General features: G+C 34.6%; 2 protein-coding genes and 3 long non-coding RNA genes across 11 annotated transcripts; 3 read left to right on the top strand and 2 right to left on the bottom strand.

Annotated features, from left to right (window-relative positions):
- Window positions 1-1,185: 1,185 nt before the first annotated feature.
- LOC108852006 (uncharacterized) lies at window positions 1,186-4,487 on the bottom strand. Of its 4 annotated transcripts, none has more exons than XR_008944343.1 (8): window positions 4,165-4,487; window positions 4,019-4,066; window positions 3,691-3,938; window positions 3,533-3,619; window positions 3,347-3,456; window positions 2,481-2,640; window positions 1,521-2,409; window positions 1,186-1,449 (listed from the first exon to the last, which is right to left on the bottom strand). It is a non-coding gene; the product is annotated as an uncharacterized LOC108852006 (long non-coding RNA). The 4 variants fall into 4 exon arrangements; XR_008944344.1 differs by having other exon boundaries at window positions 3,533-3,587; XR_008944341.1 differs by having other exon boundaries at window positions 3,533-3,599; window positions 4,165-4,485.
- A 1,940-nt stretch (window positions 4,488-6,427) lies between these two features.
- LOC108849584 (uncharacterized) lies at window positions 6,428-9,065 on the top strand. Its single transcript, XM_018623146.2, has 13 exons — window positions 6,428-6,650; window positions 6,763-6,853; window positions 6,933-7,110; window positions 7,225-7,315; window positions 7,570-7,605; window positions 7,682-7,783; window positions 7,847-7,977; window positions 8,071-8,119; window positions 8,203-8,292; window positions 8,372-8,425; window positions 8,537-8,602; window positions 8,699-8,796; window positions 8,868-9,065. The coding sequence occupies exons 1-13, from the start codon at window positions 6,573-6,575 to the stop codon at window positions 8,932-8,934; spliced, it is 1,131 nt and encodes a 376-aa protein (XP_018478648.1). The 5' UTR covers window positions 6,428-6,572; the 3' UTR covers window positions 8,935-9,065.
- A 31,887-nt stretch (window positions 9,066-40,952) lies between these two features.
- On the bottom strand, window positions 40,953-42,451 carry LOC130510587 (uncharacterized). 4 transcript variants are annotated; one of them, XR_008944275.1, is made up of 4 exons: window positions 42,128-42,451; window positions 41,521-42,025; window positions 41,410-41,442; window positions 40,953-41,258 (listed from the first exon to the last, which is right to left on the bottom strand). It is a non-coding gene; the product is annotated as an uncharacterized LOC130510587 (long non-coding RNA). The 4 variants fall into 4 exon arrangements; XR_008944276.1 differs by lacking the exon at window positions 41,410-41,442 and having other exon boundaries at window positions 42,128-42,256; window positions 42,337-42,440; XR_008944273.1 differs by lacking the exon at window positions 41,410-41,442.
- A 2,390-nt stretch (window positions 42,452-44,841) lies between these two features.
- LOC130510606 (uncharacterized) lies at window positions 44,842-48,331 on the top strand. The gene is made up of 3 exons (XR_008944293.1): window positions 44,842-45,055; window positions 45,194-45,710; window positions 47,833-48,331. It is a non-coding gene; the product is annotated as an uncharacterized LOC130510606 (long non-coding RNA).
- An 8,778-nt stretch (window positions 48,332-57,109) lies between these two features.
- LOC108854843 (protein ACCUMULATION AND REPLICATION OF CHLOROPLASTS 6, chloroplastic) lies at window positions 57,110-60,345 on the top strand. The gene is given in 6 exon segments (XM_018628511.2): window positions 57,110-57,746; window positions 57,830-58,315; window positions 58,398-59,352; window positions 59,673-59,806; window positions 59,895-60,078; window positions 60,081-60,345. Coding segments are annotated over 6 exon segments (2,373 nt in total). The 5' UTR covers window positions 57,110-57,239; the 3' UTR covers window positions 60,188-60,345.
- Window positions 60,346-72,089: the final 11,744 nt, after the last annotated feature.

Here is a 72,089-nt window from a genome sequence, read left to right as displayed (position 1 = left end):
TTAAATATTATTTTTTTGGTATTTATTATTTTGTAAATAATTATTTGTTAAAAAATATAAAATCTGTAGTAGATTTTAGTATGAACGATTTCAAGTTTAGTTACAGATATATTAGTCATTGGTAAATTTATAAAATTTATAACCTAGGAATATTGTTTTTATGTTACAGTAGAAACATATTATCACTATTCTTAAGCTTAAGAAAGGTGTTGGAATAGTGAAGAAATTTTAGAATGTTTTTTCAAAATTGTGAAAATTGTCAATGCTTTAGCTGGTAATGTTTTAACTTAAATTGATCTTTACACAAATTCATTTAATATAATATTATAAATAAATGATGGACAGGTAACAGTATATTGATAGATTAAAGGTAAAAAAAATGTAATATGTGATGCGATTTACCGAGTGTAATCAAAAGCTGTAAACAATTTATTAAATTCATAATTTTTATCTTATAATTTTGTAATTAGAATATATTTAAGCTTATTTCTTTTATATTGACATATATGATTTTTTAAAAAATTCAACACTTTTAAACTTAATTTGTACATTAAATTGTACTATATTTTAATATTTAATTAAATATAACATGTTAATTTTCAATAAATTAACCTAGATATTTAGTTAATTTATTCTATGTAATTTTTAGTCATTTTAAACTGATTTTAAACTTTTCTCTTTGAGAAATTGATTTTAACTTTATTTTGACATAATTATTTTTTGAAAGTTACATTTAAGACATTTATGTTAGTGAAACTTCGATGTTTTAGTTTACAAAAAAAAAAATTCTAAATATCAAGATTTTTATGTTTAGTTTTATGTTAATTTTAATTTTGTTTGGAAGATATGGAAGCTCTAATGTTTTAAAATGCAATTACAATGCTGACTAAAGATAATCAATTTTTTTAAAAAAATTTAAATTGTGTGTAATGATCTCAACATACTAAAGAGTAATTTAATTTGTATCGAGAGAATTGCATTTGGAGAAGCAAACACCTCGTAGTCTTATATTTATTTTATTATTTCGTCTTGTAGTAGTCTTATATTTAAAAAGGAAGAAATATGGTCAACCCTATTATATGCAGTTCCTTACATCACACGTATTACTTTTAGTTTTTAATTTTTTACGGTTTTTTTAATATTTTGAATGAAGTGAGGGGCTGTATATACATTATACATATATGAAACTCAGTGATTGAATGAATGACTGGGGAGTAATATAACCATGAGTTAACTTAAACTGAAGAAAACATAGCAGAGTAGATAAAAAGTCCAATGATGATGCGTAAGCGATGCTAATGTGGCCACATATTGCATCCTCTTAGCCTAAGCGATGCATGCCTTCTTGGTGAACTTGGAAGATGATGTGCCCTGAGAGTTTTTTGGTGATAGGCCAAATTGAACTTGTTTCATCTAATGCATATCATCTTCACGGCCATGGTTGCCCTCCTGTTAAAACAAACATGCATTAATATGTTTCTAGCACTAAAGAGTGGAATTAAATGTAGCTATAAACATACATCACAACAAAGTCAGGGTGGGCAAGACGTTCACCCTTTTCCAGGATGTGTGAAACAGTGAATGTTTAATGTTTAGCACCGAAATTGTAGTCGAAAACTTATACCTGGAATGTGTAAACTGAGGGAGCCGACTATCTTTTGGGTTCTCTCCATCTTCAGCCTATAAGACCAATATTTTCAATCGAGAGTATGAAACATAAGAGTAGCAATCTGGTTGATTACTGAAAAAATTCTAAATATCAAGATTTAAGTTTAAGTTTAGTTTTATGTTAATTTTCATTTTGTTTGGAAGATATGGAAGCTCTAATGTTTTAAAATGCAATTACAATGCTGACTAAAGATAATCATTTTTTTAATTTTAAATTGTGTGTAATGATCTCAACATACTAAAGAATAATTTAATTTGTATCGAGAGAATTGCACTTGGAGAAGCAAACACCTCGTAATCTTATATTTATTTTATTATTTCGTCTTGTAGTAGTCTTATATTTAAAAAAGAAGAAATATGGTCAACCCTATTATATGCAGTTCCTTACATCACACGTGTTACTTTTAGTTTTTAATTTTTTCAGTTTTTTAATATTTTGAATGAATTGAGGGGCTGTATATACATTATACATATATGAAACTCAGTGATTGAATGAATGACTGGGGAGTAATATAACCATGAGTTAACTTAAACTGAAGAAAACATAGCAGAGTAGATAAAAAGTCCAATGATGATGCGTAAGCGATGCTAATGTGGCCACATATTGCATCCTCTTAGCCTAAGCGATGTGTGCCTTCTTGGTGAACTTGGAAGATGATGTGCCCTGAGAGTTTTTGGTGATAAGCCAAATTGAACTTGTTTCATCTAAGGCATATCATCTTCACGGCCATGGTTGCCCTCCTGTTAAAACAAACATGCGTTAATATGTTTCTAGCACTAAAGAGTGGAATTAAATGTAGCTATAAACTTACATCACAACAAAGTCAGGGTGGGCAAGACGTTCACCCTTTTCCAGGATGTGTGAGACAGTGAATGTTTAATGTTTAGCACCAAAATTGTAGTCGAAAACTTTGACCTGGAATGTGTAAACTGAGGGAGCCGACTATCTTTTGGGTTCTCTCCATCTTCAGCCTATAAGACCAATGTTTTCAATCGAGAGTATGAAACATAAGAGTAGCAATCTGGTTGATTACTGAGAAGATATAGAGAGAGAGAGAGAGAGAGAGAGAGAGAGAGAGAGAGAGGAGAGAGAGAGAGAGAGAGAGAGAGAGGAGAGAGAGGGAGAGAGAGAGAGAGAGAGGGAGAGAGAGAGAGAGAGAGGGAGAGAGAAGAGGGAGGAGAGAGAGAGAGAGAGAGAGAGGGAGAGAGAGAGAGGGAGGAGAGAGAGAGAGGGAGAGAGAAGAGAGAGAGAGAGGGAGAGAGGGAGAGAGAGGGAGAGAGGTACCAGTTAGAGGACAAGCCTCAGAGGGAGAGAGAGAGAGAGGAGAGGGAGAGGGAGAGGGGGAGGGGAGGGGGGGGGGGAGGGGGAGGGGGAGAGGGGGAGAGAGGGGGAGGGGGGAGGGGGGGAGGAGGGGGAAGAGGGGAGAGAGAGGGAGAGAGGGGGAGAGAGGGAGAGAGAGGGAGAGAGAGGGGGAGGGGGAGGGGGGAGGGAAGGGGGGGGAGGGGAGGGGGGAGGGGAGGGGAGGGAGGGGGAGGGGGAGGGGGAGGGGGAGGGGGAGGGGGGGGGAGGGGGGGGAGGGGGAGGGGGAGGGAGAGGGAGAGGGAGAGGGAGAGGGAGAGGGAGAGGGAGAGAGAGAGAGAGAGAGAGAGAAGAGAGAGAGAGAGAGAGAGAGGGTACCAGTAGAGGACAAGCCTCAGAGGCTCGAATGTTAGTTTTGTCATCTCACCATCGAGACCAACAAATACAGCTTCGCCTGTCTCATCCAAAAACAGTCTTCATAATAGACCCTAATGTCAAATCAGACGAACTTAAATAGCTAAAAGAGATTAAAAAAATGTTTGACAATATAGTAGATATACATACCAGCAATAGCTTTATTCTGGGCAGCGACAGAATCCATGGTTGACCCAGCCTCTCGCTGCTCAAGAGTCTCACCAACACAAGCAATTACTTTCAAAACCTTGAGTAAGTGAAAACGCAACCTTCTGTGACAAAATACAAATGCAGAATATACGTTATACCTGATTTAAGGTGCACATGTAAGGTAGCAGTCTGCGTCATCTTCATTGTGAAGGTCGTTCTTGTTCATTAACAGCTCTGAAGACATCGAATTCACTCTCCAAATCAAGCATCTCTGTGTAATATCTTGTTTTCATCTCTACCATCTTCTCCTGCTTTCTATCGGATTCTCCCCCTCCAAAAATTATTTCATCTCTCTCTCTCTCTCTCTCTCTCTTGAAACTCTATGAAGTTGGAGACCTCCTCAGCCCTAAAGAAGAATCAAACCAGAAGAGTTTAGTTACTCTTGTGTTTCACCAGAAACGCAGGATTTTCTGTATGTATGCATACCTGTTGCGCAAATCAACAACTTTATCTCCTACTTCAGCCTTGTTTTACCTATTAATCATAAAAAATACATTAAAAACATTCAGATAGACTAACAGAACTTTAAATCAAGACTTCAAACATATATCAACGAATTTGTAAGGGAGAACCTTGAAACTGTTGATTGCAAGCATCGAGATCTTGCTTGGTTGCATGGGAGCCATGTAGTTGGCGAATCAGGTGAAGAACATATAAGCTGAAGAAGGTATATATAGGGTTCTGCGGTGAGATATATTAGCAAGAGAAGATCCAGCTTTCCAAGAAGAGAAACAAAGGATAACATCTCTAATAAATATATGAGTAAAGTTCGGAATCGAATGAGCAAGAGTGGGTTGTAATAGTTACAGAGGAAGGCGACTTGCAGAGATTAGAAACGGTGACGGTGAATTGGAAGAGTCGGAGTCAAGGCGAGGAAAATTCTGTTTGGAAAAAAGAGATGGGCTTGATAAAAAAAAAAGGAAAAAGAGATGGGCTGTTGTTCTATGAGGGCCACTTTCGGATTTGTTTCAGCCCATATACTTTGTCGACAAAACAAATAATGTGACATGGAAGAATGAAACTATGTGATTGGTCTGAATTTTCAGTCAGACGTGGACAGGCTCTCTGAGTAGGATATTGCTCTTTTACTACTTGTTGATAAATAGATAGATAATTGCATTTTTTAAATTAAAAAAAAATCATGTCAACTTAACGAAATCACTCGCTGCGCGAAGCGTGGTCCTATCCTGGTAATATATGCATAGATATTTTTCACATTTTTCAGTCAGACGTGGACAGGCTCTCTGAGTAGGATATTGCTCTTTTACTACTTGTTGATAAATAGATAGATAATTGCATTTTTTAAATTAAAAAAAAATCATGTCAACTTAACGAAATCACATGAAACTATAAATATTTTTCACATTTATATAATTTGGAAAGAAAAAATTATCTACAATTTTAAAACGCGGATTAAAATCTAGTAATATATATTTAAGTCTTTACAAGCGTGCGGAAAAGGCGAACCGTCACGTCCACCTAATTAAAATAGTGTTGAATTTAGTTAAGGCCTAATTAGGTGAATATACCAAAAAAATTGATATTTGCAGAACCATGCAGTGATTTATTGAATTTGCAGATTTGGGTAACAGATCAGGGTGAAATGTCGAGCTTCTCCTTGCAGTCCACTGATACAGCTACTAAGAAGGGGGACAAATATTATAGGCAAAATTTTTGTGTCAGAATAATGGACAGATGGAGCAAACCGGAGGAGTGATGCACGGACCTAATGGAGCTTGGTTGTGTAACTATTGAAACTTGGACATGTGACTACTAGCGACCATGGCAAGATGAAGAAAATCATGGAATGTTATTTGCCGTATTGTCCGCGGCGACTCAACTCAACTCGTCTAGTGAAACTAAATCCAAATTATTTCAAATTTAGTTTAGATTTATAAATTTTAAACAAAATGAAAAGAAACATATGGAAAAAGTGAAAAATCTGGGAAAATCATAAATAGCCATTTTTGAACCAAAAAGTTGCAGGCCATGAAGAAGAAGATGGTAATAAAATTACCTTTCTGCCATTGTAGCTAATGTATATTGGTAACTAGATATTTATATATGAATCCAGATATGTAACCACTTATATATTTAGGAATTATTTTAGCAGAATATCTAGATGTATTATTCAATAAAAAAACCGAATATTTTTACTTTCAAAACTTAACCGGATTATTTGAAAAAATAAAATAAATTTGTTATAATTCTGTTTATAACGATAATAGTCAGTAACCATGTAACCAGACATATTTATAAGATTAAATAATTCTCTAACGAGTTAAAACTTAAACTCTAAACTCTAAATTCTAAGCTTTAAATTCAAAACCCTAACACTAAACACTAAACCATAAACTCTTTGGTTAACCCTAAACCCAAAGATTAATCTAAAACCAATGATTAGCCTTAAGCCCAAAGATTCCTTAAACCCTAGGGTTTATAGTTTAGATTATGTGTTAAAAAAATTAAATTGACTCAAAATTGTATTCAACACTTTGGCTAACACAACTATGAACTATATCGATAGAATATGAATACAATAAATAAAAACTATATATCCGGTTTACTGAACTAATAACAGGCTTCAATTGAATTTATATATCGGTGCAAACTGGTGCGTACATCTATCTATCTATACTATTAAAAAGCAAGTAGTGCTTCAAATTTAAATAAATTTATAATTAATTCAGAAACAAGATAAATAAATAAAAGAGTTATGTAGATCTGTCTCGGTGCCTAGATATGGGCTGTAATAGGGGCAAAAGTATATTTATGAAATATGTACAGTATGATAGCCATTCACCTAATTAAATTATTTTCTATGGTCGGTCACCCGTCGCAAATTCCCTTTAATTAACAAAAAAAAAAGTTTACGATTTCCATTAGACCCAGAGTGTTGTGACTTTTGAGAGCCCTTTTTCATCTCTTGTGCAACCAACCTATCGACAGTTTCACCTTCTGGGTAACAGGGATTCTTCCCATGGCGTTCGAAGCATTTCCTCCTTTAATCGCTGCTCAGCTTCACTACTTACTCAACCACTCTCCCGATTCCATCAAGGTAAACATCATCACTTATTCCACTAGATTCATCTTCCAATCCTCTCTTCTCTATTTGGAAAATTAGGGTTCCTAAACTTTAAAAAGATAAATTTCTTTCAACTGATTTGTAGATCGAAAATGTGCGGTCGGGTAACAGGTTCAATCCCAGAATCCTCGATCGTTTTACTTTGGTCATACCGTATTGTCTGGACACGATCAAATGTAAGTGTTTTCTCCTTCTGAATTGCAAAGGTTTTCTCTGTAATTACACAACGTTTTCGTGTCCCTTTTTTTGTGGCAGGGGATGTTATTTACAATTCAGAGTATCCAGCAGCTCCTCCTGATTTCATATTTGGGCCAGACGATGAGGATTTTATGCCTTGTAGCAGCAGCACTGTTGATTCATTACTAGACAAGGCTTTGTCTGAGTGGAACAACCAGGACTCGACACTCCTACTTGTTCTCATTCAAGGATTGAGGTTGTTTCATTAAAACCTCTCTCCGCATGTTTTTTTTCTTCTTCTTTTTCTTTCTATATACCCATGATTCGATGAACTTTGAGTAGAACTCTCACCAAGTTGTTTTCTCTACAGGGATCAATATGTGGCCTACCAACGAAAGCGAGTGGGTCAAGTTGATGATGATCGTGTCAAGTTTGAAATTAGCACGGTTATAACTCGCAAGGTATTATGCAAGTCATTAGTTTTAAATTAGGTATCATAATCTTTTTTTTTTCTGTCTTCCACTTGCATCTACACCTTCATAGAGATACGTTGCTCAGGTCATGTTAAACAAATAGGCTTGGATCAGTTATGCCTCTAGGTGGGTTGAAAAGTAATTTTGTTTCGATTTAGAATTTGTTTTGGGCGGAAAAACATTTTGGATTAATCATCTCATTAGTTCTCAATGTTGATGGTCTTTTTGTTTTCATTTTCCAGGGAATTGAAATGCAAATGACTTCAGGAGCTGACAAGGTATTTATACATGTCAAGATTCTTGATCGTACTTGGCGAAGACAGCGCATGTGACTTTCCATTACCTTTAATGTAGCCAGAGGAAGTCAAGTTTGCAGTACCTCTTGTGATGGATATGAGCATAAACAAACTTCTTGTTGGGTGCCCCTGGAAGAATGAGCAGAAAATTTATCTTCAGGTCTCGTTATCCCATTCTTCACATCTGTTAGCATCTTGTTGACAAACTTAGTTGTGAATGCAGGTGGTATACCCGATTCTTCGAAAGTATGAATCAGCACCTTCGTCACCTCGTCTGAAATTAGTATCATCTTCTGATTTAAAAGCGCTTTTCTCTGTTGAGGATGTTAAACTTCCTCCATGGATGGATGGGATGTAAGTTACACCTGTACAAAAATTCAGTCTACCTGCATACCATGCATTTATTGATCTCTAAACTGAAAACCCTGTGCTTTTTCTAATTTGAAGGTGCTTAGCTGAATATCTTCCCCATCTCGAAGAAACCCTTGAGAGACAAGTCAGTTCCTACTAAATCTTCTTCAAATAAAAATATATGTATAATTTGTTGGTATCAAGGTCTTATCAAGCTTTACTTCCTAGATCCTGGAAGCTGTTTCTGCAATTGCTTTAAGGAGGAGTTTTGTTGAGGCATTGACTCTTTTTCTTGGAAGACCTCTTGAAGCGGATCCTGTAAGTATTTCTTGGCTTATCTTTAAATTGGTTTTGGAGGTTCTCAGATTTTCTTCTTATTATTGGTTTTCTTGCTTAGACCTTTTGCCGTAAGGCATCTTTCCTTGCTGCCTCGGGACCATTTCCATTCGTGGTAAGTCTATCACTCAGGGCTTCAATATTTATAAAAAAAGCTTGTCTTCTAGAGAATTCTCAGTTCCACAATAAATACGAAGTCAGCACTGGATTTTGGCGTTTGATGTAGGTTCACTTCTTCTTTCCAACTCAATTTCCAAAGCAGCAACCAGCTCTAATGCTCCAAAGTTGCCAGGTATGAAAAAACAGTATGGAAACGAGCCAAACATAAGTCGTTGTTGGGTTTCTTTTTTTTTTAGGTATAATGAATGGATAAGTTTTTAATATGCAGCATTTAAACCAATTGAGCGAGCCGGTAAAATTAAACCTCCTCACCGACTACCCATGGAGTCCTAGGTGGGAAGTGGGGCGCATGGCTGAACGATTGTGGTGAGTCTCGCTTAGATATCACATTAACTGATTCTCCTTGTTAACATTGAAATCCTTTTTACTTTATGCAGTGACTTCCTAACCGATGAAGCTGTCAACTTCAAAAAATACTGTAACGAAGCTCTGCTCCAACATTAGAGTCTCTAAACTGAGCTCCTTTTTTCTCTTAGAATGTTATGTTATATTTCTCCTGTTATGTTAAGTTTAGTGGAATCCTTTTTGTACTTTCATGAAAATATTGAATGACAACTGAAACCGTTTCTTCTCAATTTAAACATTTTTTTCCTGCCTCGCTCCAACTCGGGTTTTCTTTAAAAGAGTCATAATAATTGTGAGTTCAATGAATCAAACAAGCAATAATCTCCAGTTCTATCTGTTCACTAAATCTCTAAACCAATTCTTGCTGCAAATAGTTATTTAGCTTGCAAGGATTTAATTCAAGTGTTGATTAATCTTAATAAACTACATAGAATAATAAGAGCAAGAAACGCTGAAATTCCAACCAATCTCTGAATGAGTCAATAATCTTCTCTACAAAATCACTCTAGCGTAAAAAAAACGTACCCTTAGTGTTTTTTATTTGTTTCAATTCGGATTACCTATTTGAATTCCCTGAATGTAATGCTTTATCTATCTGCTTCTCAATCTATCTATTTACTACTTTGTTTTATTGTTTTCTGTAGTCTGGGTTAGTTTATCTTGAAACCATAAATCTGTTGTGTTTTTCCATTTGATCCTTAAGTATGACTGTAAAGCTTTTATGTGAAAAAGTAGTTAAAAATTAATCTGAGCATATCCGAATATTATATTTTATTTCAGCTTTTCTTCAATTTATTCGACGTATTTTTATCATTCAATTTGAACTCATACTTCTTCCAGATTTATTTTATTTAGGGTCCGACTAGTTCAAACGCAGTGGTTGCAATTGCGGGAGTTTGCGGATGCAGATGATTGTGGTTTCAAGCATTATTTAACATTTTGTATGACTGGTACAATATTTAAAATTTGTTGCGTTTGCAGCATATTTGTGACTGGTTGATTATGAGATATTTAAGCGGTTTAATAATAAATTACTAATATAAACATACTATAACATTATAAACATATAAAACATACTATTGTGATAAAATATAGTAATTATTAATAATAATATTTTGTTTATTTATTTATTTTTTATTAGTTTAAAGTTATAATTTTAGTAATTTGTTTTTGAAGATTTATTAAAACTTTAAAAATAATATTTTGTTTTGTTTTATATGTGTATATCTTTATATTTGTATGTATATTAAGTTTTAGAAATTCTAATGAATAGCTGGTTTAAATTTTTTTATAAAAACATTTATGATACTGTTTTTGAATTTAAATTAATATATAGAATGTGCATATGTTTTTATTTATAATATTTCCATTTTTTATTATTTAATTTTTAATTTAAAATTATAAAACATTAATTTTATATTTATTTATCCAACCGCAAATGCTATCTGGAATCAGCTTTTGATTTTAAGAAGTTCGAAATGGTTTGAAACGATTTATAACAGTTTATATGATTATTTTGAAACGTTGTCAATCGATACAACCCACAAAAGCTGCGTTTGTGGGTGGTAGCGGAAAACCAATCAAACCCTTAGTTGATGATCGGTTAATGCTGCACACATCATTATTATACATGCAGCACTAATTTAATAGCATTCAGGAAGCATTCATACTGAGATTAACTATTTTATTTACTTTTTTATTTCTGCAGCTTTGCTTTCAATTTAGGGCTGTGCAACAGTTTTAGAGAGAAATATATCTACATCATAGTTTTATTGGCTTTCAAATTAAAGGCTTGATTTGTTAAGGTTGTAACTTTTAGTTTTTTGCTGTAGAATTTTAGCTATATAATTTTTTGCTTTGACTTATAATTTTTCTTTTGATTTTAAAAAAGAAAATATGATTCGTAAACATTATTAGATGATATAAAACTCATAGACGTGTTGAAACGTTCTAGAGCATTGATTTTATGCTGTGGAAAAACTAATATCTACAGAAAAAGAAATAGAAAAAGGAACTAGGCTGTAGGTTTTTAAAAAGTTAAGACAAGCTGGTAGAGAGAGAGAAAGCGCCGAAGAAAAGAAAAAAGTAGATCTAAGTTTAGGTCCGGCGTACGGACGGCGCGTGAGCGAGCGTACTGTCGCCGGAGCCTTTCTTCGCCATTCAGTTTGTTTGTCCTCTGCTTCTTCTTCGATTCCACTCTTCTATCGCCTTGTCTGAGCTCTGGTCCGGTTTCCATCCTCCGTCGTTTAGCTCGTTAGGTTAGACGATGTCACCGGTGGCTTGGCTGCTGGAGTCAAGGTGCGGTAGTGTGGAGGGTTCTCATGTGGTAAAGTCGGTTTGTTAGGTTTCCAGAGAAGATCTATCTTGCGGTTCAGTTTTCATCTCAGGGATTGTGGTGTGTCTCCTCGCTCTGGTGCGGTGGTTGTGTTGCCGTGTGGCCTTGGTGGTTCAGGGGGTGTTAGAGGTCGGACCTGCGGTTGATGGTGGGTTCTTCTTTTGTCGCCCTCTCTTAGATTCTGATCTAAGTAGCCTTCTTTTGTCATTTTTCTTGGAGGTTCACCATCTCTCCTTAGTCTCCTCAGTTGGTATTAGTGTTTGGCTTTCTGGTTTTTGACTTCAGAAACGGTGTAAGCGGTGGAGCGTTAATGGTGCGCCTGTGTGTGGTTGGTGTCGGAGTATGTGGTTAGCAGATGAGGTCTAACACCTTTGTGAAGATTCAAGCTTGTTGCGCTGTTCTCTCCTAGTTTTGGAGCCCTTCTCCTGGCCTTTGAATAAGTGTCCTTTCCGGATGGTTTTGTGCGTCTCTTGTCCTTGTCCTTCATCGGGGGGCAGTGAGGACAAATCCGCACATGTCCATACTATAGATCTACTCGGATTAAATTCTTAATGAATCTAGATGATTGGCCATAGATCCGAACCATTAGTCAAAGACTTGGGGACACAACGGATATCCGAAATATTTGTCCAAGACTTGGGGACACAAACGGATTGACATACATATTAAAGTATAAGCATCAGGCCATTAAAGTAAAGCATAGATATTCCCATCTCAATGTGATTACGGATCATAATCCAGACGCCATATTTGAGATATTTGGATAAATCCACCACAAATTTATGGCCATATGAAATGGATCCTTAGAAGAGGATGAGGATGGGAATATATGTTGGATAGAAATGTTTTCTCCTACGATTTTAAAAGAATCTTGAACCAAACATGGGTGATCTAATTAGTGGCGAAGAACACAGATTGCAAGAGATATGTAAATCTGATTATCCAACATTTAAAGGAGAAAGTTATAAGCTGGTTAAAGAGTTAAAGTGTATAAGAGAAATGGAATGGTATTTACCACCATAGTCTTGGCAAGATCCTCGGACTAGATAATATGATCTAAGACGTCCAAAGAAAGAAAGAGTTTATTCAAAGCTAGCTAATTGAATGCCAGATAGATTAGACCCAAAAAGAAAAGAAAAGAATGACTAAGACATGAAACCAGCTTGCACTAACGATTTTGATGTCCTAGAGAGACACAATCAAGTTGCTACAGAGTCTATACAAGATAGACCAATAAGTTCCAAATGATATAGAATCATCGGATAAGAAAGGTGCATAGAATGATCCGAGTTTTGAGGAAACCATCCAGACATAAACAATGGCCGGACAAGGTACCAGTAAATGGGTTTGGGACGCCAAACTCTATCAGTACTAATGGTTATGAAAGCTATAAGGTTGCAACCGATTATGTTATGTCTGGAAGTGTATGGAACATATAAATGTCGACATATAAGATGATATAAGAAAGCGCGTAAAAGGTAGCACTTGCACTTGAACATATGAATATATGCGAGGATCATGAACCCACGAAATCCGGTCATGCCATTAGGTATATAATTTCGTGGTCAACCATGCTGGTTACCTAGGCCTTGTGCCTTTATCACTCATACTGATTCTTGGCATAGTCTAGATCAGTAGTATATAGTCATAACCTCTTTCTCTTATGCCTTAGGCGATTTTTCTTTCAAAATCTGTAGGAACTTTTGTTTCCTTTGTTTGCCCATTGGTCCAATGTGGAAACCATTCACACTTGAGTTGATCATACTGATCTTTGAAGTTTTATAACTCAATGGGACTTCTCTTTGGGTGATATAAAATCGTGGCATTTATAGGCAAATGCCTTGGCCGAGGTTTGACTACTCTTTTATCAAGTCATTTCTAACTTTCATTTCTAAGATGAAATGATGGGATTTTATAAATAAAACATAAAGTAATTCATTTCATATAAATAGAATCAGGAAATGACAATTCATAAATAAAACACCAAATCATAATTATAATAAGATTGAAAGTGAAACAAATCAAACACCAAAATAAAACATCATGACGTCGAAATCCATTTTCTTAGTCAATAGACAAGCCGGCCATTCCATTCATCATTTTGGACATGGCGTACTTGGATTGTTCATGACGTTTCATCTCAGCTTGTAATAGGCATGAAAGTAGATCATTATAGGTGGTGAAACATTTTTCCCTATAAATATACTGTAATAACAGATCCTTGGGATTGGCTATGGTGAAGGTCTTTTCCAGTAAATCCTCCTCAGTTATCACTTCACCACATAGTCTCAATTTGTGGATAATTTTGGACAAATCCACGTCATATGCCTCCGCAGACTCAAAGTCTCGGTATCTGAGACTATTCCATTCATGCATGACCTTTGGTAACAACACTAATGTGTATCTGGACTTTGATTATGTCCAAAGGTCACGAGGATTCTCAATATTCTGATACTGATTCCTCAGATCCTCAATGAGATGATGGCGCATAATGGTTATGGCCCTATACTTTTCACTTTCAGTCGCATAGTTTCCTTGAATTATACTTTTACCAAGTCCTCTTGAATTCAGGATAACTGAAGTGTTCATTGCCCATTTAACCAATTATCTCCAGAGAGATTTAGAGCATCATAATCCAAGTTGGATATTTTTTGACATCTGAATTCAATCAATCAATTTCGAGATTTAGATTGCAATCAATATCAATACATATAGTTCCTTAGGTCACACGGTCATACTAGGAAACAATGCCACACGGCCACAATGCAATCAATTAATCAAGCTTTGGCTTTGAAATACTTTTAGAAATCATATATATACTTTTAGAAATTTTTAATACTTGATATATGTCACGCGGACTACTAACAAAATTTCTAACAAGTATATGATGCAAAATATATGATCAGGATTATAATGCAGTTCCGGTCACACGACCAAACAAGATGATGCATTCAAGTCATACGGCTTCAGGATGATTTAAAAAAAATAAGAACCAATCCTAACAATTTTAATGATCCTCATGAATGAATATAAGCCACACGGCTTTAATAAGGTGAACAATCCTGATTCGAATGCAATAAATTTATAAATCAAACAATTAGATCAATCAATCTATTCGACCAGGGTGCGAGAAAAATCACAAAAGTATCAAAGAATACAAAACAGGTGATTTTAGGTCATAAGGGTTTTATGAGTATCACACAGGTTCAAGAGGGTACGAACCGGGGACGAGATAGGTTCGATTGGGGTCAGTCACGAACCCGGTTCATCTCAAGGTCGATATGGGTTTTAAGGTAAGCCCGGGTAAGGGGCAGGACCGGGTAAGGGACAGGCCCGTACGTGGGATGGATAAAGATCAAACCGGATAAGGTCGGGTTCAATCTTGAACCTTTTCGGTTGGTCGAGGATCGACCCAGATAAGATTAAGGGCCGATAATAATGGGTCGGATATTAAAGGTTTTAATCCGATTTTAAAGGGGTAATAAACCTTATCAATGATTTCCGATTTTAATTTAATAAATATCTATAAATTTATAACTTTAAGTTGAAAATAGATAATTACTAAATTTTATATTTGTCGAAAATAAGTTTAATTAAAACCAATTTATAGTTTGCGAATTAAACTTTGGGTTTCCAAGGCCCTTTATAAAAAAAAATATATGATTAGGTAAGTTAATAATTTTAATTTCATATTGTCGGATTTATATATTAGATAAACAAGTAATTTCATAAATTCCAATTTAGATAAGGATTAGGAAAAATCGATTATTAGATAATTTCCAAATTTCTTTTAAGATTTCCGATTTCTAGATAGATTTGGATTTCCATATTTTTAGCAAACAACAATATGGAAATTCGATCAAAGCAATCAAGCAAAGGACAATAAGAAATCAGACTGAGTTCATGCAAGTTGTATGAACTCGGGTAAGGGTTTCAAAATTGCGGATTCGAGTTCGAATTGTACTTGCGATTATACCATATTTTAAGGTTCAATCCTTTTATAGTTCTAGGGACTATTCGAGTTTACCTTGAAGATTGAAGGGTTGGATGGACCTCCGATAGATCGAACGGACTAATCTGGTACGCGGATGGGTTTCTCCTTCGGGTACGAGCTGATCTTGCTTCACACGGGTACTAACGAGCTTCTTCTTGCAAGTTAGGTCAGGTAAGAGTGAGCTGGTTCGAGGTTGATCTGCTGAGGTTGAGGAAACTTGAACAAGGGAAGACAAGGGGCGGATGGAAACTAGGTTTTGTGGCCGCCGGGTAGTTTAGGATTTTAGGTCACTTGACGGCGCGCCTTAGAATAGAGCGTGAGCGCGCGTCTAGGATCTGATGGAGGCTAGGTTGGCGGCGTTGGATTCCTCCCGTCAAGAGCTTTAATTTGATATGTGGCTCGTCTTCTGGATCGTTACGGTTTGAGAGAACGAGCTGTTTGAAGTGTCGCCTGCGATTAGGGTTTTTAGGTGGTTTTAGGGTAGCTCGAGATTTAGAGAACATTTCGTGCTGATAACGTATTGTAAACGTAAATGTTATCACTTATTCATAATATAAAGGTTCCTTATATAGGATTACATAAACCGTCATAAGACAAGTGGGCTAAGGCCCAATACATAATAATATGCGTCATATATAAGTATAACAATGGGCTGACGTGTGGGCCTGGACGAGATGGGCTTCGACCACATAATGATTCATAACATTTTTTTTTCAGTGGCTCTCTTTCTTCATACCTGATAATTCAAAGATAATGTAGAAATCAAAGCTATTGACCTTATAAAACCGATTGAAGATGAGAATTTGAAGAAAAATCAATCTGGGTCGATCAATTATACTTCGTATCTCTCTCTCTCTCTCTCTCTCTCTCTCTCTCTCTCTCTCTCTCTCTCTCTCTCTCTCTCTCTCTCTCTCTCTCTCTCTCTCTCTCTCTCTCTCTCTCTCTCCGCTTTAACTTCCTAACATCGTACGGGTTTCACTTTTGTTCATGAACAGCGACAGAGAGATATACACACCGCCGGTGGCGTCACCAAAGACGGACTGGGAAGGAAAGGTCAGGTGATATTGGCTTTGAAAAGTTCGATGGAAGTGAAAGAGTAAAAACCTCTTATTTTCTTATATGCTGGAGTGATAATTACCCTGATTTCTAAAACCAGAAACACAAGTCTATATTTGCTTTGTTCAGACTTTTTTTTTGTAACTGGCTTTGATGCTTTGTTCAGACTTCATAGTGTCCCTTTAAACTTCCATATATTGAAATTCATTATTATTGCAGAGAACAAAAGGAGAAACACAAATCTCTATTTGCTTTGTTCAAAGTGTTGCTCCCCTATTTTCGTGTTACGGATACATTATTCTCACTTAAGCTTTTGTCTTTCTTTTCAAGAGCTATCTCTGTAGTTTACTACTTTTTAGAGAATTTGGTTGAGCATTGAGATGTCATGTATTTTAAAATTCTTTCTACTTTGTAAAGACACATTTGTACATTTTTGAAACCTGTCCATCTTCCACAATATCCATGTGTACAGTATGAAGCAATATGTATGATTTGCCATAGAGAATAATTTATTTTTGTGCTTTACATAATCTCTCTCAAGTTTCAGCTTGTATAGGATTATATTCATAATACATGTTAAGTGGTTGTTGTTGGAAATGCAAACGTCTATTGCTCTCTATCTTGGGCCTTAACAACTAGCACCAAAACCATATACACATGAATATAAAACTTTTCCTTTAAAACATGCGCGAACACATGCTCTTATAAATAGGAGACTCATAAGAACATACATGAACACAACGACAAAATGATATTTGAGTTATTCGCTTAACACATAAACAAAGATATACCATTAGATTGCCACATGTACACGGTCTAAGGCGTGTCCACATGTACACGTTCTAAGACATATCCACATGTACCGTGGTTCTTCTATAAACTATCCATGTGTACAAACTGAAACAGAGTAGAATATTGACATCTCTCAGTAAGCGTCGACACTAAAAATATCTAGAAAGATCAAAGCTTCAAGTTTCTATCAATAGCACTCTCAAACAATAGGCTGCACACGTTTTGCTTTACATATTGAAATATAAATCTGCCTACTAGTGAAGTGTATTTGTAAGCAAATGTACATATGGACACTATACAAACTAATTTACATGTGTACATATACGAACAAAAGTACATTCATCAAGTTTTTGAGATCCTTTGCTCACCTTTTGTTACCGAGGCTTTATCTGCAAATTCAACAAAACTCAATCACTCGGGATTAAATAAAAATAAGCAATAACTCGGGTGAGAATCGTATATAAGAAATTGATCGAGCAAAGGAAGGACAGTGATTTCGATACATACAGAAACTGGTGGAGACAACGACGATTGAGACAGAGATGAAGAAGAGTAGTGGATTCTTAGGTTCAATAGTGTTTGAAGTGGTAATCAAACTCATACCATCAGAGATAATGGTAAGTGAGGGGGAGAAGACGACCGGATATTTTCTGGGAACAGAGGAAAAAGAGTTGATTGGGACGAGAAGAAAGAGAAAAGTGTGATAAATTGACCATGGATGAGTCTCTCTCGGATTGAAATTCTGCAAACCGGATTGGTTTTTTTGGTTGTTGAAATCGTCGCCGCCGTCAACTAAAAAGATTACGCAAGGAAAATAAAAAGTAAATACAGATCACGAAGCAAAGAAAAAAATGGAAATAAAAACAATTTAGGCTCAATTAGCTGAATATACATAGACACTTTTGAAATTGCAGAGAGTGGAATATTTTTAAATAATTGGTGAACTGGTAACTCCTACCTGTTATAATGACCAAAATGGCCTCGTTAGCATCAGTCTTATCCTATTACGTGAAACCTGCAACCGGCTATACAATTACGCGTGACACACGCGTTCGTCTTCTCCTTCACTGATAAGTCTGCTCGCCAATTCCGTCACGATTTTCTTCTTCCGCCATCAACTGAAACCGGAGCTACCATAGCCGTTGTCTCACTCAGCCATGAACTTCCGCGAATCATAACAAACTCCATCGTCGTGCTCAGCTCTCCGCCACGACAGAACCACTTCCGCACTTCTGGGCGACTTGTATGTCTTCCTCGTCGTGTTCGTCGAGATCCTCAGCCACGACAATCGGTCATAACCACCGTGATTCAAGCTTTGCCGGCGTGGAAAGACCAATCTGAGGGCTCCATTCTTCGTCATATCTTGCTCCGTCGCGGCCGTATTCACCGGATTCAGGCTTTTTCGTCGGGATCTAAGTGAAGAGGAGTTTCAATGGTGATTTCCCAGATATTTGCAGAACAGATCCCTGAACTTATGGTTCTTTACTAATGACAAAGACTTTCAGCATGTGCAGAAATATCCTATTGATTCAGCCCCAAACATTTCATTCTTACAATTTAGCCCAAGCGAATATTCTGAATTTACAGTGTTGGTCTCTGAACTTCGATAACTACGTTTCTGACCCCAAACTTCCTTAATGTGCACTTTAACCCATTATTTTCGCCATAAAATTTCAATAATGCAATTTAGACCCTGTGATATGCAATTAAACATGCAAATGCAATTATATACACAATTACACAAAATAGTATCAACAGAGAACTTATTAATCAAAATGATGATGTTATCTTTGGATTAGCAACAATAGGAGCGATAGCAATCCTGAAAATCTATCGCATAACCAGATGTATAACATACTAATCAGATTTACTTCAAGTCTAATTATAATTTAAGATAATATAATCTACAACCAGATTCTTTTTTATCATCCGTTATAACATACTAACCATATTCTTTTCTTTTCTTTTCTTACATCTCGGTAAAGTCTAAATCATAAACCCTAAATCGTAAACACTAAATCCTAAACGCTAAACCCTAAAAATAAATCATAAATCATAAATTTTTAAGTAAATTATATACCCCTGGATAAACTCTAAATCCTAAATCCTAAATCATAAATCCTAAATACAAATCAGATGGGAATTAAACACTAAAACCTTGGGTAAACTCTAAACTTTTGGATAAATTCTAAGTCTTAGAGTTTATAGTTTTACTGACGATATTTAAAATTTAGTGTTTAAGATTTAGAATTGAGGATTTCAGTGATGGGGTTAATAACACTAATTTTTTTTAATTAATGATATTTTATGACTATTGTTTACGACACAGCCGCTCATAAACTCTAGACTCATAAACACGAACAAATACACACACACATATGTATATATATACCCAAATACTTTACTTTGCTTAACTTTGGGTAAACTCTAAATCCTAAACCATAAATCATAAACACTAAATCGTAAACCCTAAATCATAAACACTAAATAATAAACTTTAAACCCTAAACATTAAACTCTAAACACTAAATCATAAATCCTTGGGTAAATTCTAAATCTTTGGATAAACTATAAGCCATAAACCCTACATCATAAATAGTAAACCTTAAACCCTAAACCCTTAATTCATGGATAAATCCTAAACCATTGGATAAACATTAAATCCTAAACCATAAATAATAAACACTAAATACTAAACCCTTGGGTAAATCCTAAATAGTTGGATAAACTCTAGAACCTTGTGTAATATAAATGTATTTATAACTGGATAATACATTATATGTTTGAATTAAGTTATTATAAAAGATGAAGTAATATGGACGCATTAGCTTTATCCAAATATTACGAAATTAATTTGGATAACATTTGTGATAGCCAACAACAGTATTTTGTTAGCCGAGATTTGAAATGTTGGATATTTATAAATAAAGCTGGTAGTTTTGGAGTATTTCAAATAAATAAGAAACTCAAATAGATATGAAAATATATTTTCTAAAAAATACTTAATAAAAGTAAAAATTAATAAAATTTAAGTTCCATAAAACTTAAAAAGTCAATTGTTATCTCCACCAGCTTCACCATGACTGTCGGAAAAAAAATCGCCTAACTCCACCACCAGATGTTTGTGATATTCAAAGAGTTTCCACCATAACTGTTGGATTAAACTCTTTATTTAACAAAACATGAAATGGGATGAAAGATAGAAATAGTATCTTTTTTTGCTAGATGTTAAGGCTATTGTAAATATGATCCGACATAGCATACATGGATTACAAAGTAGTATTTATACATAGATCTTATAATTGGATAGGGCTGGGCGTTCGGATACCCATTCGGGTTTCGGTTCAGTCCATTCGGGTTTCGGGTTTTCGGGATCAAAAATTTCAGCCCCATTCGGATACTTCTAAATTTTGGTTCGGGTTCGGTTCGGATCTTTGCGGGTTCGGTTCGGGTTCCGATAACCCATTTAAAATGTTTTCAAATTTTCAAAATTCATTATATACTTTAAATTTTCAAAATCTATAAGAAAGATAATATATTACATATAAATTTTCATAACATATATGTTAAAATACCTTAATTTAACATATAAATTGGTTTTCTTTGAATATTTGGATAAAAAATCAATAGATATTTAACTATTTTGGTGTTTTCAGTATACTTTAGCTATTTTAAACAATTATTTTTGACTATTTGCATATATTTTCTGAGTATTCTGGAAAACTTCAAGGTATCTTATATATTTTTAATATTTTTAATATACATTATATAAAAATAATGTATATATTTAAGTATATAAATTTATTTCGGATTCATTCGGGTACCCAAAATATTTCGGTTCGGATCGGGTTTGGTTTCGGTTCTTTAAATACCGAAATTTTGAACCCGTTCGGATATTTAATCAATTTCGGTTCGGATTCGGTGCTACTTTTTCGGATCGGGTTCGGTTCGATTTTTTGGATTCGGATTTTTTGCCCAGCCCTATAATTGGATAAGATGTAATTTAGCATAATTAATTTTGTCCGCAAAAAATAACAAGTTTAATTTTATAAAATCCTGATAGAAGAACAAATACTCCGATTTTCAATATATATACTTTGAATACTACAAATTTTAAAATGTATCATGTCACATGAATAAATACTTAAATTTACTTGAATATCACAAACTCGTCTTATATATAGTTAACTATGTTGCTTATCGTATACATGGTAATACTAACCTACTAATATATTAAAATAACTATTATAAAAATCATTGCTATATATTATCAATTTCACAGGATTATCTTTTATCAATCTGGATAAATTATGAAATTTTTTAACTTGCAATTTATTTTAAACAATTTAACTAACCACATATAACCGGTTATAATTTTAAATACCGCATATATCCAGTAACCATTATGTTTTGATGTAACAACTTTGTTTAACTTCAATGTCTTATTCTCCATATTTGCAAAAGAAACTACGAGAGATTACACAGGGCTAAATTGATTTGTGCTATTATATAACTTTAGTACTCATTAATTTGAGTGGTTAAATATAAAAAGAACACCTAATCTAAAACTATTTACTTACTAGTGTGCATGTATATATATTTTCAAGTGAAGCCGATTATTATTTCAGTTAACCGGATATAAATCTCCACACTCATCTTATGATTGACAAAGCAAATATTTCTGTTGATTCATCTTTTTCTGACGGATAATATTAATTGAGGATGGATAATAAAAACGAAGTTTATGGCGAAAATCATTGGTTAAAGAGAACATTAAAGAAGTTGGGGGTCAGAAACGAATTTATCAAAAATTCAGAGACCAGCGCTGTAAATTCAGAATATTCGCTTGGGCTAAATTGTAAGACTAAAATGTCTGGCGCTAAATCAATAGGATATTTCTGCAGTCTGGGTCTCTTGGTAAAAAACCAGAAGTTCAGGGACCTGTTTTGCAAAAGTCTGGGAAATCACCATTGAATTCATCTTCACTTCGATCCCGGCGGCAAAGCCTGAAACCGGTGAAGACAGCCGCGACGAAGCAAGACATGACGAAGAATGGAGCCCTAGGATCGGTCTTTCCACGCCGGCAAAGCTTTAATCACGCTAGTTATGAGCGATTGTTGGGGCTGAGGATCTCGACGAACACGCGAGGAAGACAAAGGCGTTGTAGAGGAATGCGGAAGCGGTCCTGTAGTGGCGGAGAAGCGGTCCTGTCGTGGCGGAGAAGCGGTCCTGTCGTGGCGGAGAAGCGGTCACAGAGCTGAGAACGAATAAGGAGTTTGTCGTGGTTCGCGGAAGTGGTCCTGTCGTGAGACAATAGCCATGGTGGCTCCGGTTTCAGTTGATGGCCGAAGAAAAAAACCGCAACGGAATTGGCGTGCAAGGAAATGGGAGAGAAGGAGGAGCAGTGGCTTGGAATGTTGTTGAGAACGAGTTGAAGAGCACGACAAATTGAGGATACAGTGGTTTCGTCAATCAATTCCTCTTTAAATTATTATTTATGTAACCAATCATAAACACAAATCGATAATCACCAGAAGGAACACATCAAGAAATCAGATGGGAACTAAAACTGAAAGGTGAGGAAGAAAATAATTGTAAACATGTCTTTGTATTATCATGTCTGACCGGCTATCGAAGGGTTGTCTCAGACATTATAATTGGCCATATTGTTCCACATATTACAAAAGTATGGCTATACTCGGTATTATGAGAAAGTGAATAGGTCCATCGTCATTCACCTAATTAAATATGTTATCATGTATAGCTAGTGCAAATACTCAACAATTTATTGTGTTTTGCCTCTTTTCTTTTCTAAGGGCAATATGGTATATAACTATCCATTAAGTGTCTAGGTAGCATAATGTAATCTTTTGTGTTAGATAAAGTCAAAATGTGACGCAGAAGGTAAATCTCTCGTAAATTAATTGGGGCTGTCTACAGCAACGAAAGCAACTATCAATAAACCTCTAAAGGTATATTTACATTTTTATTCCAATATCTTCTATATATTAATAGAAAAATATTTAAAAAGATGTAATCACAAGTTTGTAAAAATTAAATAAGTGTCTATCTTAGGTATCAGTAAATCAAGCTACCAATTTGGATGACGTGGCACTTCCATATTTCAATTGAAAAAAAAGTTGGTCCATATGCAACAAAGATGATGGACGAGAGATTAACATTTTGGGTCACTTTATGATTTTGTCCACCACCATAAGTCACTTTGGGCTATTGAGACACTTTTTAGTGTCTAAATACCACACTGTCCTCACAAAGCCTAACTAGTTGGGTTTTAGTTAGTTTAGGTCTTTAGGTTTTCTTTTTTCTGATTTTTTTTATTATTTCTTCTATCTAGATTTTTTCCTCCTAAAAAAAATTGAACTTAGTAAAACTCACCACCACCTACAACATCAACAGTCTCTCCTTATTTACGCCACCGCCGTCAAACCATCGTTTTGAAACACTGTTTGATCTTCCAAAACAATTTTTTGTCCCTCTTCCTCTGCAGCAGCAACACCAAACTAACGATGGTTAATCCTTCATTGTCGTGTATCCTTACTCATTTCTTTCGTCGGCGGTGACGGCGTAGCTAAAAAGGAAACGATTTCATCTGAGAAAGTATGTCACGTCAGAGCAAGTCCACGCGGCTAAAAAAATGGCTTCTTCTGCGAGCAAGCAGTTCATCAGGTAATCCCTAATCTCGAATCCCAATTTGATCTCTCCTCAACTCGATTCGTCACAGTATTCTCGATTCGGCGTCGCAAGTCATCAGCGTATTGTCCCTTTCTTGTCAACCCCGCCATGGCTTCCTCCCTTTCGCCGTCCGGAAGCCCAGATCCAAGAAGATAATCCTCAATTATCTCTCTTATCTCAAAGGATATCAATTCATTAAAAGACCGCACCAGACATTAGATCTCTAATGTTGTTGGGTATAAAAAAGTTCGAGTCTTTTATGTGTTTTTGGTTCTTGGGCTTGTGATAGTCTGTAGGTTTCCTCTTCTCTTTATTTGTGTATCGTGATTGTAGATTGTTAAGTTAGATTCATATCTAAATATCGTTTTAACATTGTACATGTGTACACCGATTCACTAATATTCACATGTATATCTTATCATGATTCGCTAATATCCACATGTTAAGGCAACTTAACATGATATATCATTATTCAGATAGACATTTACAAATTTATAACATACGTTTGTAAGTTTTAAAACTAAAAGGGTGTCTATGTGTACAGTTATATTTTACTATCCACATGTACAATGGTTTTTAAAAATCTACATGTACTTTGTTTCAGATGTACATCTTGATTAGTAAGACCATAAACTCACAAATTCCTTGTTATCAAAAGATCAACCAAATAAACAACACTAGCTAATTTTGTTAGGAGTACCGTTTGTCTATTTTGCATACACATGGGCTGGGAGGCGCAATCTTCATATCTCAACCAAAATTTAGGAAGCAGATGAAATAAAGTGAAGACTTACATAGTTGTGGTGCAGATGTTAAGATCTTATAAGTTTCTGTACATGTGTACAACTGACATTACACCATACATGTGTACACAAAATGATAGTGTCCATGTACACAACAAATGTGATAGATAATTATGGTTTACATCTTATAAGTTTGTGTACATGTGGACAACAAACATGAATTCATATGTATGTACACAAACATGATAATGTCCATGTGTACAACAAGTGTGATAGTGTACATGTGTACATGTTGGTGTTTGAGAAAATCCATTAATCTGCATCAACATAAGGAGATAAGACAAAACATAGTCATCTTCTTCGATTCCTTCCTTACTCACTGAAATTCTTTGTAATTGCCGTAATTGATAAACAGAAAAACTAAAACTCAGGTGCTTTGTGCCGAGGTTGCAGCCACTAGAAGATTCAACACGATCCTTCGTCCTTCATCATCGTTGCAACCCATCACACCGAGTTTGACCAAAATGTCAAGCAGCTTCATCACTATTGTGCTCACATCTGAAAATAACACATGGACAATTGAATCGCTTCACTACCAAAAATACTTACTTTATCTTATGATCGGTCATTGATCAACGATCTGACCAATATATGAAACGATGATTGAGATGTTTGGAATCCCTGAAAGGAGACATAACCAACATCATTAGCATAACATGAAAAAAATACATTGATAAAGAGACAACAATAAAATCGTTAACCGAAGACGACACACATCTTCGTCGGAGAGTGGTGGGATAAAAGAGAGAAGATGAGCATGTATTTCTTCTTGTCGAGCATTTACTCGATCTCTTCCGCTGGAACACGACGAGAGAGTGATTTTGAACTCACAACACCCTCCGTACAATCAGAGTCATTCTCTTCGTTTCTTATTCATCCGTCGTCTTCGTAATTTTTTTAAGTTTTTTTATGTCTTCGCTTTCTTCTTCTCCAATCATGAAAACAAACTTAGTGTAGAGTGGTAATTATTGTGTCTTTGTGGGATTAACAACAACAAGAATTGGAAAAATCACCACCATCGCCGTTGTTTTCCCGTAGAAAGAGAAAGATGAGAAACATGCTGAGGAGATGAGTATGGTAGATAATCTGATGTTTAATCTTGACCATTCATTTTGATTTAGATCAAAAAATCTAATGGCTGAAAATTTGGTAGATACAAGTCACATCACTTGTGGCAAAACAATCACTTATCTATTACTAAAAATACCCATTTCTTTAATAACATTGCATATTTCATTAAGGGCAATCAAGTAATATTAATAACACATCTATATTGGGTCACTTTTTTAAATCCAGCCCATTGCTCACATCATCTCTTTTGGGCCATTTGAGCCGATTAACAAATCAGATTCAATTTTTATTTTTTTTTCGGATCGGGTTCGAGTCGGATCTTTCCGGGTCCGGATGGGTTCGGTTCTCATGCATAAGAACCTGAAAAATAACCAAATAACCAAAATATCTAAAACAGGTTCGGTTATTTATACTCAGAGTAATCAAAGTATACGATTCGGTTCAAATTTTTGTATCCAAATTACTCAAAAGTAACCAAAAGTAACCAAAAATATTCATTCTATACAGTTTTTTTTGGTAAACTTTTATCCAAACTATCATATTTTATCCAAAAATACTCAAAAGTACTAAAAATGACTACTATAGTTAACTTATGATATTAATTTAAAATATTAAAATAATTATAAATATAATTATAACATATATTTTTAGATATATATTCACATTTCGGGTATCTTCGGGTACTCATTTGGTTCTCGGTTCGGATCGGGTTCGGATCGGGTTCGGATATAGCAATTTAGAATTCATTCGGATATTTACCCCGGGTCTGATCGGGTTCGGGACCCTGATTTTTGGGTCGGTTTTGGGTTGGTTCTTCGGGTCCGGATATTGTGATCAGGCCTATACTCATTTAAAATGAAACACGATAAAGAAAGATAAAGAGCTTAAGTCTTTTATAAAAAAACAAATATATGAAAATATGACATTTATTAAATATTTGTCAATTTAAAAAAAAAAAGATAAAGGAAAATAAACCCGCGTTTTAAAAGCGCGGATCAAAATCTAGTTTTCTATTAAAACTGAAGTACAAAATTAGATTAACCCTAAGTTTTTCACTATATTTACATTGTCATGCCATAAAGTATTAAATGAAGCTATATTTAAGTATGATTATATTTTCCTAATTTAAATAATAGATTTAAGCATTTAATGTGTTTTACTAATTTAAATAATAGATTTCCTTAATAAAATCTTAACCAAAATAAATTTCCTAAAATATTTTTATTAACATATTAAATATTTTTAATATGTATTAGTAATAAATAATAAAATAAAAATTCACACATCATTATCAATTTATATAACATATAAATAAAATATAAAATATTTTTGTTTCATATATTATTAGCATAATGCTTCCATATATAAGTCCAATTAGTTATAAATATAAGATTTGTTTATATGATACACTGTGATATAATAGACGATTAAATCACAAAATATAATTATTTTAAAATAATAAATAAAATTGTTATGTTTTAAAATGTTATATTAACAATTATGTAATACATTTTAATTTACAAATTTATATAGTATACCATTAGTACAGAGGAAAATTTTAAAGTGAAAGAAATATTTATACGGTCACGGGTCAAGCTCTAGAATAAACAAAAACAGCGCAACATTATTTTTCTTTAAAAAATTTATTTTAATAGAAATTATAGTTCCAAATATAGTTATATACTTTATTTATTTATAAATTTATTTTCTTTGCTTTTGAGGGAAGCAAAGATGTTTGAATTGGAAAAAAATATGATCCACCTCTATATTTTTTAATTAGGAAATTTTAAATTTATATCAGAATATTTTATTAAAAATTTTATTTTAATTTTTATTATAACAAAAAAATAATTTCCAATTTAAATTTATATTTAAATATTATAAATATATCATTTAGTATTAAAAGAAAAATTAAAAACATAAACTAAATACCCGCCCGGTCGGGCGGATCAAGATCTAGTGTTAATTAATGGTAAAGAGTCATTATCGTTCAAACCAATAAAAACATAGATTTTTGTTATCTATACTATTAAAGTAAAATACCTAATAGGATTTTACCCTTAATTTTCTTTGATAATTACAAGCCATGTCATTCCTATATTAATGCTTAATAATGTTTAATCAATATTTTGTTTCCTGTCGCCTAATTAAAATCGGGCCCACTCAATTAACTTCACAGATTTTGTTCCTAATTAATAGGTAAGTTTTAATTAATTGGTTAATCACTTGACTGCATCTATTTAATTCATTGGTTACAGTTGGCGTTTACAAATCTAAAACATCAGTGCATTGATCGTTTGTTTCTTTTTTATATTTTATGAACATAATTTATGTTTCCATCTATTTTTTTGTAAGACATCGTTGAATAAAAGTTTCATGGGTAAGAACAGACTGCTTTAGTTCTCCTAATTTAATTTTTGTGTAATACTCCCTCCGTTTTCTTTTATAAGTCGTTTTAGAGGAATTTTTTTTGTTCCAAATTATATGACATTTTCGGTTTTCTATGTAAAATTTATTAACAGTTAATGTTGTATGACCAATGATAATATATCTTCTATTTTTTCATTAGTTGATTTGTGGTTGTGTAAATAATTAATGATGTTTTTGTCTAGAAAATATAAGAAATTTATGTTTTTTTAATTTATGTGCAAGATTCTAAAACGACTTATAAAAGAAAACGGAAGGAGTATTATTTATATGAACATAAGATATACCATATATTATAAAATATTATTGATTAACTATATATGATATATATTCAACATAAAAGAATTTTTTAAACTAAACCTTTTAAAACTTAAAATTTAAAGTACTAATTTTTAAATTACATGTATGTTGTATAATATATGTGAGAGAATAATATAACTGATAATATAACTGTATATGTATATTTCATTTTGTGTTAAAATTACTTTTTACGTGTGTAGACTGTGAAATTTTAAAAAAATAATACTACCTCCGTTCCTAAAAAATAAGATTTTTTAGACAATTCACACATATTAAGAAAACAATCAATGTTTTTAATTAAACTTTTTATTTATATTTATTATACACTTTCCAATAACTGTGAACGAGTAATATTTAGTCAATTCAATTGTTTTCAATTAATGTGTCTTAAAAGTATCAAAAGTACCTTAAAATATAGAAAATCTATCATTATGGAATAAAACTAAAGTCTAAAAAAATCTATTTTCAGGAACGAAGGTAGTAATAGGTTACCTTATTCACAAACTTAAGATTAAAAAAACTAAACTTTTACCGGAGTAATAAGTTATAACGTGGGTGATTGGTTGTGTTGTATATCTATACTTTTAGCTTTATTTATTTTTAAATTACTAATTTTGTCAGTTATGTTGTAGTTTTATTTTTGAAATTTAAAACGTACAACAAAATTTCTATTAATTTTTACCAATCATGATTTAGCTTTATTGTTAAAGCTACAGCAGAAAAAAAAAACTAAATCAAACTTTTTTCTTATGTATTTTAGACAAAAAATCCTACATCTTTGTTTATATGATGTAGAAACTATTAAATGAAAAAATTTATCTATAATATCAAATAAATTAGATAATCATAGTATAAACATCTATAAATATTTTAAATTAATTCTGTGTGTTTTAAAAATTATTGAAATATTTTAGATAACATAAATATTATTTATATCACATCTTAAATAGCAGTAAATTTTGATAATTTATAAAAATCATAAATAATAATTATTTTTGTTGATAAATAATAATTATTTTATATATACATCACATATTTTATTTTGAAATATCTATAGTATATAGTTTACAGCTACAACAAATTTAACTACAGCAAAAGTCTTTGCAAAAATATCTACAGTAACAACTATACAATTAAAACTAACTTACCTACAACTAAATTTTTACAGTTAAATTTTTACAGCCACAATCGAACCAATCATCATATTTCTCATAAATCTCATTAGAATATTCTCTTCAAAGCTCAAATTTCCTTATACTTTCAGATTTATAAGTAAAATAAATTATATGCAAAAATTAAATATAAATAATGGACAAAAAGTTTAAATAGGAGAAATTAAAAAAATAAAATATTGTGTGATAAGAAACTTAATACGAGACATCAAAAGATAAAAAAAAATTCAACTATAGATGCAAAGCTCAAATATTAAAATAAAAATGTTAACTATAGTGACATTTTATGAAACATAAGTTTTATATTCAAAAAGTTATCCCGCGCTTTTAAAGCGCGGATCAAATTCTAGTATTTATTAAAGTTTATTACAAAGAAACTAATTAGTTAGAGATGGCAAAAGAGAAATTTTAAGTGTGGTATTGTTAGAGAAAGTGTGTCAAGAGAAGAAAGGGTCATATAATCCCCTTATTATTAATAGAGGAGCAAATAATAAGAACAACCTTGAAAGAGTAAAATTATTACCATGTTGCCATTTTGCATAGGTGTCATCCTCACATTTTTCCTCAGCCTTAATATTGATTAATCCTTAATTTACTAGACTAATTACATCATTTGCCATTGGTATATCACATATTTACAGCATGATCTTTCATTACATTTTAATTATAGTTAATATCATATCATTGATATAAATAACGGCCAATTGCCTCACGGATTTCATGTCGGCCAGAAGATTTAACTACAACTTTGGAATGTACGTAACTGTAGATTTCTTTTTAAAAACAATACGGATTTCTGAAAAAACCAAACAATTCTGCCGGATAAACAATTATATTTCTATTGTATTATTTATGTTTTTTTAAAAAATATCAAACGAAAAAAATCAAAACAAAAACACACACATTAAGGATGTTTTAGGAAGGAGACCAACATATAATTGAAATAATATTAAGAAAGCTATGTTAATAATGCATATTTTATAATGCATATATTTTACAAACATCTTAAACGTCCATCACGAAGCAAAGTAAAAACATAACATTTTTTCGGAAACAAAAACATTTTTTTTCAAGTTTTTTTAACAAAAACTATATAAATGAAAACGTAGCTGAAACATTCTTGATGCATCGATTTTAAAACGTAACATATGTTCAAAATGTTTCCATAATTACAACCTTAAAATCTTCACAATGAAATTGGCAATATGGAAGTCACGGAGAAATCTATGCTTTCAGGAAGAGGTATTATATTTAATTCACTTAGTTTCTTAATTAAATATGTAAATATTTATGCTACTCAACTTTGTTTTTCCTCTTTATAGGATTGCAGACAAGGGATTTTAATTTTACTAAGCGGCGATTCTGATGTTTTTAATGTTTTTTAATTGTTTTTCGCTCTTTTGCTGTTTTATTATTATCGAGTTTTATTGTCTTATTTTTTTTAATATTATTCAGCACTTATATTATGAAAATAATTATGTCTTATAAGATTTAAGTGAAAGACCCATTCCAAAATTTAGATAGATTCTTTATTTTGAAACAAATACAAACTCATACTATAATCTTATTTTATTCTAATATGTCGATCCTCAACTTTTCAACATAAGACATGATGTTTGTTATTTGTATCCTCTAATGCATATATTCGTGTTATCTTTTTCTCACTTTTATCATATTTTACACATGCATACTATATATGTTTTTTATAAAAGATCAAACGAAAAAAGTCAAAACAAAAACACATACATTATGAATGTTTTAGGAAGGAGACCAACATATAATTGAAATAATATTGAGAAAGCTATGTTAGTAATGCATATTTTATAATGCATATATTTTAACAAACATCTTAAATGCCCATCACGAAGCAAAGTAAAAACGTAACATTTTTTTGGAAACAAAAACAATCTTTCAAATTTTTTTAACAAAAACTATATAAATGAAAACGTAACTGAAACATTTTTGATGAGTCGATTTTAAAACGTAACCTATGTTCAAAATGTTTCCATAACTACGACTTTAAAGTCTTCACAATGAAAATGGCAATATAGAAGTCACGGGAAAATCTATGCTTTGAGGAAGAGGTATTATATTTAATTTACTTAGTTTCTTAATTAAATAAGTAAATATTTATGCTACTCAATTCAATAAAAAATTATTTATGCTACTAAACTTTGTTTTTCCTCTTCATAGGATTGCAGACAATGGATTTTAATTTTACTAAGCGACGATTCTGATGTTTTTAATTGTTTTGCGCTCTTTTGCTGTTTTATTATTATCGAGTTTTATTGTCTTATTTATGTTTTTATAATATTATTAAACACTTATATTATGAAAATAATTATGTTTTATAAGTTTTAAGTGAAAGACACATTCCAAAATTTACATAAATTCTTTTATTTTGAAACAAATACAAACCCATACTATAATCTTATTTTATTCCAATATGTCAATCCTCAACTTTTCAACATAGGACATGATGTTTGTTATTTGTATCCTCTAATGCATATATTGTGTTATCATTTTCTCACTTTTATCATATTTTACACATGCATACTATATATGTTTTTTTTAAAAAAGATCAAACAAAAAAAGTCAAAACAAAAACACACACATTATGGATGTTTTAGGAAGGAGACCAACATATAATTAAATAATATTAAGAAAGATATGTTAATAATGCATATTTTATAATACATATATTTTAACAAACATCTTAAATGCCCATCACGAAGCAAAGTAAAAACGTAACATTTTTTTGGAAACAAAAACAATTTTTCAAATTTTTTTAACAAAAACTATATAAATGAAAACGTAACTGAAACATTCTTGATGCATCGATTTTAAAACGTAACATATGTTCAAAATGTTTCCATAATTACGACCTTAAAATCTTCACAATGAAAATGGCAATATGGAAGTCACGGAGAAATCTATGCTTTCAGGAAGAGGTATTATATTTAATTCACTTAGTTTCTTAATTAAATATGTAAATATTTATGCTACTAAACTTTGTTTTTCCTCTTTATATGATTGCAGACAATGGATTTTAATTTTACTAAGCGGCGATTCTGATGTTTTTAATGTTTTTTAATTGTTTTTCGCTCTTTTGCTGTTTTATTATTATCGAGTTTTATTGTCTTATTTTTTTTTTTTTAATATTATTCAGCATTTATATTATGAAAATAATTATGTCTTATAAGATTTAAGTGAAAGACCCATTCCAAAATTTAGATAGATTCTTTATTTGAAACAAATACAAACCCATACTATAATCTTATTTTATTCTAATATGTCGATCCTCAACTTTTCAACATAAGACATGATGTTTGTTATTTGTATCCTCTAATGCATATATTTGTGTTATCATTTTCTCACTTTTATCATATTTTACACATGCATACTATATATGTTTTTTTTAAAAAAGATCAAACAAAAAAAGTCAAAACAAAACACACACATTATGGATGTTTTAGGAAGGAGACCAACATATAATTAAATAATATTAAGAAAGATATGTTAATAATGCATATTTTATAATACATATATTTTAACAAACATCTTAAATGCCCATCACGAAGCAAAGTAAAAACGTAACATTTTTTTGGAAACAAAAACAATTTTTCAAATTTTTTAACAAAAACTATATAAATGAAAACGTAACTGAAACATTCTTGATGCATCGATTTTAAAACGTAACATATGTTCAAAATGTTTCCATAATTACGACCTTAAAATCTTCACAATGAAAATGGCAATATGGAAGTCACGGAGAAATCTATGCTTTCAGGAAGAGGTATTATATTTAATTCACTTAGTTTCTTAATTAAATATGTAAATATTTATGCTACTAAACTTTGTTTTTCCTCTTTATATGATTGCAGACAATGGATTTTAATTTTACTAAGCGGCGATTCTGATGTTTTTAATGTTTTTAATTGTTTTTCGCTCTTTTGCTGTTTTATTATTATCGAGTTTTATTGTCTTATTTTTTTTTTAATATTATTCAGCATTTATATTATGAAAATAATTATGTCTTATAAGATTTAAGTGAAAGACCCATTCCAAAATTTAGATAGATTCTTTATTTGAAACAAATACAAACCCATACTATAATCTTATTTTATTCTAATATGTCGATCCTCAACTTTTCAACATAAGACATGATGTTTGTTATTTGTATCCTCTAATGCATATATTTGTGTTATCATTTTCTCACTTTTATCATATTTTACACATGCATACTATATATGTTTTTTTAAAAAAGATCAAACAAAAAAAGTCAAAACAAAAACACACACATTATGGATGTTTTAGGAAGGAGACCAACATATAATTAAATAATATTAAGAAAGATATGTTAATAATGCATATTTTATAATACATATATTTTAACAAACATCTTAAATGCCCATCACGAAGCAAAGTAAAAACGTAACATTTTTTTGGAAACAAAAACAATTTTTCAAATTTTTTTAACAAAAACTATATAAATGAAAACGTAACTGAAACATTCTTGATGCATCGATTTTAAAACGTAACATATGTTCAAAATGTTTCCATAATTACGACCTTAAAATCTTCACAATGAAAATGGCAATATGGAAGTCACGGAGAAATCTATGCTTTCAGGAAGAGGTATTATATTTAATTCACTTAGTTTCTTAATTAAATATGTAAATATTTATGCTACTAAACTTTGTTTTTCCTCTTTATATGATTGCAGACAATGGATTTTAATTTTACTAAGCGGCGATTCTGATGTTTTTAATGTTTTTTAATTGTTTTTCGCTCTTTTGCTGTTTTATTATTATCGAGTTTTATTGTCTTATTTTTTTTTTTTAATATTATTCAGCATTTATATTATGAAAATAATTATGTCTTATAAGATTTAAGTGAAAGACCCATTCCAAAATTTAGATAGATTCTTTATTTGAAACAAATACAAACCCATACTATAATCTTATTTTATTCTAATATGTCGATCCTCAACTTTTCAACATAAGACATGATGTTTGTTATTTGTATCCTCTAATGCATATATTCGTGTTATCATTTTCTCACTTTTTATCATATTTTACACATGCATACTATATATGTTTTTTTTTTAAAGATCAAACGGAAAAAGTCAAAACAAAAACACACACATTATGAATGTTTTAGGAAGGAGACCAACATATAATTGAAATAATATTGAGAAAGCTATGTTAGTAATGCATATTTTATAATGCATATATTTTAACAAACATCTTAAACGCCCATCACGAAGCAAAGTAAAAACGTAACATTTTTTTGGAAACAAAAATAATTTTTCAAAATTTTTTAACAAAAACTATATAAATGAATACGTAACTGAAACATTTTTGATGAGTTGATTTTAAAACGTAACCTATGTTCAAAATGTTTCCATAACTACGACTTTAAAGTCTTCACAATGAAAATGGCAATATAGAAGTCACAGAGAAATCTATGCTTTGAGGAAGAGGTATTATATTTAATTCACTTAGTTTCTTAATTAAATAAATAAATATTTATGCTACTCAATTCAAAAAAAAATTATTTATGCTACTAAACTTTGTTTTTCCTCTTTATAGGATTGCAGACAATGGATTTTAATTTTACTAAGCGGCGATTCTGATGTTTTTAATGTTTTTTTAATTGTTTTGCGCTCTTTTGCTGTTTTATTATTATCTAGTTTTATTGTCTTATTTTTTTTAATATTATTAAACACTTATATTATGAAAATAATTATGTCTTATAAGTTTTAAGTGAAAGACACATTCCAAAATTTACATAGATTCTTTTATTTTGAAACAAATACAAACCCATACTATAATCTTATTTTATTCCAATATGTCGATCCTCAACTTTTCAGCATAAGACATGATGTTTGTTATTTGTATCCTCTAATGCATATATTCGTGTTATCATTTTCTCACTTTTATCATATTTTACACATGCATACTATATATGTTTTTTTTAAAGATCAAACGAAAAAGTCAAAACAAAAACACACACATTATGGATGTTTTAGGAAGGAGACCAACATATAATTGAAATAATATTAAGAAAGATATGTTAATAATGCATATTTTATAATGCATATATTTTAACAAACATCTTAAATGCCCATCACGAAGCAAAGTAAAAACGTAACATTTTTTTGGAAACAAAAACAATTTTTCAAATTTTTTTAACAAAAACTATATAAATGAAAACGTAACTGAAACATTCTTAATGCATCGATTTTAAAACGTAACATATGTTCAAAATGTTTCCATAATTACGACCTTAAAATCTTCACAATGAAAATGGCAATATGGAAGTCACGGAGAAATCTATGCTTTCAGGAAGAGGTATTATATTTAATTCACTTAGTTTCTTAATTAAATATGTAAATATTTATGCTACTAAACTTTGTTTTTCCTCTTTATATGATTGCAGACAATGGATTTTAATTTTACTAAGCGGCGATTCTGATGTTTTAATGTTTTTTAATTGTTTTTCGCTCTTTTCCTGTTTTATTATTATCGAGTTTTATTGTCTTATTTATATTTTTAAAATTATTCTGCACTTATATTATGAAAATAATTATGTCTTATAAGTTTTAAGTGAAAGACACATTCCAAAATATAGATAGATTCTTTTATTTTGAAATAAATACAAATCCATACTATAATCTTATTTTTTTCCAATATGTCGATCCTCAACTTTTCAACATAAGACATGATGTTTGTTATTTGTATCCTCTAATGCATATATTCGTGTTATCATTTTCTCACTTTTATCATATTTTACACATGCATACTATATATGTAGATTAATAATTAACAAATTAATATTATCTACGTAAAACTATTCATTATTTCTTTCACCCCGCGCATAGCGCGGATCATATCCTAGTGAAATATTAAGTCAAAAAATGACTTATAGTGTAATTCTTTCATGATGCACATTACGCCAACAATAAATGTTGTTATCAATCAATTTTATCCTTTCTTGCAACTAGGAAACTCGAAAATTAAATGTCAAATATACTAAATTTGATAGACACTTTGAAAAGAGGGGATTAAGGAAAATATTTATAACCAAAGTAAAATCATAATAAATGGAAATCTTAGTAATTAATGGTCACCTTAACCTAAAAAAGCGATAATATATAGACGACTTATATTACATAAGACTTGGTTTAAGATGTTCGAGTTTAATGATATGTTAGTAACTGAACGTTAAAATTATATAGTTCTAATATATAAAATGTGTATATTGAGCATGTCGACAATCAGCATTATGGATTGGGTACAAAGGCAATTCATAATACTACATGTATCTTCGAACACAGAGTTCTGACCCAAATGTTTTCCTATTTGTATCCTATCCAAATTATCAGTTGTGTATTTGTAAGAAATCATCAGATTGATTTTCAAATTTTCCAAAATGCCATCTCATGCATAATATTTCCTATATATTAAAAGAGAAACATTAAAAAGGTATAACTTGTAGTTTGTAGTAATTAAAAAAATGTTCTGCTGAATTGTCACGTAATTGAAATATTAATTTTGCTTACGTGGCGGCTTGAGAATCAATTGAAAATTTTGTTAATCCAAAATTAAATTGCTAGGAAATGTTATATTATATAGTATGTCAATTATGGACCATTCATTTATCAAATTGAAATTTATTATATATTGTTTCCTTAAATAAAACCTACAGAATTACCTTTAAAATATATATATGACAATTAATGATTTTAAATAACAAACATTTGCTAACAATATGTATATTTGTTATCATTTTTGTTTAATTATTTATTATTAAAATAAAATAAATTACACAATTACATTAATCATATAATTAAAATTTAGACTTTTTGTATATGTTTGTATTTTGAATTTTTCTTTTAAAAAAAAAATTAAATTTAACAGCCCAAAATCGAGAAAACAAAACTCCAAAACTCCAAACTCCATTAGCTTCTCCCAAACCAGATCTCCATTGTTTCTCATGCTTCCCCCCCCCCCCCCCCCCCCCCCCCCCCCGTTTTTCTTCTGAGAGATGTAAATTACTAAAACTCTTAAAAGTCTCGCATAAACTTTTGTGATCAAGGTTTAAATTCTTTTATGTAATAGGATACAATGATTATAAAACCATATGAATAAATAATTTTATTTTAATAGGTGTTTATGTTAATATATTATATATATATAATTAAGTATACATCATATGAAAATACATACTTATATTTTAATATTTGCATTGAACATATATTGAAAAGTTAATATTTTAATTTTGAAATCTTCATTGTTATTTTAAAATGATTATAAATTATTGAAACCACTAAACATCCCACATTAAAAAATAATTTGTTGGTGTAAAACTTTGTTACAGAAATATGCAAATAATCATAAAATCATATGAGTAGAAACCTCATTTAGTAAATATCCATATTGACAATATCTTGATTATCTTCATATATTGAGGTTTAATCCAGAATTATATTTAACTATGTTTAGGTTGTAATATAATGTTTTCTGTTTACAGTTCAACAAATAATATAGTAAATAGTAATATTTTCCAAAGAAGTTTTATTTTATTTAATTCTTACAACATTTTTAAAAGTTGTTTTGTTTACTTTTTGTGAATTTTTTTAATAAGAAATAATTTATTTTCACTTAAAACATTGAGTAATTATATTATCTTAACGTATTAAAGTTGTAATAAAAAATATTATAGTAGAAAGAAAAAATATTATAAACACTAGATACGATGTCTGCGCTACGCGCGGAAAATGTTTGATGTTTAATGGTTTATGATGAAAATGGTGAAAATATAATTGTTTTGGTCAGTTTAACTATTTTTTCATGGATAAATCAAAAAGAATACTAATTTTACATAGAATTTTTTTTGTATCCATAACTAATTGTATATTATTTAAAATTTATTTAAAGCTTTTCTTTGAGTTTTGAACAATATATTTTATGTTATTAGAATATTTAGCAAATTATTAAGTTTAATAACATTCTGGCAAAATACCAACTAAAATCAGTCGGGTAAAGTACACACATAAATATAAATACACACTTTTTAATTAGAACAACATACAAATGCGAATAATAGATATTTTAGTTAATAAATTATATTGTATGTTTTCCTTAAGTTGGATCAATCTTTGTGAATACTAATACAAACGTGACGCCTATATACTACAAAACTATGGTCTTATTTTCTCAACAATCGTAAAAACAACCTTCATTTATCATACCAAAGCCAATGACCCCTTCCCTATAATTCATTCGCTTCATTCCCTCCATATATTGACTTAACTCTCCTTCTTTATCACTCATTTCATCATATTTCTATTACAAATTTTCAGAAGCAGAAAGCCCCAAAAAAAACTCTCCGTTTCATGTTATTTGGTGGAACTCTATTAAAAGACTTTATGAGCTGTGTCTTTTTTAAAAATTATAATCATAAAGGTTTGTGCAAATAAACAATACATAAACAACTACTAATATATTATTGAGCAATAATCTTCATGGACTATGAAGTATATATTTGTTTTATATTTTTTTGTTGAACTATGAAGTATATAATTTTAATTTTCATATCAGCATCAAAAATTATGGTTCAAATATAATATTATAACCTTACTCTGTTCACAATACTTGCAGAATATACTTATTCTACCATTAAAAACAATTTTGATATAATTTTTTAAAATGCTTAATTTATTCTTAATCATATGTAACAATAATTTTAAATATTTTATAACGGCTTTCAATATTTATTTTATTATCGTTTTGTAAATTATATATGACAGTGATTAATTTTCTAAAACAATACTGATTAACTTTTAGAAAATAATTTTTAACATATTCGAAGGATCAAGGGAATTTCTAGAAATAGCTAGCAGTTACCTTTCTCTAATATAAATATGATTGCTAAGCACTTGTAATAATCATCAAGAATCAAGCAAAAGCATACAAACATAGAGAAATACGTTTCAGAAAAGAGTTCTAAGGGAATTCTAAAAGTCTCCAAATACAAAGTATTAGTAGAAAGTCATTTTCTTAATATACAAAGCTATCTTAAACATTAGCTGTCCATTTTTCATCTTAACCTCTTTAGAAACATTATCAGGCTGGTAATTTTTCCCAACACGATTAGTGTGCCAGACAAAAATCATTCCTTAGTTTATGATGGATGCTGCTCAAGGGAGTACATAGGCTCTGAGCTCAGCTCATGCATATTTTTCATGTAGGATCCACTCTTTCACATACTTCTCCAACATCTTGAAGCTCATAAAAGAAGCAAAGAGAACAGCTATCGTTAATACGAACTTAAGGATTAAAGGGTTCAAGTCATGGTTACGTATCCAGGTGCTGCAATGGTTAAGTTCAAGGAAGAGATGAATGGGCTGAACTGAATCAACTAACATCAATGTGTAAGCTTCTATACACAATCAAGTGGTCACCATTTAGGCATTTACATCAGACTTTTAAATGTGAAACAATTAATTTGAGAAGGAAATTGGCTAGGTGAGATACATTGGAGTGTTTCAAAAAAAAAAGATATACGCTGGGCATTCACTCATGCAAATGTTTTTTTTCTCCTCGGTTCATTTTGGATTCTTCCATAGCTAACTTGAGAGATGGATCAAGCTAACCCAAAGTGGGGTTACTGCAGTTAAAGTAGTGACAACTGCCATGGGATTCTAGGTTCTGAAACTCAAATGTGTACATCCCTTCAGCCATAGAGAAACTCGTGAATTCTGTGATTGTTAAGTTCTTATCACATAGGATAATCCAATATGCTAGCTACTAAATATGATAAAATGTTGCAGGAATAAGAGTGGAACTTAATACAATAATAAGAAATAAAAAAATGTTTGATATTTTGGAGAAGGAATAAACTTGGAAATCTTGGCGGAATAAATAGCAAACAAAAAGGCTTCACCCCGAGCATCACCCAAATAGGCCATTAAAGGACGCCCATAGGTAGATAAACCCATTAAGAGTTTTTAGTGATAAAAGAATAATATACGAATAGCAGTTCAGTTTTCAATTTAATTTTTATTTTTTTATCATTCAGAAAATGCGAACACACTATTTTCTAAAGTATCTTGGGAGCTTAGGCTTAAGAAACGCATATGTTTCTTTTTCCTAGCTTTTCATTATTTTTAACTTATTAAACGGATTAGATATCCATCAAAAAAGCTAGATGGAGCTCTCTTAGGGACACCTTTAGATGTTGTAAGCATTTGCACTGTTTGATACAGTTTGATTTTGGAATCTATATTGAAGGATGATAAAAATTATTTGACTGTTGTTATAGTCTACTTTGTCATAAGAAAAAAAACTTTTGTTATAATCTATGATTCTATGTACTCTTTATCATCGTTATTTAGGCTTTTATATAAAACAATTGCTAAATTTTACAATTGATGTCAACTTTATTTTGGCTTCAGAACTATTGAATTTAAAGATAAAGAGATTGTTTTATACACTTCTAACTTCTTCCCATTCAGGACTAAGGTATGAGTTCCAAACAATACGTAAAACATGAATACATGATTGTAATAAAATGATTAATTTAAAAAGGTAATCTGTAAATTCTTACACAACAGATCAGTTTCCTGCGTACAAAGCAAAATTATTTCACTGCTCTATTCGATGTCTTGTTTCTTTGTTTCCTCTTTGATTGTATTAACCTCTTTTCTTGCAATCTTCGGTTCTGGTTTTGAGTCTCTGATTTGAACCACTTTGGTTCTCACATGCATGTTCCTATACAAATACGAATCATAGGGAGTGAGATTTAGAATGAAAATTTAAATTGGCCACTCAAGATCTCCATTAAGCAAAAGAAAATAGATCAATTTATCTAAGCATCGTGTTCTAGACAAGACTATTGTCCATTCATGTAGCAACTAACAACCTTCCACTGACTTCGTGTTATGGACAAAAGATACTGAAATGAAAGATCAAATTATTTGTAAAAAAAAAAGACCAGACATATTTATAAATTTACAAATCAAGTCTAACTTACTAAGATACATCAATGGATGAAGCCAGAGAGCCTGAAATTGTGCAACAAAATCCGTACTATGTACGCTAGTAGAACCATGAATTAGGATTGCCTGCGATTAATAAAAAGAAATCAGATATGAGGAAGATAAACTACCTCTAAATGTGATCACAATAAAGCTTCAAGGTTCAATTGAACCATGAATTAGGATTGCCTGCGACTAATAAAAAGCAATCAGATATGAGGAAGATAAACTACCTCTGAATGTGATCACAATAAAGCTTCAAGGTTCAATTGAAATATGAAGTACCTTATCATCACTTAACACCATAAAGACATCCATACGCTCCTCACCTTTCTTCACATTCCTTGCCTCCCAAAAAATGCCAGAGCCTTGTCACCACAGTATGCCTGATCTAAACCGTTTTGAAGACACATCCTAGCAGCTTCTCTCTCTCCACCTTCTTCTTCTTCTTCTTCTTCTTCTTCTTCTTCTTCTGCTCCCTCAAAAAACGCTCCTCCTCTTCTTTGTGTTGCCATTGTTGCATTGGAATTTGTGGTTTTAGTGCGAAGAATATTACAGAGACTGATTTGGATCATGGAAGAGGAAGTTTTAAAAAGATGATACCTGTTCGTCCAATAAGGAGACGCTCAAAGCTTAGTTATGAATCGGCTGGGCCGAGGAGATGTCAGTGAAATATACAGCAACATGAGTCTTTTCGGAGGACTGAGCAGATCTCCATAGCTTGATCTTCGTCTGCAGAGGTTTGGATTACTGTGTTATCGAAGAATCGAGAAAGAGAGATTATAGGAGGAAAAAAGGAGGTGCAAGGATACATCTTTAATAGAGGTGTAAAGAGCAGAATCAATGGTTCAGAGTAACGGAGATTTGGAGGAGAAATGATGGCTACAGAGGGGAACCGTCTCACGAAGAAATCACAACGATCTCAAATGAGCCACAACTGCCCTGGCCCATGTCGACAAAGAGGATGTGAGGTGGCAGAAAAAAAGAGTTATGATTGGTTGATTTATTAAGATGACGTCGACACTCTAAGGGAGCTTGGTATTCTCCTTTTAATAGTGTTATTACTAGGTAATAACTTGTGCCTTGCATGGGATGAGATTATTGATTTTGTTATCTTTTTAATAGGCATGAGTATTCAGGTATCCATCGGTTCTTTCGGATATCGGGTTTTTCGGGTTTGAAAATTAAATCTCGTTTGGGTATTACAAAATTCCGAGTTGGATTCGAGTCGAGTCCTCCCGGGTTTGAGTAGGTTCGGTTTTGATGAAAAAGAACCTTAAAATAACCGAATAACTAATATATCCAAAACTGGTTCATACTCAAACTAACCATATTACCCTATTTGGTTCGGGTATTTTGTATCCAAACTACCCAAATGTACCAAAAATAACTAAAATTACTCATTAGACACGGGTTTTTGAGTATTTCTATACAAACTATCATATTTTATCTGAAAATACACAAAAATAATTAAAATAATTAATATATTTAATTTAAAATTTTAATTTTAATTTTTGTTTTTAAAATAATTATACATATAATTATAAATAATATTTTTAAATATATATTTACATTTCAGAAATCTTTGGATACTCATTCGGTTTTCGGTTCGGATCGGGTTGAGTACCGGTTCTTCGGTACATCAATTTAGGAACCATTCGGTTATTTACCCGGTGTCTGATCGAGTTCGGGACCATGATTTTCGGTTCGGTTTTGGGTCGGTTCTTCAGTTCCGGATATTTTGCCTAGTCCTACTTTTTAAGATAAAAATACATTATATTTGTTTAATCTGGATATTCGTTCGGTATTACGTTATTTTTTTAGCCTCCTAAAATATAAATACTATTCTAAATCCATATTTATTTTGTTTTGTTAGGTTGAAGTGATCGAGGTTTTTCATTTTTTGGTGATAAACCTAAAACTATTATATTTGTTTGGCTTCATGTTCTATGAATTTTCGACAGTTCTTATGTCAAACTAGTGGTTTCATTTTTAAATTTCTAAATGTTTGCAAAATCAAATAAAATCTAAATAATAGTTTAAGAAAAAGGACATCCAATATTATTTTTTATTGTTTGTACAAACAATGTTGGTGACATTTTAAGATTTTGTATTTTATATAAGATAATCTAATATTATTTTTGTTGTTTGAACTTAGACATAATATAAAAAGCTGTATATTTATACTCATTGAAATTGGTTTTTGTTGAGTTTAATAATGTAAATTTTGATTAATGTTGATGTGAGTAGCCGCATAGCATGTTTCTCATGTCTTCTCGATCTGATCTCGCATCAGGTCCTTCATGTGATCTTAAGAGCATCTAAAACGGTAAACAAAACACATTAAATTTAAATAATCACATACGAAAACATCATTAGAAGTTAAACACTTACCTTTAACTTCGACTTTTTTAGAAAATTCTCGGTGGAATCAGCTCCCCAAAGAAATCCCTTGTAATTACTCTCGCTTAGACCATCAGCCATCCATGGACACAACCATAAAACATAGTTTAGAGTTATATTCCCATCATCATCATCATCATCATCATCATCATCATCATCGTTCTCAACAACATGTCTCCTCCTCTCAATCTTGTCTAGTTCCTCTAAAGAATCCAACAGTAAAGTGTTATTTTCATGGACCCGAGAAGAGCTTAGAAAGAGATCTCCATGAGTTGTGTAGACGTTATCTGATATCACAATTGCCAAAGATAACATTTTGAAACAATCTATACACTTGGATTATAGCATCGAACCCTATTCATCACTGTATCTGTCACATGTCTCTTTTCAAGAAACCAAGTTAGATACGAAACTTTCAATGTCTAAAACATTTTCACTACAACATTTTAGTTGACACGAATCTTAATGAGTCTTTTTCAATACAATCTACTGCTAATTTATACCAATCATTTAAAAAAAAAAATCAGTAATAAAATATGGAGTTACATCAGCAAAATCTACAGCAAAATCAATCATAGTTTCTACTAATCAACCCCTTAACGTTTTATTCGGGTTTTATTTATTTAATTATTATTTAGTGAATTCGATATTTTAACTTGAGAGAATTACGCATTTGGCACATTTTGACTTTATCTTTGGGCTACTTAGACACTTTGGGCTACTTAGACACTTTCTGTGTGGTTTAATACCATGTTGCCCCTGAAAAAAAATCAGAATGAGCTTAGCTTTTTATTTATTTATTAGTTTGAGTTTTGAAATTCAAAATCGATGAAGGAGAGTGGGCTGCAGGACCTAGGACAAAATGTTAAGGCTTTATTTTTATTTTTAACAATAAGAAGAGAATTGGAATTTTCTTTTTTTGTTTTTAGTCGCGTAGGTTATCGGTTTCTCTTTTACGAAGGCGACGGCGAAAGAGATTGTCGGAATATTACTTTACGATATCAGAGAAGACGAGAGGCGACAGCGAGATTTCGACGAGGTGGCGAGATTTCGACGAGCAGGAGAAGACGAGAGGCGACAACGAGATTTCGACGAGACGGAGACGAGCAGGCAAAGAAGTTGCGGCGGGTGAGTTTTTCGATCTTTTCTTTGTTGATGTTCGCTTTGGATTTTAGGGTTTTTGTAAGATTTTGCTTGAAGTTTTTTTTTCGAAAGCTATTTTTTTTGGGTGGCTGATTGGTTTGATTCATGTTGAAATTGGTGCAGAGGAGGATAATACGGGTGATGTACCCGATGAGATGTTGTCGGAGAGGCGGTTTGCCACAGACAGGTGCCCAAGTAAACGGCTCAACGTTTACTCAACATTGGGTTACCTTGTCTTCGTTAGGGAAGTACTTAAAGGAACGCCTGAGATGGATCGGATTTTGGGTTCTTGATTTGGGAAATTGTTCACCTTACCGGTACGGAGGTGCGCCCAGTCGTCTAAACTGGGGCACGGCCTGCTAATGAGGCCGGCAATGACGATTCAGAGCTCATAAACTGCAATAAGTTGCCATAGCACGCTGGGCTCAACCTTAGATGTTTTGGATGCGGACCACGACCCTGAGGTAAAGCTATAACAATGACAAATGTGTAGAAGATGTGATTTGTGGGGTTGGCAGGATCAGGAGTGATTATGTGTGTACACATGTACACTAAGTCCTACAGTGGGCATGTGTACAACAAACATCGATGTCCACAAGTTATCATATACATCTGTACACTTTCTACCCCTTGTACGCGGGTACATCAGTTATCCACTACAAGAAATATGTCCATTGTTAGCGTGGATTTTATGCTATGTTAGGGGTTTGATAGCGTTTTACCAAATGCTATGTATGCGGCAGCAATCATAGGTACCCCTTCTACGATAGCATTTTCGTAACGCTACAAAAAATAGAGATATAATAGCAATATTTGAATGCTATTATTAAATTAAATAATGGTTCATATTTAGTGCCATGATAGATCATTCTAAAATTAAAAAAAAAACTAAATTAAAATAATTAAAATTAAAACCCAATTTTTTTTATAATTAAAAATAAAATTAAATTTATTGATAAATAAATTCCGGTTTACAAAACTAAACCAGAAAAATAAAAATAAAGTAAACCACAACAGTTTATCCAATTCGGTTTACACTAAACCGGAAAACCCTAAACAAAAAAAAACACTAAACCTAAAAAAAAAAAAAACTCCAGCCGCCCTTCTCCATGTGTGCCTCCTCAACCAGTGTGCCTGGCCTTCTCCATCCTTGACCGGAGACGCCGTCGTCTCTGCTTCCGGCCTCAGGGTCTCCCCCACTACAGCTTCCGTGCGCCTCCTTCGACGCAGCTTCCGAGGATTCACCATCCAGATTTTTTTCACTGTAAAAGGAAGGAGAAAAGTCACGGTGGAAGAAAAAGAAGAAGGAGGAGATGGAAGAAAAAAAAATGTTTCTAACATCTGTGCATTTGTGTCCGTTAGATTAACTTTCATCAATGGTTGTGGTTACACAATGAGTGATCTGCACCCTTTAATGTGATTGGCCACATCTTTTTTTTCTTAAATTTGATTGGCCCCATTATCTTAACCAATCAGATATTTTGTAATTGTTTTTTTTGTATCTATTATTTTTCTATTCATTTGTGTGTGTGCTTTAATATATAGATATTTATGATAAATTTTCAAAAATAAAAAAAAAATTTAGGAAAAATCTAAGATTTAGATTTTACAATTTAAAAATTCAGATTTAAATTTTGAAAGTTAAACTTTTTGATTGGTATTTAGGTATTAGAAAATAGAGTTAAAGAGTTTATGAAATAGAGTTTAGAGTTTACATTTTTAAATTTCGAATTTGAAATTTGGAAAACAGATGTATAATCTAATTTTAAGATTTAGATTTAAAATAAATTTTGATTATATCACTTTTAAAGAATATATAGAGTTTATGTTTAATTTAGAGTGAAGTTTGTGAATAAAATTTAAAAATTAGATTTGTAATTTATGTGTGTAGATTTATAATTTATGATACAATACAAAGGGTTTGACGTATATTTGAGGTTTGGGGAATAGGTTTCGAGTTTAGAGTTTAGTTAGAAAGTAAAAGTTATAAAACTAAAGAATTTTGGAAATTACAAACTGTGTTTAGATATAAATTTAAGATTTTTTTTTGTTTTAAGATATAGATAATTGAGAATATTAAGTTTTGATTTTTAAATTTAAAATTGAGATTATATTATGAAATTATTAGATTTTTAAAGTTTATGTTTAGAGATTATAGTTTAAAGGTAGGTTTAGAGTTTCAACTTAGGCACTTTATTTTGGTATGCTTTTGGAATTGATTTAATATTTATGTTTAGAAAATTATAGTTTAAGATTAAGAAGATTAAATTTTGAATTTAATTTTAAGATTTGAAGTTATAATATGAAAAGATTAGAGTTTTAAGGGTTATTTTAGAATTTAGGGTTTAGGATTTAGGGGATCAAATAGTTTTTCTTAGCATTAGAAAAATGCTATTATATGTTTTTGATAGTTTTATCGAAGACACTTGAATAATATTTTGGTGCTTAAACCTAATTTCCCGATAAGCATTGGCGGAATCAGTAATTTTATTTTCCCGCTCAGTTAATTTTCAAAATAGCATTAATTAAGTGATATTTTAGGTTTCACCCTATTATAGCGTTTATCTAATGCTATTATATAATACGGAAATTTTTAAGTCATCTACGATAGCAGTTCAGTAAAACGTGCTATAACAATCTGCTATCAGTGTAGACTTTTTTTGTAGTGATCCTATTTTTTTTGTAGCTAATAGGGTTTTGTAAACATGGGGTTAGATACCTTATACATGTTTGTTGCTAATTATTTGTTTTGTATGTTGCAGCTAATTTTCCAGCCTATGATGGAGGCCGAGGCGTACAAGTCAGTTGGGTGGGGGTCATGAGATGATGAGATTGACGATCATAAGGTGGAATATATGATTGGGCTTATTGAAGGTGGGTACAAGTTCGAGAAATCAGAGTGGGGAGGGGTGATGCTGCGGAGGTTTTGTACAAGCAGAAGGAGCATAAGGCACCGTCAACGGAAAAATAGCAGTGTACTGGATCAAGTAGCAATGTGGGGAAAGGTCCGGTGTGTAGACTTTGTTCATGTACTTAGTGGAACCAGATGAATATCTGTACATGTGTACACTATAATGTAGGCTTAGTTCATAGATGTCCACATGTACACTTGCTCATTGATGTACACCTTTACACTTTGTTCGCATGTGTAAAGACTAGTATGATTTCAGTTGTATCATCTTTCCAATTTGTTTTTTTTTGTCAGGACAGTTTGTATCAACCGGTGCTAAGTTGTGAGAAAAACACCCACCTGACCTGCTACTTTTCTGCTACAAGTTAACACTCTCCAAAGATTATGCTTGCTGAAGTGTCGTTTTGGTTTTTTTTATTAGCATTTTGTCTTATGAAGTAGTTAGAAATCACTAGTATTTGCGTATATGGTTGAGTCGAAGCTCTCAAGTCTCAACTGATGTAGCTGTTTATTCTTCTTTTATATTTGTTGAGGCCCATTTACAATTAATTTTGGTTATATATATATAAGTTAATGAAAAAAATATATATTTTGAATCTTATTTAGTTTGTTTTCATTATGTGATATATATATATATATATATATTACTTTAATTGTGATATTTGAGTTATTAATAAATTTTAATAGTTTTATCAAATAAGTATTTATATGGAAATTTATATTAATGACGATATATGAGTTATTAGTCATTACCATATTTAAAATTCTTACCAAAAATATAAATTTTTATAAGGAAATTATACATATATTTATATAAATAGTATATATAAGTTAATGAAAAAATATATTTTAAATCTTATTTAGTTGTTTTCATTATGTAACATATATTACTTTAATAGTGATATTTGAGTTATTAATAAGTTTAATAATTTTATCAAATAAGTATTTATATGGAAATTTATATTAATGACGATATATGAGTTATTAATCATTACCATATTTAAAATTCTTATAAAAAAATATAAATCTTTATAAAGAGATTATACATTTAAAAAATAGTCTGACGCCATGTCATTTTTTTGTAAGAGCCATGTATCTATTTTTCGTGCCATGCATCTATTTTTCATGTCATGTCATCTTTATTTAGTGAGAATGAATGTGATGACGACACATGTCAAAATCACTTTTCAAATATAGTCTAGAGGATGGACAATGGACATCCTTAATAGTATTCACATGTACACATATTCACATGTACATCGTAAAAACTATATCCACACGGGCATCATTTCTCATGTGCATGTTAAAACTCTATCCACATAGTCTGAGCGGTTGCTGAAAAAGGTGGAAAAAGTACTGGACGGTCTGAGTAGTCGGAGCGGCCGCTGCTGTTCATGAAAGGCGGTGAGGTTGTTGTGGTGAAGATGGATGTTTATGTGGTGGTAGTGACGTCACAACATGATTTGATGGTGGTGTTCATGTTTTGTTGTTCGTCATTATTTCTGATGTTGTTCACCATAAGTTTCTCCAGCTAAGAAACACAAGAACATTCCAAATCTTAAAATGAGATTCTTCAATATTGCAAAAAGATCAAAACATTGTAACAAACTAAAACCATTTTCAAAAAAATTGCAACTATCTAATAAACTAATACCTATGAGATTTAAAGGAGGAGAATAGTAAGCATCTTCTTAGTTTCTTTTAACAAAGAAAACAAATCAGAGTTCTTATCACAAGAAAAGAGACTTCTCCGAATGATGTTCACAACCATCATTCCTATTGATAACCCATCTAAAGAAGGAAATACTGAAGATGGATTTCGAGGAAATCTTCTTCCACAGCTGCTGTATAAGAAATTCAGTGAGAAAAAAGTATAAATAATTTGTTTTTGCGTTAAAAATGTGAACAAAGTGTTTCAATAATCATATTTTTGATGAAATAAATGCTCTGGCGATAACGGCGACTTCAAGGGCGAGGCTAGGGTTTGATGAAATCGCGATGGTGGGATCCTGGAATCGGTGTTGGGATACGAATCAAGAGGTTCTCTGCTAAGGAAAGGAATCAGAGAGGGGATAAACGGGGATTTGCTATGGATTGTAACGGATTCGTGGAGGATCGTGGAAAGGAAATCATCGGGATACTGGTTATATCAATGGCGTTTTGGATTCTGATTCTCATCACATTTAAGAGGAAATCGATTTGATATCAAGGTATTGATAAAGCGATTCTCTTTTATACAGATTGGGGAAAGGGTTTGATTAGGTTTGGAAACCTTGATACTGGGGAGATTCGGGATGATATTTTATATTGGGGGAGGGGATTTGGGGATTTCTGGCAGAGGAAGGTTAAGGATAACTGGGTTTATTATAAAAGCTCTTATCGCATGAAGCTCTTCTTCATAACTCTCAAGCTTCGTTTTCTTTCAAATTCTTACTTCACTAAAGGATTGATTGCGGTTTCGTTTTCAATGGCACATGGCCAGTTATTGGGTTCAATGGGTGAGACAAGGAACGGAGAGGGGACTCGTTAAAGGCTAAAGATCACGGTTGCTCATTTCGATAACTCGGATTTGATAAAGTCGTGTGCTAAGATTTTGGTTGGGAGATGCATGAACCCACCAGCACAGGAGATGAAGGCTCTGCTCTCTAATCTCCCGAAGATTTGGAAGCTTGAGGATCGTGTGATAGGGAAGGATCTGGGTCTTGGCAAGTTTCAATTCGAGTTCGAGAAGGAGGAAAACATTGAGGGTGTGCTAAAGCTCCAGCCATATCACTTTGATTATTGGATGCTTGCTTTGGAAAAATGGCAACCAAAGAGGTCTCTTAACTTCCCTTCTGAAATCCCTTTCTGGGTCCAGGTCTTGGGAGTCTCTAAGGAATCCAGGACGGTTCAAGCTTTTGAGAGCATAGGTGAGGCGATTGGGAGAGTGGTTGAGGTCGACTTGGAACTTATGCGAGTACTGGTGGTGGTGGTGGATGCCTTCAAGGAGCTCTGTTTTGAGACTTCAGTAGACTTCACAGGCGGGGAGTTCTACGATGGGGAAGAAGTGCCTATTCTATTGAGGTACGAGAAGTTGTTTGGGTATTGTGAGCTGTGTGGGAGTCTGTGTCATCAGGATGCGAAGTGTCCAACGATGAAAGGCTTCAAGCAGCATAATGAGAGGAAGCTGGAAGCAGGCGGGGGTAATGGGGGTTGGCACGACGGAAATAAGCATGACGACCGCGCTAGAAGCTTCAAGGGGGTGGTTATTAATGGGACTGGAGCTCAACAAAACCGAGAGAGGGATACAAGGGATTACTATAGTAAGGGGAAGGGAAAAATGATCGAGGATAACTCAAAATGGGTGCAAAAAACAGATAGAGGTAGCAGGAGACCCTCGGGCACTAAGGGAAACACTAGAGGAGAGGGGGAGGAGTCAAAACAACGATCTGTGCGCCGCGAGGATATGTGTTCAACTGATCAAGAAGGAAAAAAGAGTGGGAATTCAGGACACATTACTCCGCAACAAACTCAATTTTGGTCACAGGAAGAAGCGCAGGAGGAAGGGGAAATCAGGAATGAAGGGTCCGGAGCTCAGTTACCTCCATCGCAAGGGTTCCAAGAGCAACTAGCCAAAACGCAGGCGTTGGGTACTGAGGTCATTTCAGATCCCGCTGATACAGAGAACGGACTGAAGCAGCTCCAGGGACTTGTCGAGGGTCATCTGAAGATAGGAGACGATGAGGTAATGGACAGGGATGACTTAGAATCTGTGGATGATCTTCCAGATCCTACAGAGGAAGAACTCGCAGCTCTGAACTCAGAGATGGAGGAACACGAGGCGCTGGGTGATACTGAGGCCCCACCGGTGAAGGAAGAGGAAAAAGGGCAGCAAGTAGGGGAAGAGGAGATGAAACACTTGACAAAAAAGAGGCTCTTCAAGTCTACATTGAGCACTGCAGCGAGTTCCAAAATGAGAAGTGCCAAGGCACTGGCTTCCCCTCGCAAGAGGGCTCCAGTTCGAACCGGACCTAAGGCGGGAGACAATAGGTGCCAGCAGGAGAGCAATGTTGCATCAAACCTTCTTGCAGTTCATCAAAAGTCATAGGTTTATGGATAAAGTTTTTCTTTTTATTATTGAGTTGAAGCATCAAGAATGGGATCTTGTGTGCGGGTGTTTTAAAGTAATAAGCTCTATGAGCATTTATTTTTCTGTTGGGTTTTATGGGGTTTGTGTTCTTGATTCAGTTGCTGTTCTTCTTCCTTGTTTAGTTGGCCATTTATTTGTTCAATCTCAGCAATGGAATGATATGGATGTTTTGTGGTTTTGTTATGGGTTTTGGCTTGGAATCGCAGGTGTCATAGACCTTTGTTTAGAATGTGTACTGATTATATTATCTGACAACTATGGCTTCGCCAAGATTACTAAAAGGTTGAGGAATCATTGGTTTGATTGGAAGTTCTGGATACGATGGGAATTAAGTTTCAACGGTGATACCATGTTATGGCAGAGAGTGGAAACGATGGGAAGTTCTTTCTTTCTTTTATTTGTGTGGGATCATAGAGTGGAAACGATGGAGGAAGGAAAGGTGACAGAGAACAATAGTTTGTTTTATATAAATGTACTTTTGTGTTTAAAATCGGAAATATATGGTGCTCTGGTATCCCGGGTTTTATTGGGTTTCAATTATAATTTGAGTTGGGAGATTTGGAACATTTATTTTGATTCATAGAATGGGCGAAATATTATTATTACGGATAATAGCTTCTGTTGGAATTATCAACAGATTTATTGGAGTCAAATTGATCAATTTGAATGGATATTGAGGAATTGGATAGCATGTTTGCTGGTTTGGATGAGATACTATGATAACACTGAATCAGTATCTCTTAGCTCATTGGAGCCTTATTAAAATATTTTAATGAAGAATTTAAGTTGGAATTGTCGGGGAGTGGGAACTAAGTGGACAATGAGTTATCTTACTGAAATATGGCAAAAATATAAGCCAGATTTTTTATTTCTTTCGGAAACAAAAAAAAGTTGCTGATTTTGTTCAAGGATTGCAGGCTCATTTTGGCTATGATAACTTGGTGACAGTGGATCCGAATGGGACGAGTGGTGACTTAGCGCTTTTTTATAATAATGAGTTCCAAATATATGTATTATATATGAGTAATAGGATGATAGACGTGGAAGGCGTTACCCTGGGTAAAAAGATATTTTTGACTTTTGTATACGGTGACCCGGTACAGAAATTGAGAGAGCAAGTGTGGGAGTGTTTGACAAGGTATGGACTGGCGAGATCGGAACCATGGTTTATAATTGGGGATCTGAATGAAATAACTGGTAATCATGAAAAAGAGGGAGGAGCTTTACGAAGTGCTAATTCATTTATCCCTTTTAATGATATGATACGGAACAGTGGGTTACTAGAGTTTCCGGCAAGAGGAAATAAAATGTCGTGGCAAGGTAGACGAGGAAAAGGTAAAGGGGCTGTTATGATTAGATGCCGATTAGATCGGGCATTAGCCAATGAGAAGTGGCATACTCTATTTCTGGTATCCTATACGGAGTATTTAAAGATGGTAGGGTCGGATCATCGGCCGGTTGTCGCTTTTATTGAGGAAAAAGTTCGCCGAAGAAAAGGACAATTTCGGTTTGATAAACGATGGATAGGACAAGAAGGGTTGTTGGAATCAATTGCATCGGGATGGCAAGATTCGAGCGATGGATCTTCGGAGGATATTGTATCAAAGATTGGTAATTGTAGACATGAGATTGCGGCTTGGAGGAAAAATAATCCACCATATGTGAAAGAAAAAATTGCAGATCTTCAGAAAGCATTGGAAGAGGTACAAACAGATGACTCGAGATCACAAGAGGAGATTATAGATATTTCTAAGAAATTGCAGGATGCATATAAGGATGAAGAGCAGTATTGGCATCAGAAGAGTCGAAACATGTGGTATTCATCGGGGGACCTGAATACCAATTTTTATCATGCTTTAACGAGGCAAAAGACGGATTCGTAATAGAATTGTGGGTCTATATGATGAAGCCGGAAGTTGGATAACGGATGTAGCTGGGGTGGAGAAGGTGGCGGTGGACTATTTTAGGAATCTGTTTACTTCAACTGACCCTTCAGAGTTTGATAATTTTCTAGAGGGAGTAACACCATCTATCTCTCCCCAGATGAATCAACGCCTCTTACGGGTTGCAACGGAGGATGAGGTGAGACAGACTTTATTTATGATGCATCCAGAAAAGGCACCAAGACCTGATGGAATGACTGCTTTATTTTTTCAAGTATCTTGGCATATCATTAAGGATGATCTGGTGGAATTGGTAAATAGTTTTTTGGCTACATGGGAGTTGGATCCAAGGTTAAATCTTACTAATATTTGTATGATCCCCAAAACGGAGAGACTTACAAGAATGACAGAGTTGAGGCCCATTAGTCTCTGCAATGTGGGTTATATAAGATTATATCAAAAGTGTTGTGTGAGAGGTTGAAAGTGTGCCTACCGAAATTGATATCGGAAACACAATCGGCTTTTGTAACGGGGAGGTTAATTTCAAATAATATTCTGATTGCACAAGAGATGTTTTATGGTTTGAGGACAAATAAATCTTGTCAAAACAAGTATATGGCGATAAAAACGGATATGAGTAAAGCATATGATAGGGTGGAATGGGATTTTATCCAAGCATTACCCAACAAACTAGGATTCGACCCACATTGGACGAAACTAATGATGGGTGGTATATCCTCAGTTCAGTATCAAGTACTGCTTAATGGGCAACCAAAGGGGCTTATAACACCACACAGGGGGCTTAGGCAAGGGGATCTACTATCCCCATATTTGTTTATATTGTGTACTGAGGCGCTGATTGCAAATATTAAGAAAGCAGAACAAGGCAAACAATTGACAGGAATGAAAGTATCGAGAGCTTGTCCACCAATATCTCACCTACTATTTGCGGACGACAGTCTTTTCTTTTGTAAAGCACAAAAGGATGAATGTGAAACTATTCTCAGGATTTTAAAGGAATATGAGGCAGTATCGGGTCAATTGATAAATTTTCAAAAATCATCAATTCAGTTTGGACATAAAATGGAGGAACCCAGGAGACAGGAAATGCGAGATATACTGGGAATACAAAATATAGGAGGTATGGGATCTTAATTGGGATTACCGGAAAACATAGGTGGTCCCAAGATTCAAGTATTTAGCTTTGTACAAGATCGGCTAAATACTAGGATCAATGGGTGGACTTTTAGATACTTTACTAAAGGACGAAAGGAAGTTGTTATTAAGTCCGTGGTTACAGCTCTACCAAATCATGTAATGTCCTATTATAGACTACCACAAACAACTATAAAAAGGCTAACGAGTGCAGTAGCAAAATTTTGGTGGAGTCCTGGAGGAAGTACTAAAGGTATACATTGGAAATCATGGGATAAAGTGTGTCTTCCTAAAGAAGATGGTGGTTTGGGCTTTAAAGATATTATGAATTTTAATACGGCAATGCTTGGTAAGCAACTTTGGCGGCTAATAAATAAGCCGACTACTCTTTTTTCTCGAGTTTTTAAGGGTCGGTATTACAAGAACGCTTCACCCCTGGAACCGATCTGTTCTTACTCCCCTTCATATGGTTGGCGGAGTATAATATCAGCTAGATCTCTGGTTAGCAAATGACTAATTAAACGGGTGGGAACATGGTCATCTATTTCAGTATGGAATGATCCCTGGCTCCCAACCACTCGCCCGAGACCAGCAAATAAAAATCAACATAATCTGTTTCCGGAACTTACTGTGGATTCTCTTATTATCCCCGGCTCTAGGACTTGGAATTCACAAGCCATTCGAGCTTTGGTGGACCCGCGGGATGCGAAGGTTATTGAAAGCATACCACTTAGCAAAAATAATATGGATGATAAGGATGGTTGGCATTTCACTAATAATGGAAGATATACGGTTAAATCAGGCTATGAGTTGGAAAGAGTCTACCCAGATAAAGGGAATCCACCAATTATTTTTGGGCCGACGGTAAACGATTTGAAAGCTCGGTGCTGGCAGGTGAGGTGCTCCCCAAAAATGAAGCATTTTCTATGGCAGATTGTATCAGGATATATTTCGGTCAGGAAGAATCTTAAAGTGCGAGGGATGAAAGGGGATATTGGGTGTGATAGATGTGGGCATGCTGAGGAATCTTTAAATCATGTTTTCTTTGAGTGTCCCCCAACTCGGCAGGTATGGGCACTATCAAAGATACCAACAAATCCAGATGTCTTCCCTTCGGAAGCACTGTTTACTAATATGGATCATTTATTCTAGCGAGTCCTGCCAAAGATTGATGATCATCATTTTGCATGAATTATATGGTACATTTGGAAGGCAAGAAACAACAAGTGTTTAGTAATATGGATGTGGATCCAATGGACACATTAAAATTGGCAGAAACGAAATCTAGTATGTGGGCAGCGGCACAAGAATTAGATGTAAGAAGAACTTTACCGCCACAAGCTAATCAACCAATCACAATTCCAGGGAGATGGTGTTTTACAGATGGATCGTGGAAGGATAAGGACGATTTCTCGGGACAAGGCTGGTATAGCACTTTGGAAGGTTTTGAGGGATTAATGGGGGCGCGAAATGTCCGAGCCAGTATATCACCCCTTCACTCGGAGGTGGAGGTTTTAATTTGGGTAATGGAGTGTATGAAAAACTTACGACAGTTTCAGGTTATATTTGCAACGGATTGTTTTCAGTTGGTGAAGATGGTTTCGGAACCAGAGGAGTGGCCAGCGTTCGCAAGTTATCTGGAGGATATAAAGAGTCTACAAAGCAGTTTCCATAACTCACAGCTCATTCCTGTACCATGAACGGATAATTCAAGGGCGGATCGTTTAGCACGTAGTGCCAGACAACAATCGTATTTCGTCGTTCACATAGATGCAGAGCTATCAATATAGTATGAAGAGTCTATATGAGTCTGTATATTTGATGACAAAAAAAAAAGTGTTTGAATAATCAAATGTGTCTTATTGTGATACCGTAAAGACGAAAACTCGTGGTGTAAATTTCTCTATTAACTTAAAAGATGATGAAACAGATGTTACAGTTTCAACACTTCAATGTTTTCCTGAAAATAAATTAATTTGATTTTTACAAAAAGAAGAAAAGAAAGAGCATAAACCCTAGACGACCAATCCTTAAGCTGGATAATATGAAGAAAAAGGAAAAGAAGGCATTTACATCCACAACAAAACTCCAATGGAAGCTCTAGGTCACCTAGGCATTGGCCTCTTCCCGTTTCAGATTTGCCGACTACCACCGGCAACCAAACTCCGGCGTAGCCTAGCCTCCTCTCCGGTGACCACTGTCTGTTCCGCTAGCCGATGGGCCGATCGTCTTCTCTCCGACTTCAATTTCACCACCGATTCCTCCTCCTCAGTCGCCACCGCCACCGCTACCGCCACTTTGGTCTCTCCGCCACTATCCATTGACCGTCCCGAACGCCACGTTCCGATTCCCATCGATTTCTACCAGGTTTTGGGAGCGGAGACGCATTTCTTAACTGACGGAATCAGAAGAGCATTTGAAGCTAGGGTTTCAAAACCGCCTCAATTCGGTTTCAGTGACGACGCTTTAATCAGCAGAAGACAAATCCTTCAAGCTGCTTGCGAGACGCTCTCGAATCCTCGGTCCAGAAGAGAGTACAACGAAAGCCTTCTCGATGACGAGGAAGCTACTGTCATCACTGATGTTCCTTGGGATAAGGTAAATTTCGAATAATTGTTTTCTTGGTCGTTTCTTTTCTCAAAATTAAAGAATCTTTATTTTTTTAACAAACAAACATGAAGGTTCCTGGTGCTCTCTGTGTACTTCAAGAAGCTGGTGAGACTGAGGTCGTTCTTCGTGTAGGAGAAGCCTTGCTTAAGGAGAGGTTGCCTAAGTCCTTCAAGCAAGATGTGGTTTTGGTTATGGCCCTTGCCTTTGTTGACATCTCCAGGGATGCAATGGCATTGGATCCTCCTGATTTCATTACTGGATATGAGTTCGTTGAGGAAGCTCTGAAGCTTTTGCAGGAGGAAGGAGCCAGCAGCCTTGCACCGGATTTACGTGCCCAGATTGATGAGACTTTGGAGGAGATCACGCCGCGTTATGTATTGGAGATTCTTGGTTTACCGCTGGGGGATGATTACGCGGGGAAGAGACGAGATGGTTTAAGTGGTGTACGCAATATCTTGTGGTCTGTTGGAGGAGGTGGAGCATCAGCTGTTGTTGGTGGTCTAACTCGTGAGAAATTTATGAATGAGGCGTTTTTACGGATGACAGCATCTGAGCAAGTCTGAAAACCTTTCTTTATTTCTTTCTATCATGATTTAGCGTTGGTTTCTCCATACTAATCTCTTCCCCTTTGTGTCCTAGGTTGATCTTTTTGTAGCTACCCCGAGTAATATTCCAGCAGAGTCATTTGAAGTTTATGAAGTTGCGCTGGCGCTTGTGGCTCAAGCTTTTATAGGTAAGAAGCCCCATCTCTTACAGGACGCTGATAAGCAATTCCAGCAACTTCAGCAGGCTAAGGTAATGGCTATGGAGATCCCTGCGATGCTGTATGACTCAAGAAACAATTGGGAGGTTGACTTTGGTCTCGAGAGGGGACTCTGTGCACTGCTTATAGGCAAAGTTGACGAATGCCGTATGTGGTTGGGGTTAGACAGTGAGGACTCACAATACAGGAATCCAGCTATTGTTGAGTTTGTCTTGGAGAATTCGAATCGTGATGACAATCACGACCTCCCTGGGCTCTGCAAATTACTGGAGACCTGGTTGGCAGGAGTTGTCTTTCCTAGATTCAGAGATACCAAAGATAAACAATTTAAACTCGGGGATTATTATGATGATCCCATGGTTTTGAGTTACCTGGAAAGAGTGGAGGTAGTTCAGGGCTCTCCTTTAGCAGCTGCTGCAGCTATGGCAAGGATGGGAGCTGAGCATGTGAAGGCTAGTGCTATACAGGCACTGCAGAAAGTTTTTCCTTCTCGCTATTCAGATGGAATCATCCCCAACGATACGCAAGAGACGGTGTCTACTGTAGATCATGTTGGTAACAGTGTAGGACATGATGATGAGACTGCTGTTTCAAGTGCAGAAACTGAAAGACCATCAGAAATCTTTGATACAAAGTCTAGCGTCGTTGCTATTACTGTAGAAAAGTCCAATGCTGATAAGCTAAAGGAGGCAAGTGTAAAGATTCTCTCTGCCGGTGTTGTTGTTGGAATGATTTCGCTGGTCAGCCTGAGGTATTTTTCTCTTAAAGGCAGCTCATCGTTGCAACGCAAGGACATGACTTCCTCTACGGCATCTGAAATTGCTACCATAGGTAATATGATCAAAGGATGCGAATTTTATACAAGATTATTGCTCAAAGTAGATCGTTACCAAAAGTTTAACCAATTCTTTAACAGGAATGAAAGTAGATCGTTTACTTGATACATGCCCCAAAAGATATCCTGAGTATTTAGAACTGAGGTTAACAAGTTGTTGAGTAGATTTCACTTACCACATGTACACATGCTGCTTGAATCTTTTGATCAAACTGTAGACAAGAGTTGGAGCTGTAGTGCAGTGTATTTAACATTTCTCTTTAGGAGAACGATGCTGTAATTGTGACTTTATTTTTCTTTTTTTTTTTCTGATTAGGGTCAGTGAAATCTGAGGAATCGATAGCGCTTCACAGAATGGATGCTAGGACTGCAGAGAGTCTAGTGAGCAAGTGGCAGAAGATCAAGTCTCAGGCCTTTGGGCGTGATCACTGCATAGAAATGTTACCAGAGGTAAGGGAATAAAGTTACAATGCACTCGATTGTGCTAATACTATGAACCTGATTGTAGTGTTTGCAACGATGTCTGGTAATTTTATAGGTTTTGGATGGGAGAATGCTGAAGATCTGGACAGACAGAGCATCTGAGACTAAGCAGCTCGGGTTGGTCTATGATTATACACTGTTGAAACTCTCCGTTGACAGCGTGACTGTCTCAGCTGATGGAACTCGTGCTCTGGTGGAAGCAACTCTGAAGGAGTCTGCTTGTCTATCTGATTTGGTTCACCAGAAAACAATGCTACAGATGTCAGAACCTACACAACAAGATACGAAGCTTTCTGGTCCAAGTCAGGAGGATGGAAAATCACTGAAGGCTCTGTTCTTGCATCATAATATGGGGTTCATATGTAGCATGTCTGATCTTGCGATTTTCTCTATGTATATTCTCCTGCTAAGTTAGTGTTCAATAAATGAACTCGGAAATATTCAGGTTCTTGTCACTCCCCTATCCTTGGTCTTATGTTATAATATAAGTGCTACAATTCAAGTTTCTTGTTTCAGTCAGGTACTTATTATGCCTCCCTATTATGTCTAGAGAGATACTATCTTACATCGAGATACCTTTCACAACTTTATGAGCAGGAGCTGTGCGTATGTGCTTCTTGTTATAATCCGGTCAAGCGTAGACCGGAGAAAGATTTGGTAAATCTCTAGCCGGATGAATTTTTGGTAAATCTCTAGCCGGATGATTTTACGTTCTCCGTTATTGGTATGTAACAGGCTGAGACCAAACATCTCCTTCGGCATTCGACTTGGCTCAACAAATCCAATAAGCTTAGCCATAAGAGAAGCACTCTCTTATGTGTTCCATGTCTTGTGTGTTAGTCCACACTTTGTATGCCACCTGCATGCTTTTCTGTTTTTGAGAAAGATTAATTGTTAAGTGAAAAACAAAGGCGGATTGAGAAGATAAAGAAGACAATGAGAGCTGTGGCAATCAAAGAGAGAGAGATGGAGGAATAAAGAGAGTTGCTCCCTTCTCAGAGAAGCCGCCTGAGAAAAAGGGAGATTTGATCGGATTCAAAATCGAGGATTTGGTGTTCAATAATCCGAACCTTCCTATGACAAATACTGGCATGTATATTCGATTATTACTAGTCAGATGGAAATCTATGCCACTGTAGTATTCTACAACTTATCTCTGGATTAAGGATCCATTAGCTATGTGCTCACAAGGCTACATGCCTAAAACGTTATGTGCCTCTCAGGCCAAGTGGCACAAGGGCTTTGTGCCGGAAAAAACGGATCTCGTTAATCATCGTAATCTATGTATGGGATCAATAGTTACCATTACCAGTACCATCACCAGGTTTCTATGTATTACAGGCCAAAATAACCTTGAATGCTCTTAAGAAGCGATGCATTGCTCACGTATTCATAGATTTGTTGAGAAGGTATAACTCCGGTCGACGGAAATGTACATGTTATTTTCCGACTTTACCCACATATTAAAACAAAAAAGTAAAAAGCAATCTATTGGGGATAATTAATTCAGTAAATTATTCCTTCTACTTTTGAGCAAGATGAATACTTCTCATTTCTCAAAAGTTTTCAGATAAAATATAAAACTTTTATTAAAAGAAGATATTTTTGTATTTCAGAAATTGAATAGATTTAGCGAAAAGATCCAAGAATTGATCGTGAAACAGGGGTTGGATAAGCTGCTATACCATTATTAGAAGTGTCTTAGATTGATCAGACGGTCGTTTTGGAAGCATCACATTTTTGGAAGCACGACGGTTTAAAAGCTTAACGTTTTTGAAGCCGACGTTACTTAAAACCACTAAGTTTTCCCCGAAACTTCGTATGAGCGGAATATTATTTCAGAAACATTATAAGTCGGAAGCAGGACGGAATTAAGCATGACGGGAAGCAACCATGATAGGAAAGCAAGCACGATGGAAAAACCAGAAGTTGGCTGAAAATCCTAATTTCGGTATTGTGGAGTTTTCGAGGAAGCCGGAGGCTCGAGAAATATTTTTCTTCAAGTTCAGAATTCCTATGGAGTTTTTTAAAAATATTCAGAGCATCAGAATGAGAGCGGAAAAATATTCGGGATTGTTCACGGGTCGAAAATAAGCCGGAAAGGCCGAAATCGCGCAAATCGACTGAGAAGCTCGAGGTGTCTTGATCTAAGAGGTCAGGACGTGATGTTTATCCATTAAACAGCTGAGTGTCAACAAAAGGAGGAGGTGTAGGCGTGCAGGAGCCACTGCCATGCTGCTTGACAAGTCGTAGCACGAGGTGTCTCCGTATCTGCGATCTGCACATGCGAACCGACACCCAGGGGGCTCGTGTGTCACGATGCAAGCACTCCAGCCGTGCTGAGAGACATGTGGATGTAGTGCTGTCATCTGGCATGTGAGAGAAACATTCTGAGTGACATTTGGACGCCCGTGTGTCGCAACGCATGCAACCGGAAGCATGCGCGACGACTCACAGGCGTTAGGGTGGCACCATTTCAATGGTTTGCCATTCCTATATAAACCCAACCCCCCCCCCCCCCCCCCCCCCCCCCCCCCCGCCTCCTGTTCGTTTCATTCATCATTCACACACAAAATCAGTCCCAAACGTGGCTAGAGAGAGAGAGAGAGAGAAAGTAGAAAAGAAGTAAGAGGTTCCTAGCATTTTCAAAAGTTTTAGAGAGTTTTCGAGATCGATTACTCTACCGATTTTGAGTGAGTGCCTAGGGAAGGTTCTGCCAAATAAATTTGTCCAAGTCTGTCATATTTTATGATGATCAAGTGGAGGTTCTGTCCAAGATTAGTTCAGTTCATGGGTTTAGTTCAGTCGAGGTCAGTTCGATACTCTGCTAAAAGTCCGAAGGAATCGTCTAGCAGCTAGGAAAGGTTCTGCTCGAGTTGAGTTCTGTCCATACCAGTATCAGGGGAGGTTCTGTCCAAGTCAAGATCAGTCCACTCAGTCCATTCAAGTCGTCCATTGGGTTTTTGGCTAGGTCCTCTCCGATCAACCAGCTGCTTATCCGCATAGAACACTGTGAGTTGGCTTGTTTGAATTCCACTAGGAATTTAGAGTAGTTTTGTGAGTTGGTTCTGTTTAAGTTCCACTTGGAACTTAGGTTAGATCGAGTGTGCATATAGATTATAGATTAGAATGAACACGCTATTGCATGATAGTCCTTAGAGTTATTTATTTATGAAATGGACTCAGAATAGCACATGCTAATTTGAGATGAAACGGAATTAAGACTGTGTTAATAACCTGATAGGACTAGAGCTAGGATGCATCATGTTTTCTATTCTTGCTGGGTTATTTGGTTGAGTGCAGGTTCCCGTTATCTTTAAAGATAGTTTCATAGCAGGAGGCTTAACTATCTGGGTAACGGTTTGATTGAGTAGATTGCTTGAGTAGTTTTAGTTAGATGCTTGTTTATTTATGCTTGTTGAGGTTAGTCAGCTCTGGTAAGGGTGTGACTAACTGGTTGATTTGATTAATATTGAAATTGTTATTTAGTTTATTATATGTTAGTACTCGGGGTCTTAAACCATATTGGCTGGACTGCTGGTACTAGTGGTTTAGTGTTGAGTTGTGCCGATAGCTTACCTGATCAGCAATGCTAGGATACGCGGCAAGGAAAGTTATGTAAGCATGTCCCGACGCGGCTTGGCAGAGAGGTTGCATAAAGCATGCTCTGTACGGGGAAGTTGCTAGGAAGCATGCTCCGTCACGTGGCATCTTTTGTGGGTGCTACATGTTAGTTTGCGGCAAGGAAGGTTGCTAGAGTATGTCCCTACGCGGCTGGGTAGAGAGGTTGCATAAAGCATGCTCTGTACAAAAGAGGTTGCTAGAAAGCATGCTTCGTCGTGTGAAACCTTATCGGGGTTACATGTCAGTTATATTGGATGTTCTAGCCTGTGTGCCTTTGTGGCTACGAGTTAAGTGTTCCGTGGTTGTGGAAGTGAAGTGGTATAGTATATATATATATATGGAGTCGTAGCATATATCCTTATATGCTGTTAATGGTGGATTATATTCTGCTGCTTATCTTATTTATGTTATGCTCTCGTTTATTCACTCGGCTTCCACGAGGGAAGTCTCGATATGAAGACGAGCTGAGATTGAGTGAAGAGTGGGAAATCATGTGGTGAAGAAAAGAAAGGATTCAAGACCGAGGAAAATGTTTGGGAAGGCATCCAGATGAAGCGATTTCAGAATCAGGATTCAGGATGGAGACCAAAGAAACCGAAAGAGATTCCAATGGCGAATTGACAAAGAAGCACATCAAGTGATCAAGACCGTGAGACGAAGTGATCCAAGGAGATATTCTCATTCAGAGAGAGCAAGTCGTGAAGCCAAGCAAATGCACACCTAAGAACTCGAGGACGAATTCTATTAAAAATGGGAGAATGTGATAACCCGCCCTTCGGGGTAAAATGGTCGAGATCGACAAAGTCAGAGTTTGGAGCCAAGCTTTTGGGAATCAAAGAATCATGAGGAATGTTGAGTTTTGATCATTTCAAACTCAACATGGTTCAGAGAAAATAGAAGATTGGTCGAGCATCAACTTGATGGTCGAATCGCGGACGATACGGATCGATCGGGAAATTTCGGAGTACGAGAAGGTCGAAGAATTGATCGTGAGTGAAACAGGAGTTGGATAAGCTGCTCTACCATTATTAGAAGTGTCTTAGATTGATCAGACGGTCGTTTTGGAAGCATCACATTTTTGGAAGCACAACGGTTTAAAAGCTCGACGTTTTTAAGCCGACGTTACTTAACCACTAAGTTTTTCAAGAAACTTCGTATGAGCGGAATATTATTTCAGAGACATTATAAGTCGGAAGCAGGACGGGAATTAAGCATGACGGGAAGCAAGCATGATGGGAAGCAAGCACGACGGGAAAACACGAAGTTAGCCGAAAACCCTAATTTCTTGGTATTGTGGATTTTTCGAGGAAACCGGAGGCTCGGGAAATATTTTTCTTCAAGTTCATAATTTCTATGAAGTTTATTAAAAATATTCAGAGCATCAGAACGAGAGCGGGAAAATATTCGGGATTGTTCACGGGTCGAAAATAAGCCGGAAAGGCCGAAATCGCGCAAATCGACCTAGAAGCTCGAGGTGGCTTGATCTAAGGGGTCAGGACGTGATTTTTATCCATTAAAAAGATGAGTGTCAACACAAGGAGGAGGTGTAGGCGTGCAGGAGCCACTCCCATGCTGCTTGACAAGTCGTAGCACGAGGTGCCTCCGTATCTGCGATCTGCACATGCGAACCGACACCCAGGGGGCTCGTGTGTCGCGATGCAAGCACTCCAGCCATGCTGAGAGACATGTGGACGTGGTGCTGTCATCTAGCATATAATAGAGACTTGCTGAGTGACATTTGGACGCCCGTGTGTCGCAACGCATGCAACCGGAAGCATGCGCGACGACACACAGGCGTTAGTGTGGCACCATTTCAATGGTTTACCATTCCTATATAAACCCAACCCCCCCCCCCCCTGCTCGTTTCATTTATCATTCACACACAAAATCAGTCCCAAATGTGGCTAGAGAGAGAGAAAAAGTAGAAAAAGAAAGCAAGAGTTTCCGAGCTTTTTCGAGAGTTTTAGAGAGTTTTCGAGATCGGTTACTCTACCGATTTTGAGTGAGTGTCTAGGGAAGGTTCTGTCCAAATCAATTCGTCTAAGTCTGTCATATTCTCTGATGATCAAGTGGAGGTGATGTCCAAGGTTAGCTCAGTTCCATGGGTTTAGTTCAGTCGAGGTCAGTTCGATACTCTACCGAAAGTCCGAAGGAATCGTCCAGCAGCTAGGGAAGGTTCTGCTTGAGTTGAGTTATGTCCATACCAGCATCAGGGGAGGTTCTGTCCAAGTCAAGATCAGTCCAGTCCAGTCCATTCAAGTCGTCCATTGGGTTTTGTCTAGGTCCTCTCCGATCAACCAGCTGCTTATCGGCATAGAACACTGTGAGTTGGCTTGTATGAATTCCACTTGGAATTAAGAGTAGTTTTGTGAGTTGGTTTTGTTTGAGTTCCACTTGGAAGTCTCGAGTGATGATTACTATTGTGATTGTGGTTGATTGATTTGCTTGCAGGTTCCTGTTACTTGAAGTTAGACCATGGTAGGAGGCCAAGTCTAACTTAGTAACCGGTTGATTAGATAGTATTTTGTGATTGTTGATTGGATATTGGTTGTTGACTTGTTTCATGCAGAGTCCCGTTACTTGAAGTTAGATAATGGCAGGAGGCCAAGTCTAAATAGTAACGGTTTGCTTAGCCTTAGTTTAGATTTCTTGCTAAGGCTATATTGATTGTTATTTTGGGTTGTCTGGGTTAGTTCTAGGTTGGGGTAGAGGTAGCTAGCTCACTGAGTAACACTAGGTTACTCATCCAACTCTGTTGTCCTTTTTGCAGGTTTCTTTAGTAAGAACGATCGGATAGCTTGATGCTGGACGTTAGGACCGCCGGTGTAGATTTGCATGCCTTTCGTAAGCGGTACCTTGTGAATTGTGTTTAGTTGACTCGATTTGGCTTTAGGCCAGGCGCCAGTCTTGAATTATTTTGCTGTATGAATATTTCTTTGAATCAATAAAGTAATTGTTTTATATGTGCTTCATGAGTACTCTGATATTTGACTAGTCCGGTCTAACACAACGTTAGGTCGTGGTACGGGTTGAAAAGCCTTAGGCCTCGATCTAACGGAAACCGTTAACTCTTGATACGGGTTGCAAAGCCTTATGCCTTGAGTTAGCGGGACGAGTTAGTGGATGAACTGGTCTAAGTCGTGGAGTAAATTTTGTGACTATGACCGGATCGTTCCTAACCCGTCACGTAGCGCTTCCGGACCATGGTGTTGGGTTGGACGGTCAGTCATGTTCTTGTTTGATTGTTGGCTGGCCGGTTGACCTTTCATCTCTAACCCTTGGCGTTTACATGCAATTGAAATTCTGACCAGTGATCAAACTCCCCCGTCTCATTGAAGAAGATCCATTCAAGTCCTGCGTGCGAAGATTCCTTGTGCCAAGCTGCATCTGTGAAGACACGAGGGCTGCTCATATTCGTAGACCCTTGGAATCTTTTGATTCTAGGTTCTAGTAGAGTAGTCTGATGTGTGTCTTTAATTGGTTGTGCATAAATCCACTCTCTAGCTGAGGTGATACTCCTCAGCGCAATTTTTTCAGCAAAGAGGGTTCTGTCCTCGAAGACAATGAAATTTCTAGAGGTTCAAATTTGCCAGTAGACTCAAGGGAGAATGTTGGTTGAGATTCCAGAAGGAAGGAGGCAGATGCTACCTCGGAATATAACGATTGCCCTCTCAAAGCTTTGATCATCAGCTATGTGAACTACTGAGCAAAGTGGTATTAGGTTCCAAACCTTTTGTGCAAAAGAGCATGTGAAAAAGGTGTGCATTGCTGTTTTTACACTTCCGCACCTTGGGCATGTAGCTCATATGCTGATGCCTCTTTTATGTAGGTTTTATCCTAAATGCAAAGTGTTTTGCAATATTGTCCAGAGAAACACTTTCAGCTTAGGTGAGCATGAGCTTGACCAAACATCTCTATACCAATCCACTGTATCGTCCAGAGCAGAAGTGGTTTTTGACTTGGAGCCATGGCTGAGTGGTATCCTGATTTAGCAGATTAAATCCCGGATTTCAGTGGTTGCCAGATCATCCTCCACTCCCAGTTGACTCGGTCTCAAGCATCTGATAGCATCCGAGAACGCAGGTAACAACTCCTCAATCCTCTAACATTCCAATTCATCTCTGAAGTAAGCAAGTCAGAGACTCTCAGGTCTCTCGTTTCCTCAGTAACCGGGCCAAAAGGCTTAATATTTTATGGGAGAGAGATCCATGAATCCTTCCACACTTTTGTATATAATCCATTGCCAATTGCTTTCCCCAGGTGCTCCTTGAGGAGGTCTCTCCCATGGAAAATGCTTCTCCATCCATGGGAACAAGAAGCACGGGGTTTAACCTCTAGGAAAGATTTCTTGTGATAGTACTTTCCGGAGAGAGTTCTTGCAAGAACGCATGATGGTGCTGTTAACATTCGCCAAGCTAGTTTTCCCAGTAGAGCTTGATTATAAGTCTGTATGTCCCTGAAGCCTAGTCCTCCGTGTGCTTTAGGCTTTGTGAGGTTTGTCGAATAAATCATGTTGGGGAAAAATGATCCATGAAGAGGTTATTCCAGCTTTCGGGTCTCTTGCCTCGTCTTCGGGTTCCTGTCTCCAGCTTCCAGGGACTACAACGTTTTGGTGTATAAACCGTAGTTCTAGTCGTCTAACCCTAATCTTTTAGTCTCTGAATGTCGATCCTTTATTCTTGGTAATGGGTTTCCTTTTTATAGTCGTAGATGTCGGTTAGAAGTAGGTTAGACTCTTCCATATTCGGAAATATGGAAGAATCTCCTTATAGGCAAGTTTCCATTTTCCCGGAGGCAGAATCTTTAAGCAGGAGCCGGAACCTGAGTTCTTGTTGGCAGGAGTCTGGAAGCCGGTGTCCTGCCCAGGGTCTGGAGAAATAATACTCTGGAATATTTTTCCTCAACATGCAGAGTGGCTCACGAACTTGGCTTCCGAAAACGCCATGAACTCACGAAGACAACAGCAAGAGTCAGAGTTCATATAGATGTCCTTAAGCTGCTCGTAAAGCAATCTATCATAGAGTATGACTCCGAGGAAGAGGATATCATTACCTTGTAGTATGAGCGACTGGAACTTCACTTCGCTACGTGTTTCTCCATGTGTCACTCAAACAACAACATGTTCTCAAAAGGGGGCCCTTCTCTGTGGAAGTCCCATAAAAGCATGCTTAAAGGGGACTAATGCTGATGAAACATCTCGCACCCGTCTAGAAAATAGATCCCAGAAACCCCAAGAAGACATACCACAAGTCAATATGGACTCCTTCCGTCATAGAGTGGATATACATGGTAGAGCCTTTAGAAATGATCTTTCAATCTCTTCTTCTATTACTTACTAGGGTCGGCCCGCCCTACGGACGGAATAAAACTTAACAATTAATTTAAGTAGTTAGAGTAAATATTTAATATAAATTTTTGTTATTTAAAAATATACATATTAGTTAAATTTTGTACATGTTATTGTATTTGAAGACTAAATAAATCATGTTATCTGAAAATAGTTATAATTTTAAAATAAATATTACTTGTTATTTTCAAAATATGATTTTTTATTGTTAAAATGTTTAAGATGGTTTTTTTTGTTAAGTAATCATGTTTTAATTATATATTAAAAATTAGATTTGGCATTACATAATTTATTGTGTTTTTTGGAATTTGTTTTTTTGGAGTTGGATGACTATAAAAATAAAAAACCCGTGAGATTTTTTTCTTCATTTTTGTTAGTAGAAAAGAAATAAACTTGTAAATAAACTCCAATATTTTTCCTTTAATTTCATATACTTAATGTGTTTGCTAAATTTAAATCTTACAATAGATTATTGTTAAAAAAATTAAGTTAAAATGTATAATTAACTATAAAGTTATTTATGTAATATTGGTTATTTAATTAATATATTTGACCCAAATAATAAAAAACACACATGTTTGATATAACTTTTTATATTTATTATATTTGAAAATCAAGTAAACCATATTTTATATAAATTTATGTGTAAATTCAACAAAAAGTATAATTTTAAATCAACCATAATGTGTTGGCATAATATGTTAAACTTGAAATCAAAACTATTTTCAATAATAGTTTTACTCATTCGGATAAACTTGAATGGGAATTAAACTTTCAACAAATTTCATTAGTGTTGGTATATGATTATATATCATTTAAGTATTAGAAACATACAACATTACTCTCTCTTCCTTTCGCTTGCTGCAACGCTTCTCTAACATTCCAGACATTATATTCACATCTTCTATAAATTATTTTTCCTCCAAGACAGCTTCAACTTTGCAGAATACTCACGTAGATATTCTCCCCAATCTGCATTTGCTTCTCTCTGCTTCCACTTTATATCTGTTACTGTTAATCATGCAAACTCAGCCATCTCATCCATTTCTCTAAATTAGTTTTGTACTTATCTTTCTTTGCTCTCGAATAAGCCAAATATTGAATATCATAACGATTCCGTCGTCATTGCAGGAATTGTATTCTACTTAGTTTTACTCATTTTACACCAAATGGAATGAGTATAATATTTTGGAACTGAACCTTGGATACGTAAATCCTTACAAAGCTCTCGAACCATGGTAGTGGATAAAATGATATGTGCTTCCAAAGATCTCGACCTAAGCTTATGTTTCCTCTCCTTCTTCTCCAAACCCTGGCTCTGGTTCCTCAAGCTTCTTAACCATCTCACCCTCCTGATTCTCAGCTTCATCATCTGCCTAAGTCCTCAATTGAACATTCAACAATTTGTTTTGAGATATGCAGTAATGTAAGCAATTTTTGTGGATTTTGGTTTTCTTGTTCAGAATCTAACCCTACGTACCGAAGAATTTTTGTGAATTTGTTTTGGGATATGCAGTAATGTAAGCAAGTAAAATCTATGTATTATAAAGACACAATTAATATAAGAAAATGTTACATCAGATGATCCTGAAACACTGAGTGGGACTCGATTTTGGTCGGAGAGCTACAAAAAGTAAAAACTCTGGGTTTAGCTTTATATGCTTTTGCATTTGTTCATAATCATCGGGGTGTGCATGTTTTGTTTAGTGTTGCTACTGGATTCTTCTGAAATCATACAGAAAAGAATTTGTTAAAAAAGAAGTGTTGGATTTTGGTGAGATATCATTAACATGGATTGCTGCAACAAATAACCAAACATTGAGCTGTGAATCGAGAAGCCATCTAGAGAATTAAAGTGTGTTTTATTACCTGTCTCATTACAGATCTGTGATCATGATCTGGATTGACGAGTCTTGCATTTCCCTAGGCCAAGCCTGGCAAAAGAAGAAAATAAAATAAGCTTAGCTTACTGGTATCTCCAATCAAAAACGAAGATGTAACAAAGAAGCCTTTATACACAACATTTAAGCACATAAGATGATTAGAATTGGACTTATTGTTGGGCCTTTGGGATTTCTTTGTATCGCTTTAGTCAGGGGCAGAGCTACGTTAACAACTAAGGGTGCACGTGCACCCGTTATATTTTAAATATCTAAGTTTTTACTATGGACAAGCATGTTAGAAGAAGCTAATTTGGTTATAGTGCACCCATAAATTCCTAACAACCTGAGTTCAATTCCACGCTAGGTCATGTTTTGCACCCGCTCAAAGAAAATCCTGGCTTCGCCCCTGGCTTTAGTGTGATGTCTCCAGCCATCATGATACTCATGCTCTTTGAATAACTGACTACCTGTACTACAAACACAAAATGATGTTAGTATAACTCCCTTTACCAAGATATAGCTGCAAAACCAGAATACCTTTCTGACGCTCCGCCTCACCAATAGTGGGATCGAAATACTATTGATGCGCCAAATCCTTCTTTACTTTCTCAACTTCATTCAGCCTATTCAACGTGTTTGGGTTTTGGTGGTCCGCAAGAGATTTCTGGTAAGTCTCAGTCACATAGTCAATTACTGAGTCAAACATGATCACATTTAGATTCAACCAGGAACAAATCATACATGATCACATTCAATACTGTGGAAATGACCAAAGAACTAAACCAGTTAAAGACTATGTTAATGAACAAAATGCTTAGTTAAATAAGATACCTGAGAATCCAGTAAGAGCATATCCACTCCCATAAGCTCTCCACCACGACATACATTCTTGGCCACCCAGAAATAGAGCAACCGAACTTCAATAGAGAAGGAGGAGGAGCGGTCTGTCTGCAAATCGGAGAACGAAGCGTTAGCTATACCTCATAGATTTAGTTTACTGGTTAGCTTAGAAAAATGAGACGAGGATTCCCAAAGTAGAAAACTTATACATTTTTATACATTAAACTCCACCGCCTTACAGAAGCAGAAATAGCATTGAATAGAGATCGTGAGTGAGAAATTAATGGGAGGGTCTTAAGATATTTTTTCGGTTACTGGAATCATTTCGGCATCTGAGGAAGAAGATGACAAAAGCGATGAAGAGGCAAAGAATAAGAACACGGGGTTAACCCTAACCGAAATGCAACACTTCATCTATGCGTAATAACAAATGGCCAGATATGACAAAAGACCAACACAAAGCCCATAACAAAGGAAAATTCAAACTGTTGCAAGGCTGACTTAATGAAACACAGCGGATCGGCAGGATAGGACACTTGTCGCTCTGAGAATCATC

This window comes from Raphanus sativus, chromosome 4 (assembly GCF_000801105.2).
Source record: "Raphanus sativus cultivar WK10039 chromosome 4, ASM80110v3, whole genome shotgun sequence".
NCBI lineage: Eukaryota > Viridiplantae > Streptophyta > Magnoliopsida > Brassicales > Brassicaceae > Raphanus > Raphanus sativus.
Note: the sequence above shows the minus strand (reverse complement) of the source record. Positions and strands in the feature narration are given on the sequence as shown.

Excerpts from the sequence above, each read along its gene's own strand:
- LOC108849584 (XM_018623146.2), top strand. The coding sequence starts at position 6,573 with ATGGCGTTCGAAGCATTTCCTCCTTTAATCGCTGCTCAGCTTCACTAC. Across the intron at positions 6,651-6,762 it reads ACTCTCCCGATTCCATCAAG|ATCGAAAATGTGCGGTCGGG; the intron begins GTAAACATCATC and ends ACTGATTTGTAG. Across the intron at positions 8,797-8,867 it reads CGCATGGCTGAACGATTGTG|TGACTTCCTAACCGATGAAG; the intron begins GTGAGTCTCGCT and ends TACTTTATGCAG.